The sequence below is a fragment of the Hyperoodon ampullatus genome (genome assembly GCF_949752795.1).
Source record: "Hyperoodon ampullatus genome assembly, chromosome: 3".
In the NCBI taxonomy this organism is placed as follows: Eukaryota; Metazoa; Chordata; class Mammalia; order Artiodactyla; family Ziphiidae; genus Hyperoodon; species Hyperoodon ampullatus.
The window spans coordinates 91,924,379-91,996,467 of NC_136916.1; the positions used below are offsets into that span (position 1 = coordinate 91,924,379).

Here is a 72,089-nt window from a genome sequence, read left to right on the forward strand (position 1 = left end):
GTGAAATAGGCAGGCTAAACACTTAAAATTAACTTCAGAGAAGAATGGCAAGAAGGGTAAAACTTGACAAATATAGTTAAGTTTTAAGGAGTAAATAGCATGTGATAAAAGGGAATTGCATAATATCATCCACTTTGAGACCTTAAGAAAACCTCTGACAGGTTTCCAAAGGAGAGGCTGAAATAAAAGTCGCATGAGATTGGAATGTTTTGTGAGGCAGTAAGGAACTAGCTCAGAGGCAAAAACAATGGGGAGGGCCTGTTGATTCCAGTAGGGGGAGGGAACTCGAGGGTCCAAGTGACAGCTCCTGGAAAGGCAGCAGATGTGTGAAGGGTGTGGTAGTCACATTTCTAATTCTGGACTTCTCAGAGGAAACGCCTCTTCAAGAAGGTGGAGTCCTGTGCGCTTGAGGAATCTGGGCAAGAGGTAGTTAGGCGTCAGGCAACCATGGAGTTGACATCAATGAGAGGAAGCGGGGAAGGGGACTAACATTAATCTCACCACGACTGGGGCAAGCCATGCGCCAGGCACATTATCTCTTTAAGTCACCACAACCTGATGATAATAGCTATTACCTCCATTTTACAGAGGAGGAAACTGAGGCTCAAAGAGATCTTGTAATTCATGCCAGTTCGCTCTGCTGGTGAGGGGGGGCAGGGGCTGTCATAGACAACAACGCCCCGGCCAATAGGCTGAGGTCTACTGGGGTTCTGGCACCTCTGTTCAACAAATGCTTGTTGAACACCTACTATGTGCCAGGCAGAGGGCCAGGTGCAGGAGATACAGTGCTGAGCAAAGACAGACAGCCCCCCTCTCATACAGCAGAGTCTAACAAGGGAGTCAGAGGCAGCTCTTAGTCAAATAATGCCACTAATGAAAATAAAAGTACAAAGTGAGGCATTAGCTCATGTAACAGACGGACTCCTCTAGACCTGGGGTGCCATGGGGGAGAGTGGCCCCAGAGTCTACCTAGAATTGATTAGGAAAAGGAGTGGCGAAGAAAAGCATTCCAAATAAGGCACCTGCACTTACGAGGGCTGTGGTCAAAGCCTCAAACAACGCAAGTTCAGTGCAGCTTCCATTTCTAGAGTGACTCAGCTGGGGGTGAGATGACGGTGGAGACACAGTCAGATTTCCATTCTGAAAAGTTCAATGCATTTTCACAGGAGTCACTGGGAGGCTTGGGCAGCCACAAACAGAGCACTCTGGTGGGTTCTGGGACCCCAGCTGTACCCCACCTATATGAGGACAGTTAGGCTGCCTTAATAGAATGTTGGGAAGCAGGGATTGATGGACCCAAGTAAACAGCCTGAATCCTCCAGCACATGTGTTAGGGAGGGGCTCACTGATGTGTGTATGGGATCAGGTGGAGGGAGTATGCAGTAAAATCCCTAACAACACTTCTAACTAGCAATGGGTCTAGATCAGGGTCAGCAAACTACAGTCCAAGAGCCAAATCCAGCCAGCATCTATTTCTGTGCAGCCCACAAGCTAAGAATGGTTTTTAAATGGTTGGGAAAAATCAAAAAAAGACTAATACTTTGTGACACATGAAAATTATATGAAATTCACATTTCGGTGTCCATAAATAAAGTTTTATGGGAACACAGCCCTGCTCATTTGTTTACTATCCTCCATGGCTGCTTTCACGACACAGCAGCAGAGCTGTGCCTCCGACACTGGGGTATTGCTGCAAAGCTAAAATTATGTATTATCTGGCCCTTTACAGAATAAGTTTGCCAGTCCTTGGGCTAGTCAGAAGAGCCTATAAATATGAGCATGTGTTCAGACAACTGACAAATGAGTTTTAGTAGGAACAAGTGCAAAGTAATGTACTTTGGGATAAAAATACCCAAACTATTTATAAAATGAAGACAGGGCTCTGAGCTGTGAGATCACAACTCAGAACTAAGCACAATGGCAAGGACTGAAGGCAGCTAGAGTAATGTTGTGTGAATTTCCTGCCCCAGACTATAAAAATCAGTATACAATGGATGGAGGTGGTTATCTGACGACTTCCCTGGATGGGGGCCCGGGGAGTGATTTCAGTAAAACTAAACTAAAATTCAACTGAGAAGAAAGGCTATATTATTTTGCACTTTCACTTAATTGTTAGATATAGATATAGATATCAACGGTATGCATGTAATCTCAGGAAAAATTAGTGATAAAGATTTACAATGTGTGGTGTGTATACAGGACTATTGCGGGATGGGTTATCAGCTAGACTTTGTCTTGTTCAACTTTATAGTTTAATTACTGGCATATGATAAGCATTCAAATAATATTTATTGAATAAGAGGAAAGAAGAAAAGGAAGAAGAGAAGGAGGGAGGGAGGGAGAGAGAGGAGGGAGAGAAAGGAGGGAAAGAAGGAGGAAACTGGGCAAAACCTACAGGGTTTGAAGGCTGAACAGAAGTTAGCCGGCCACCGAGGATGAGGAAGAACACCCCAGTAGGAAAACAGGAGCATTTAAGAGGCCAGGAGAGCCCAAGAGGCCTGGAAATAATATCATATAAAACTCCCTGTCACCTTTGCTCTAGCTCTAAGGTAACTTGATTTCTCATATCACTGGTCCTGTGAAGGGGGCATCCAGGGCAACAGGAGAGGTGTATCCTTCAGGATAATTAAGTCATCAGCCACACAGTAATTTCCTCAGTCTCTCTGGGCAGTGGGGCGTACACCGATTTCTTCAGCCTGATCCTCAGGGGTAGTTTCCACAGCTGCAAAGCTTACCGAACTGACCTGGGACCTTGGAGGCTCTAACGGGGTCATTGGGGGCGCTACGTGGTGTGGCTGGCCTCCCTCTTGGACACCTCTGATCTCTTCCGTTTCAATGTAACAGGAGTCACATCCACAGAGTTCCCTGAGAACACCCAGCCCAGTGTGCTGCGGGCCCAAAAGGAATAAGGTGTCTTTCTCAAGTAAGATATTCTCCCGGCCCAGCAAAGACACAGCCAGCATTCAGGAATCTAAATATTCAGGGTTCCGGACTCTGTTCTTGCTGAGAGGTAAACTCATCCCGGTAAACCGAAAGTCCCATGCCCTGGGAATCCCCTCTGTCCCAAGCAAACCAGGACAGTTGGGCACCTGCCAGACGGGTTCCTCATTTACAATGGGTCTACTGGGGAGGGGGAAATTTCCCTCTCTATCCCTCTTGAATTTGTGTGGTTGGATTAAAAATAAAATTAACAGAGAAAAAGAAACAAATTTTAATTCACGCCCATGGAGGACCCATAGAAATGAGACCTAAGAAGTAGCCAAAGCAGGCAGCTTTTATACTTTTTAGGCAAACAAATTTGTAAGGAATTGACAGGACAAAGAAACTTAGGTTCTGGGTGCCCAATTAGTGAAGAATCAAAACAGAGTTTGGCAGTGACGGAGTTGAATACTGATGTCTGCCAGGAACGCAGGCTCTCAGTGGTCCCCTTGGCTCCTCTCCCCTTGCTCAGAAAACGAGACGTCCACGCTGGAGGTCAAATGGAGAATGAGAAGCTTCATGGAGCCCCCTTGTCCCTCCCTCCAAATGGTCTTTCCATCATGGGCAGTTTCAGGAAGTAAGATGACCCTGGATGGAACTCAAGTTAGCCTCCATCACTTGGACGGCCCTGCAATCAAGTATCTGTCACTGAGACTCCCTTGTCGGGAGGCAGGAGTTGCAGAGCATTTTTATAGGGTTTTAAGTATTGTTACTTTAAAGAATGACTGAAATAAAGTGGTTTGTAGAGGAAGTGCTTCAGGGGAGAGAAAAGAATTGTCAAAATTAGAATAACTTATTGGGAAGCAGGGAGAAGGGAAACTAGCTCATACTGAATTCCTACTAGGAGCAGGGTACTCTGCATGTGCTGCCTCTTTCAATTCTCACAATAATCCTACAACAGAAGAACTATGATCATCTCCATTTTGCAGATGGAGAAAACAAGGTCCAAGAGGATAATAATATCCCTCAGGGCACAGTGTTAAGCGACAGAGAAGGAACCTGAGCACACGTTCTATCTCGGTTCCCAACCCATGTCCATTCTTATGTTCCCACACAGGGTGCACATTCACTTCTAAAGTTCTTGACAGTGTTTAAGGAAACTTCTTAAAGTTGCTCACGAGTAATGGAGCCTCATGGTTAAAAATCTGGGCTTCAGAGTTGGACAGCCTGGGCAAGTTACTGAACCTCCCTAAGCCTCTATTTTCTCATCTGTGAAATGGAGACAATGGTACTTCCCTCCTTGAGTTATAATGAGGAATAAATTTAAAAAAAAAAACAAAAAACAGAGTTTGGGCTTAGGGTAGTAAGCTAAAGAAGTAGTAAGATTTGTTTATATAGTCTTCTCAGCCCAAATTCCCTACCTTTGGCAATAAAGGTGTCCTATCTCCAGACACAGGGAGTACACCTTTCACATGAGAGATTTATTTTCTGCTTTCAGGAAGACAGAAGATTCAGAGTGTCCCTTCTTCTGTTGGCCATTAATTTAATTCAAAATAAATAATATGCCATTGAGGCACATTTTGGGGTGGTCTACCCAACAGGTCTTTTTTTTTTTTTTTTTTTTTTGGCCACGCCATGTGGCACATGGGATCTTAGTTCCCCGACCAGAGATGGAACGCGTGCCCCCTGGATTGGGAGCTCGGAGTTTTAACCACTGGACCGCCAGGGAAGCCCCCCAACAGGCCTCTTGTCCTACTGTTCCCCAGACCTCATGTGGGCCTGTTCCAGAGAGTCTGCTGCCTCCAGCCCGTCAACCAGAATGTGCAGAGTGGCTCCTTCTGGGTCAGGGGAAGGGATTGCATGGGCCAGGCGGGTCACTGGGGATAAAGGAGACCAAGAAACTGAGTTAAAGTGGTTCCCAAGGAACCTCAACTGTTGTAGAATTGGATCTAGGACTGCTGTCTTTTATCTGGTGTCTGTATGTGTCTCTGTGTAAACAATGAAGATCGAACAGTACCTGGTATCAGGGAAAATTTTCAACATTTGCAATGTTTGAAGATAGGGAGGACCTACTAAAGGGAAGGCTGCCTGAAACCCTATTTGTAAATGAGCAGAATGTGAGTTATTAAAATATAAATAACAAACAGGAGAGTAAAACTTTGTTGCTCAGTATAAAATAGCTGTAATAATTCTAGTAACTTATATCTAATGACCATGTAGCATAGTGATTACAAGGCATTATTGTGTCATGTAAATCATACACCAAGATCTTTGTGATTAGGGTACTAAATTCTGCTCAGTCATGTGTGCACTGGTAGCCCGCTTAAAACCATTAAAGGTAATTTAGGTTGGCTTAGTCTGGCTTTTTGCTTCAGGGAATACAGAGAGTTAAACAGTAGGTGAACTTGTTTCATTTGATTCTAGGAGGACCAATATAAAGATACTTAAAAAAAAAATTAAAACCATCTTTATTTATAAAAGAATTCTGGGAAAAAGTCAAAGCATTTTGTAGATTTTAATCTAATTAATCCTCACAATAACCCCTGGAGGGAGTTCTTATACAATGGTCTTCATTGTTTAAAGCCACCAGTTGTCAGAGGCCACAAAAGAGTCACTTTGTCTGCAGTTGCTTCTCTGTCCCAGCTTAATTCATAAACGTTATAATGTTCTTTGAAGTAAGTCTAGTATAAACACAAACTGACTACTAGTGTATCAATAATCTCTAATCATTATGAGACACATTGACCTCACCAATAAGAATTTCTTACAAATGACTTTACACACCAGCTTAAAGAATTAGAAATGTTTGTTAGAGGGGAATTTAAAGTCATGGATGAGCTCTCTATAACCAGAATATTTTCATCTATTAATCCACGTGTATTTACAGGGTTCCTGCTCTGAGCACGATGTTAGGTGCTATGGACACAAACAGAGCCTAGGAGAGAAATAAAGGAATTTTAACAGTGAAACGTATGTGGTGGTGACCTAGAGGTCTAAGTGAGTCAAAACATGTTATTAATAAACCAAGGATGGAGTGTAGCAGTCCTTAGAAAGGACAGGCACAAGTGGAAGATATTTCATGACCAGCATTTGTCTGTACCCTTGCTTTGCAATTTGGTTCAGATGGCATGGTCTTTAGTAGTTCTCACTAGTGAAGTAGGTAAGGGGATGCTTTCACATACAAAATCTCATTGCATTCTTACAGTGTCCCTATGAAATAGGTAGGACAAACATTATTTTCCACTGTTAACACACAAGAAAATAAGCTCAGCCATAGTACCCTGCTAGAGATCATAGTGAATGGATGGCAAAATTAGAAGCTGAACCAGGTTCTACAAGTTCCACCCTCACCTTCAAGCTCCCTCAGCCCAGCCACCACCTCCGGATTCCAAGACTGGCGTGCTTAGTTCTCAAATTACCGTCCCAGCTGGGACCTCGTTATTCCCTCTCATTTCAGCCAGACATGGTTACAGAAATCCATAGGAATGTTTAATTTAAGCACTAAGCAAAGACAAAAACAAAGATGTGAAAACAATGAACTTGACTAAGTGTAGGTTTTGGCTCACAGGTTGGTGACAGGGTAGATGGTCTCCAGGGCCAGAGATCTTCTCATTTATCTCCTCCCCGTCCAAGAAGGCAACTGCCTGTCCTCAGGCAATCTATTTCTGGTATTTCTTCTCCTTCCCTGGAGGAGGGGTTAAACTGAATCTCCAGCCTCTCTGTTACTAGAGTAACCCACAGAAAGAAGAAATGATTACGTTCACCGTAGTGGTGTATCACGTCACTAACCCTTGTTCATGCCCACCCAACAGCTTTCATCCCCTTCTGAAAAAGATAAGGGGACACTTTCCAAAAACAACCTAGGGGAACCTCCTATTGCCACATACGCCAATGGAGAAAGGAGTTCTCATCATGGGGAATATGCAGCATTTGAACCTGTCATCTAAGTAGATGAAGCACCTTTTCCACATTTCAGTTTTAAAAAAACTTTTCCACTTTTTTTCCCTCCATTCCCAAGAGGGATTTCACCGGACAATGCAGAGGTCTCCAGGTGCTGGCAAATCTTTCATATATGAAACAGGGATCTCTCCTAACATACCGCAAGAAGTCTAGATGCTTTTTTGCAGATCATTCCATTTTTATGCAGAAAGAAACCGAGAGGGGCAGTGTAGAGTGATGGTTAAGAGCTTGAGCTCTGAAACCAAACTGATCAGGAACTGAGTTCCTGCTCTGTTTGCTAGCTTCACGACTGTGGCCAAGTTACTTAATCTCCCTGAGGTTCCATGTCTCCACCTACTTAAAAAAATAGTAATAGCTGGCATTGATTGAGCACTCACCATGTGCTAGGAACTAGGTATGCTAAGTTTTACATGCTTTACATCCATTAACCCTCATCACGGCCCTGTGAAGCAGGTACCATTATCATCCCCACTTCATAGGTAAGAAAATTGAAGCACGAAGAGGTTAAATAGTTTACCAGAAATTATAGGACTCTAAGATGTAAAGCCAGGATTCTAACGCAAGCAGTCTGACTCCAAGAGCCATGCTTTGAATACCTTCAATACCTTCTTCATAGTGATGTAAGGATTAAATGAGCTCAGGAAAATCAGGTCCCCTGCATAGTGCCTGGCACATAAACAAGCCTTAAGTAAATGTTAGCTGTAGTATTATTTTTAGCACTGTCATTTGTTCTAAGAGACATCTAGGCCAGAAAACAGGTTTTGACATAGGGTATTTTGCATCTATTCCAGTTAACTGCCCCAAGATATGCGTCCTGCAGTTAAAATGACAGGCCTCTGCTATTAACTAAACAATCTGTGTATTATGGGTTACCTAGTTAAGAGATAGCCTAAATCGTTGACAACTTTTTCCATTTGCCCAGGCAGAAAAGCTCTTCATACTAAAAAGAAGTATTAAGTCTCTTATAAAAGAATGGCATACTTAACAAGAGCTAGCAGAATTGCAGGCAGTACTCAACATTGGGTTGAGTTTCAAAAGTGTTTCAAAAGTTGGTGTGTTTCAAAAGTGTGTTTCAAAAGTTGGTTTGTCTACTGTTATAAACTCGGAATACATAGACATAAGTTTGAAAATGGTGGTTACATTCCAAGACTATTCACAGAAGTCTATCTATTTAGCCCATTTTAAAGTTCAATGATAGAAACCATGCCACTAGCCCAAGGCAGGCCTAGGAACAAGAGCCCATGTGATAAAAGACTAAGAAAGGTATCTTTCCTGGTACAGAGGAAAGTTGATATAGACTATATTAGTCATCTATTGTTGTGTAACGAACTACTCCAAAACTTACCATATTAAAACAATAAACATTTATCATCTCATAGTCTCTGTGGGTCATCTGAGAGGGGCTTATCTGGGTGATTCTGCTCAGGATCTCTCATGAGGTTTCAGTCAGCATCACCCAAGCTACAGTCACCTGAAGGCTTTACTGGGGCTGCAGGATCCACTTCCAGTATGGCACACTCATATGGCTGTTGGCGGGAGGCCTCAGTTCCTCATCATGTGAGTCTTTCCACGGGGCTGCTTGAGTTCCTCATGACATGATAGCTCTGGCTTCCCTAGGTACAAGTGATCCAAGAGTGAGAACAAGAAGGTAGCTGCAATGCCTTTTATGACCTCGTCTTATAAGTCACACACTGTCACTTCACCCATATTCTGTTCATAATGAGCCACAAGTTATACATTAAGAGCAGCCCACACTCAGTGGGAAGGGGAATTAAGCTCTACCTATTGATGGGAAGCATATCACAGAATTTGTGGACATACCTTAAAATACCCTACAGTTTTTGTTGTCCTCCCATTACTCTCTCTAGGTACTCAGTACACAAAATAGTAAAAATAAACTGGGGTGCAGAGCTGCAGCCCTTCCCAACAAAGTTTACTGTAAATACCCCCCCAAAATCCATGCTCTTGCCTCATCTTGCTTTAAAAACATCTATCCCCATTCCTTAAATGGAATCTCATTTGCAAAATGTATACTAAAGAGTGATCACATTCCTGAAATACTTGCTGTATTCATTTGTATCTCTCATTAGTAGAATGTCAGGCAATATAACAAACTAAAAGTAAAAACAACAAATAAACTACTCCCAATCTGGGTGGATTAAGATATTTGGAATTAAGAAAGCGACCTTCAGGAAACTTTCACCCTTCTGTCGATAATGACCTGGGTCCCCTGGTTATTGAGTATTCTGGGTCTAGGGAACTAGGGGATCTCTGACTCCCAGTTCCCTAGACCTGACCCCCATGGCTGCAGCTCTGCAGGAATATTGTGGGCATTCAAAAGTGATGGACTGCCCTGGATTCCAAAAACAGTTGCTGCTCTTGCACCAGAGACATGCAAGATTCTAAAGTATCACCGGATCTTCAGAGGAAAATGATGTTTCATATGACTTTCTATTGTATTTTTTGTAACTTGAAATTTGGTAATTCATGTAGACTGTTGTCAAAATACATTTATAAACATTGGATAAACGGGAGTTTGCACTGTAATTCAACTCCAAGTAGAAGCTAGAGGCTTGATCTATGAGTTCTTCTAACAGTGTTGTTGTTGTTTTAAATCTTGAGTGCCCATTTGAGAATATGATGAAAGCTAAGGGACTTACTCAAGAAAATACATATACCCACAAAATTTTGCACATAATTTTAAGGCCTCCGAATCCCCTAAGACCCATCCAGGGAATCGCTGGAGAAGCGGGAGGCGGGGCTTACTGTCACTTCATTTTGTCCTTTAAATGTAGATCTAAATTAGAAGCTACTACTAAAAACTTAATTCCTTTTAAATCTTGTTGTTAAACAAAACCAACGGCCAGTACAGATACCTCTACTAGATTTTCTGTGCTGGGGTTTAGTCCATACTGTAAATACCTTGGAGGCAAAAGGAACCTGGAGGTGAGCACACAGAGGACAACACACATTTGCTGAAAAAAACAGTAAATATAACGCAGGACACAAAACTGCTGACGACCACAAGCCTTGCCCTCTCCAAGCTGACCTCACTGTGCAGCAAATTCTGCCAATTTGCCAGAGAGGCAGCAATTCGAGGAGACAAAAGCGGCTCAGCAACCCACTTAAAAGAAAATGCTAAATTCGTTTTCTGTCGAGCATCCGAAACCCAAATCCCAGCCCAGGATTCTCTAGGCCCTCCTTCGGTGGGGCGAACTCCCGGCAGCAACGCCCAGCCCCGGGTGGGCGGGACCTCTCGAATCTACCCACTTAGCCCGCGGACTCCAGCTCCATCCGCTCATGCCTCCCAGCCTCGGGAAGTGGAAGAGCGCGCGGGAGACTAGGGCTTCGCCTGTGAGTGTCCCCCGGGCAGAGGCGGGCCCGCGGGATCCGCATCCAGGAGCGGGACGAGGGGCGCCCCTGTCCCGTCCCTCGCGGGCGCCCCAGCTCAGCGCTCAGGGCCTGCGTGCCCTCGTGCCGACTCCTCCCTCGCGCGCCTCGCCCGCGGCTGCTCCGGCGCACGCGCGCGGCCTCGCGCAGGGCGGGGAGGGGCGGCGGCCGAGGGCGCCCGACCCCGAACCTGTCAGACCCGGGGAGCCGGCCTGGAGTTGTGGGCGCCGCAGGCGCGAGGACGGCCCCGCTGCCCCGCAGCCCCGCAGCCCCGGGCTGAGCTGTGCGTGCCGGCCCCGCCGAGCCGGCCAGGGGCGGGGAGATGAGCGGCGGCACCGCGGCGGCGCCCCAGGTAGAGCGCTCCCCCCTTTCGGAGCCCCGGCTCCCCCGCCGCCTCGGGCTTCGGAACTTGTGGGCTTTGTTGGGGCGCTTTTAATTTATAATGAGTTTCGTTTTCTACAGGATGAGGAGGGACGCGCGGCAGTGCCATCGGGAACTGGCACTCGGGTGAAGTAGGAGCCGCCGGCCGTCCGCCTGCACCGAGCCTTTCGGCGCCGCGGCCGCACAGCCTCTGCCATGGCCGGATCCGGCGTGTGGAAGCGCCTCAAATCTCTGCTGAGGAAGGATGATGCGCCGCTGTTTTTAAATGACACCAGCGCCTTTGACTTCACGGACGAGGTGGGGGATGAGGGGCTTTCTCGGTTTAACAAACTTCGAGTTGTGGTGGCCGACGATGGTTCTGAAACCCCGGAAAGGCCTGTTAACGGGGCGCACCCGGCCCTCCAGGCCGACGATGATTCCTTGCTGGACCAGGACTTACCTTTGGCCAACAGTCAGCTGAGTTTGAAGGTGGACCCCTGTGACAACTGCAGCAAACAGAGAGAGTTGCTGACGCAGAGAAAGGTGAAAACCAGATTGACCATTGCTGCCGTTCTTTACTTGCTTTTCATGATTGGAGAACTTGTAGGTGAGTTGTGTTGCCAACTCACTTTCCATTTACCTTGCCTGGAGAGTCTTTGTCAAGCTGTAGTTACACATAACTTGGCGTTTAAACTTTCTTTTTAGGAAGCTTGTTATTTATCAATGTACTGATCTGGTGATGTGAAAAGGCCTCACGGTTCCAAAGTGCAGATCAACCTAGGTACAGCAAACTTCCAAAGATAACTCTGCCCTTTTCTTCTGATTCTCCAAACACTGTGTCATCTACTGTAAAGTTAAGGACATTATCTTCATTATATATCATGTAACTTCCTCTTTAAAAAAAAAAAATCTGATAAAACACCAGGTTAATTTTTGCAACGTTTAAAATAGTAAATGATTCTACAATTATTTAGAGTCATACAATTTTACAGTATGAAAGGACCTTACTGAACACCTGCGCCACCTTTTTCTTTTTTAAGAGATCGGAGGGCCCAGAGGTTAAATATTAATAAATTATGAGGACACTTAAGTGGGTAATTGAAGAGCTACATCTACAGTCCTGTTGTCTTGGTTTTTTGCCCTCTACATTTGAATTAAGTGGTCTCTTACTATTTCCTTTTGTATTTATATTCAAGAAATTTGCAAAGCTAAATAATGCTAACCAACCTCACCGTTTTTCATTATAAGGAGGATCTGAAGGCCAGAAGTCTCCCCTGGGTTTTATAGAACTTGATTTTATTTTTCATTTTTTAATTATTCAAGTAATGCAATCTTATTATAAAATACATGCTCAGTTTAGATATTAATTTTAGAGTCACATTAGTGTAACTGCTAACTTCTTTTAGTGACAATTGATAAAATGACATTAAAGCAGGGAGATTATTCTCCTGTGTTCTCTTTTTATTTTTTTTCTTTTGGCCACACCTCGTGGCTTGTGGGATCCTAGTTCCCGGATCAGGGACTGAACCCGGCCCCTCGGCAGTGAAAATGCAGAGTCCTAACCACTGGACCGCCAGGGAATTCCCTCCTGTGTTCTCTTAATGATGAACCATGACAAGAACAAAGGTGGCAGTCCAGATTTAAGATGCTGGCTGGAGGTTATGTGCAGGAAAATAATATACATTTCCTACCTCTTTTCATACCACTTCTCGCCAGTGCTCACTTCAGCCATGCTGGCCTTCTTTCTCCCTATGACTCACAAAGCTCTTTTCCTGCCCATAAGACCTTCAGACTGAGTGGTCCCTCTACCTCTGGCTTTCAAACTTTTTTGACTTCACTGTAGTAAGAAATACACTTAACATTGTGACCCGTGTAGGCATGCACGCATACGTATGTATGTATGTACACACACATATACATTTGTATAAATATATGAATAACTAAAACAAAAATTTTACTTCATGTGCTGTGTTCTACTGTTTTTTCAATTATGGTCCCAGCCCACTTAATTGATTTCATGGTCTACAAATTGGTCACGGCCTGCAATTTGAAAAGCACTGGTTTATATGGACTGCCTTTTCCCAAATCTTCTCTTGGCTGCCTTCTTGTCATTCATGTCTCATAACAAAAGATGCCTCTTAGAGACCTTTCCAACTGCCTAAAGTCAACCTCTCTTCTCCCCTGTTCCTTCCCCAGCTTTAAAAGCCCTCAGCACCTGAGATTATCTTGTTTGTATATTCACTTGTTTAATATCAGTGTCCACTGAAATATAAGCTGAATTACCAGCACCTAGCACAATGACTAGCACAGAGTAAACACTCAATAAAATTTTGTTTAATTAATTAATAATTGCTGTTAGAGAATTATAAATGTTTAAGCTATGAAGAAATTAAAGACAGAAGTGAAACAGATCAGATAAGGCATGGTCAGCAGATTAAGAGTCAATGACTTGGGGCTTCCTGGTGGCTCAGTGGTTGGGAATCCGCCTGCCAATGCAGGGAACATGGGTTCAAGCCCTGGTCTGGGAAGATCCCACATGCTGCGGAGCAGCTAAGCCCGTGTGCCACGACTACTGAGCCTCCGCTCTAGAGCCCGTGAGCCACAACTACTGAAGCCCATGCACCTAGGGCCTGTGTTCCTCAACAAGAGAAGCCACCTCAATGAGAAGCCCACTCGCCACAACTAGAGAAAGCCCGCGTGCAGCAATGAAGACCCAATGCAGCCATAAATAAATAAATCTATTTTAAAAAAAGAGTCAATGACTTGCCCAAATTCACAGTTAGAATATTGAGTCATTCAGACTTAGTGATTCTTGAAGTTAATATTTAATATTTGAAGTTAAAATCACATTAGTCACAATTTCCCCCTTAAAATTAGAGTTTACACCTATAAAAATTACTAAGATATAATTGTCCTGACTTACCATTATTTAAATCTCTTACTTGGTAAATGATGTTTTGTGAAAGCTACAATAAGTATTTCCTTTCAAATGCTAACTTTATTTTCAAATATGAAAATCTTTTGTTAAACACTGTAGAGATGCTAGTACTTAGAATAGACATTAAAAATATTATTCAGAATGTTACATAGAATTAAATTGTATACAGTAGAGCATTTATTAAAGTGTGTCAAAAGCACTTAGAAATAAAGCATCTTATGTAGGAAGTATGGAGTAATTTTTAAAATGAAGTATTTTAAAGATCTGAAAGGGGAAACTTGATTTTGAATCTTGGATTTGCTCTGAGACCTTAGGCAAGGTCAATTCTTTCCATTCAGCAAGTATTTTTTAAGTACTTACTATATACAATGGAGAACAAAACTTATGCTCCCTACTATCTAAAACGCTTAATCTAATGTTTGGAAGACATTATATCTTCCTGTAGTGGAGGACACAGGTATTAAATACACAAGTAAATTTAAAACTCAAATGGTCTTAAGTACTGTGAAGAAAAAGAACAAGATACTATAAGACATAGTTTAGACATGTCCAGCAGGACATGGTTTATGCATGAGCCACATACAGTTAAACCAAAAAAAGAATATTAGGAGTTATTTGAGCAAAGGGAATGGAGGAAGATTTTTCGACCAAAGAGAACAGCAAGTTCAAAACTCCTAAAACCTTCAATTCTTTAAGAGGATCTAAAAAGGAGACCAGTTTGGCCAGAATGTAGTAAGTAAGAGGGAAAGAGACGGGGGGACCAGACCAGGGAGGTCATGATAGACCATATTAAATGAGTTTAGTCTTTAATTCTAAGTACAATGGGGAGCCAGTGACTGCTTTGGTGTGGAGATTGACATGATGGGATTTATCTTTTTAAAAGATTACCCTGACTCATATGGAGAGTGGATTGGAGGGTACAAGAGTGGAAGCAAGTATACTTTTGCAGAGGTCCAGACAAGAAATGATTATGGCTTGAACTAGAGTGGATGGAGAAAAATGTACTGATTGAGAAACATTCTAGAGGTAACAATGGCAAAATGGCTAATGGTTTGAATGTGAGAGTTGATGGGAGAGCAGTATCAGGAATGATTCTGAAGTTTCTTACCTAAGCAGCTGAGCATATGGGAATGTATGTCAGTTATGAACCAGGGAGAAAATACAGAGCAGGATTTAAGCATGGGCTCAAGGGTTGTTTCAGGCATGTTAAATATCATATGTATGTGAAATAAACAAGTAAAGATGTCTAGTGAGCTGTTATATATAAGTCTGTCATTCAGAAGGGAGGTCAAGGCAGAGAGAGAAACAGTATGTAATGCCATAGCAATAGAAAAAAATTATCTAGAGAGTCCCAGTTTTGAGGAACTACAACTTTAGAAGTCAGGCAGAAGGCAAATGGGTATCCCAGAACTGAAGAAAAGAGTATTTCAAAATGGAAATAAGTAAGTGAAGCTGGTGAGAGGCCTGATAAGATGAGAACTAAAATATCCTTTGGATTTAGTAACATTTATTGACTGCTTTAACAACTGCATTTTATTGGGAATGAAAAAACTTAAAGAATGAATGCAAATAGACTTCCAGGTAAAGATGGCAAATGAACTCATGCATCTAGTTGTACTCTCTTAAACTACAATAAAAGGATTTAAAAAATACACACACACACACACACATACACACACATATATATATATACACACATATATATACATATACATGTAAATATATATTCACATATATATATGGAATATATATATATATCTCCACACAGGTGGGGAAGACTGGAGAGGAGACTCTAGCAACACAAACTAGAAAGGAATCAGGTAAAAGAGGTAACTGACTTGACCCAAGAAAGCCAACTCCTAAACAAGCAGTGGGGAAAGCCAAGAACCAATCTAGTTTACACTAATGCGTCAGAAACACCTAGATAACTTATTAAAAAACAAATTGCTGGACCAGAGTTTCTAATTAAGTAGGTCTGGGGTAGGGTAGGCCCTGAGGATTTTCTAACAAGTTCCCAGGAGATGCTGATACTGCTGACCCTGAGGACTACAATTGAGAACTACACTAGAGGACCCTAAGCAGGCCCAGAATTGGTTGTACCAGGTACCCCTATAAGTGTGGGTAAAGAGGAAGGCTAAAATAAGGAAAGTTCATTAAAACCTATTTAAGAGCCAGTCAGATATAATAGTATAATAATACAATAAGTATCCACAGAGATAAAATAAGATCATGAATCCATGAAACAAGAATACGCTACTTTTTAAAAGAAATTCAGAGTAGAAAAAAGAGCCTTTAAAACATTTAAACATTTAAAAAAAATTTTAACATTTAAAAAAAATTTTAACTCCAAACAAATTAGAAGGTGAATTAAGGTCATCTCTCACAGGATATAGCAAAAAGAGAAGATAATGGGAGAAAAAAGGCAAGAAAATTAGTATATTAGTTCAAATTCCAGATAATAGGAGTCTGGGGAATAGAGAAAGCAGAAGGAAAGAAGTTATCAACAACATAGTTTAAGAAACTTCCCCAGGGACTTCCCTGGTGGCGCAGTGGTTAAGACTCCACGCTCCCAATGCAGGGCCTCAGGTTTGATCCCTGGTCAGGGAACTAGATCCCACATGCATGTTGCAACTAAGAGTTTGCATGCCACAACTAAGAAGCCCACATGCCGCAACTAGGGAGTCCGCCTGCTGCAACTAAGACCTAGCGCAACCAAGTAAATAAATGAATATTTTTTTAAAAAAAAAAGGAGAATCCTTTCTAAAAAAAAGAAGAAAAAGAAATTCCCCAGAACTGAAGGGTATACAATTCCAGATAGAAAGAGTCAATAGGGCTTCCCTGGTGGCACAGTGGTTGAGAATCCACCTGCCAATGCCAGGGACACAGGTTTGAGCCCTGGTCTGGGAAGATCCCACATGCCGCAGAGCAACAAAGCCCGTGCACCACAACTGTTGAGCCTGTGCTCTAGAGCACACAAGCCATAACTACTGAGCCTGTGCGCCACAACAACTGAAGCCCGCACACCTAGAGCCTGTGCTCTGCATCAAGAGAAGCCACCGCAATGAGAAACGTGTGCACTGCAACGAAGCGTAGCCCCCACTCTGCAACTAGAGAAAGCCCACACGCAGCAACGCAGACCCAACGCAGCCAAAAAAAAAAAAGTCAATAAAAGCCCAAATTGGATGAAAATAATCCCACACCAGGTACATCATTGTAAAATTTCAGAACACAGGATACACACTTATTACTGCTTCAGGCAGCTGCTATGTTAAACAATTGCCTCTGATTGTTTTTGACAAACACTGACTGGGGTTTGCACCAGGGCCAAGCTCCAAGTCAAGTCAAATAAAAAGAGCCTTGCAAGTATAGTCTCCCAGGAAACCACCAGACAGGTCAAATAATGACAATTTCCTGGCAATGGAGCTTTTTTTTTTTTTGGCTGTACGCGGGCCTCTCACTGTTGTGGCCTCTCCCGTTGCGGAGCACAGGCTCCGGACGTGCAGGCTCAGCGGCCACGGCTCACGGGCCCAGCCGCTCCGTGGCATGTGGGATCTTCCCGGACCGGGGCACGAACCCGTGTCCCCTGCATTGGCAGGCGGACTCTCAACCACTGCGCCACCAGGGAAGCCCGCAATGGAGCTTTTAAGGAACTCTTAACGCCATCCTATTCCTTGCAGTGGCTGCCAGGCTGAGGTTTTCACTGTGATTGCTGCTTGTTAGTTTTCAAGGCTACCATAGAACTGAGGAGGGGGAGATTGGGTATAAGGCAAGTTAAAATGCCACAGAGCTAGTGAGCTTCTTACCAAGATTCAGCCTTTTTCCTTGAATAAATGCTACCTGTATCAGCCTTTGTTTAATTTCCATAGTTTTCAGAATGCTGATTTGGACAATTTTTGCCCATGTTCTTATGGCTTTTATGGAGGAGATGATTTTCATAGGTCCTTACTCTGTTGTTTTTGCTGGTGATCATCACATCTGGCTCTTTAGGTTAACAAAAATTAAATAAATTCAATTCCTTAGTTGCCCTAGCTGTATTTCAGATTCTCAAAAGCCACCTGTGACTAGTTGCTGCTCCATTGGCCAGCACAGATAGAACATTTCCATCATCTCAGTTTTATTGCACAGTGTGGCTTTAGGGTATTATCCTTATTTTATAGATGAGTAAACTGAACCTCAAAAATGGTAAGTAACTTGCTCAGTCTCTGAGATTTCAAAGCCCCATGTTATTAACCGCCAAGCTGTATTTTCTGTCAGTGATTCCAGCTTTTTCATGTAAAGGAATACATAAAAAATGATATTTCTATAGAGCACACTGGAGTAAATGGATGTGACTACAAGATCACCAGCCCCAGTTCTCCTGCTGCTCTTGACTCTGCATACCCATCCCAGGAATAGGGGAATCAACATCTCAGCACACTTATGTGTCACAACATCCTGATTATGAAGTTCTGCTATACATTATAACAGTGTTTCTCAGTGTGGTTCCAAGACCAGAAGCATCAACATCACCTGGGAACATGTTAGAAATGTAAATTCTCAGGCCCCATCTAGACCTACTGAATTAGAAATTCTGGGAGTGGGGTCAAGAAGTCTATAGTTTAACAAAACCTCCAGGTGATTCTGATATACATAAAAGTTTGAATACCCTGTATTATATTATAAAAACTTATTCTGTGGTGCTAGGAAAATTAGTTGACCATAATGGTCATAAATAAGTACATATATATGTATATATGTACACATATTATATATATATATTATTATGTATATATATATACACACACATATATACATACATATATAAAATACATAAATATAAATATACATATACATACCCACATATATGAAATATACACATTATTATTATGTATAATAATACATAATACTGGAAAACTGATATAAAAAATTGTATTCTAAATACCATCTTTTATCCCTCTGTTAGGAGACACTGCTGTTTATATCTAAGAGAATCAGTTAATTTTTATCTTTTGTTTTGAACTAATGAATCATTTTGTGAATTTCTTCAGTTTATGTTCAAACCATCCCAAACAAGTGAATACCTACCTTTTATTCAGCTTTATTGTAATATTTAGATATGGTGGTTATTAATTTCACTGTCTAATAGTAGAATTAGTAGGTTGAGTAAAAGCTGTATTGCTAAAACACAAAACTTCTCTTTGTGTCAGCCCCCATTTAGTGGCTATTAAATTTTTTAAGGTCATTTACTCCTCAGAGAATCTGTTCCTGGAAATGGACATCTTCACCAGAAAAACAATATGCATAGTTAATGTTTTGCATAAAATTTCAGGATACCTTGACTTAATTGCAATAGGATAAGTTAACTTTAGTTAGAAGTTCATGTTTTGTAGGATGCTGCATATTTTTGGTTTGATTGCTTATGTTTATTATTTTAATTAACTTATTCCTTCTTTCCTGTCACCCTTACTCTCAGGTGGATACATTGCAAATAGCCTAGCAATCATGACAGATGCACTTCATATGTTAACTGACCTAAGTGCCATCATACTGACCCTGCTTGCTTTGTGGCTATCTTCAAAATCACCAACCAAAAGATTCACCTTTGGATTTCATCGCTTAGGTAGGTAATTGGGTGTTTCTTTGGTTTATAAAATTTTATAGTAAAACCACAATGAACTATAACCTTTGATTAACTGAAATCTTTCTGGTGATAGTCTGTTTGAACAAAGCAAATGAAAATAGACAAATAAGATTCATTCAGATATATATCTTCCAGGGTACATTCAGTTCAGTCAGCTAAATAGTTTACACATATAAAATTATATGGTAATCAGGGACTTTCTTGACAATCCAGCAGTTAAGACTCCACACTTCCATTGCAGGAGTCATGGGTTCGATCCCTGGTCGGGGAACTAAGATCTCACATCCCACATGCTGCATAGCGTGACCAAAAAAAAAAATTATATGGTAATCATTAATCTTCAAATGTTGTTCCTTGTGTCCTGAAGGCATTAACAGAAAAAAGGTTTACCTTCAGTTTATCGAACCAAGCAAAACCACATGGATTTAATTCATCAATGAGCATTAGCTTTGCTTTCTCTTAAGGTATTCCAACCAAAGCGACTTATAGCCCAGGTTTTAGGCACTACTATAATATGTATAACATACTGTATGGCTGACCTTCATTGTGGCCATTAACTGTAAATGCTAACAAAGATTCCTTGCTTGACCAAACCTTTGTCAGTCTCCTGAGCTGTCTCCCAAGCCCATCTCTGTACTTCCTTGTAAAATCTAGTTTTAGGAAGAACCCTGCCAAACCAGTTTAACAGAACCTCCATTCTCAATATTTGATGGGTTATTCCCAGGTGATGTCTCATCACCCTGGCCTGTTTTCAACAAGGCTTCCCTATACCAATCTTGACAGCTTCCCCCCAACTGTATTAAAGTCTTCTTTACCATGTTTTAATAAGTGTCATTGAATTTTTTTTCTTTAACAATGAACACATATTTATATTTTCCTATTTTGAACAAATATTAATATTTAATTAAGAGAGGTTAAAATCACACATTGTTATCCACACAACTCTTCTTGCCATGTTAGTGGTTTTTTTTATTTTTACTTATTGTTAAAATACATATAAAACAATTACCTGAATTAGTATATGAAGTGCCATATGACCAATTTTTGGGTTTGCTTAGAACCCAAAAATTGATTTAGGCAGCTTCAGCAAAACCTGTCTTAAAGAACCAGAATTAACATCTTGTAGTTTTATTTTGTGTAGACACTGACACTCTTGGCTAATATTTCAATCAGTTCCTCCCCTTCTTTGTTACTTTTTAGCCTAATCTTAACTCAACTCTAGGTCTCCTATAATTTAGTAGCTGGGTCTTCTAGTGTAAAACTTGACATTTTACCTGAATGGCTGTATTCCAAGTAGCTATCCAGGTCATAAGTTTGGGAAATTATCTGGCATCCCCATTTCTCAGCACCCTCAGCTGCTGTACAAGAGCAGTAAAGCCCTGAGTGAGGCCTTTCTGTTATTTGTTAAGCAACTGAATAACACATAATGCATTTGAATGTGTTCCTAAAAAAACTCCCACTTCTAGCTGACACATTATACATCCATTTGTTTACTGATTGCCTTGGGGTTTTTAAAAAACTTCAAAATTATTCTTAAACTTTAATTTTTTTGTGTGATTTAAACACCTGCAATTTAAGATCAAAACTAAAACATAGCGTCGTGGAATGGGGATTTTTACCTTCTAACACTATTTGAGAGAGTGCATTCATTTTAGGTTATAGACCCCTTGGAATTCTAATGAAAACAGTGGAATTCTCCCCCAGAAACATGCAATACCAGAACATAGAAAGTTCTACAAATGATAAGTTAAGAACCCATAATCATGAAAATTCTATTAAATATCAGAGAAGTACTTAGTGTTTATCTAGATAGTCATGGATAACAAGTACTATGAAAAGATGAAAGAAAATAGAACTGACTGGTCCTATTGTATTTCTGTACATTTCTATAGAAAGTCAATTTTTTCCCTTTCCTTAAAAGTACTACTTCAAGATGGTGGACTATAGGTCAGCATTTGAGAGTCCATTGAAATAAAAACTACCAAATCAACACAGAGAAGCAAATGGTTGAGTCACCAATCAACAAGACATTTCCAGAAATTCCTGGAAGTTGGAAAGTAGAAGGGAGTGGGTTGAAGAAAGAAACAAGCCAAGAAGCGGCAGCCTGGAGAACACTAGGGTAGAACTGGACCAGCCCAACAGAACTCCAAAGAAGACTCAGGGACAGAGATGGCAGAAGTGAGAATTGGGGCTGAAAACAAGACTAATTGAATGACTGCAAATGAGAGACTGCTCCCACTAGTCCACTGTGTCCCTACCTTCCTCCCACCGCCACCTCCACTCAGGCGGTCCGCATTTTCCCCCATGTAAACACCACATAGTTCTTCCAGAAGGAAAATGAACCAAATGTTTGGAGAAAGCTGAGGCTTTTAGTGTGAATGTTGATGCTCCAAAATAATTCTTTTTCATACTAGAATTCAGGGTTCTCCAGCCTTATAGTTTGGTTCCCCACATACTCACACTAAAGTAATACACTTGTCCTAGTCTTCCCTGCTCTATACCCCTTATTAGTAACCATTTTAAATAGTTATAGCCTATCCTTCTAGCATTTCCCTTTTGCAAAGGACAGTTTCCCTATCCTACTACCCTATATGTGAACGGACAACCAAGGATCTTTCAGAAAATGGGAAAAACCAGCAGCATGAAAGAAAGTTAAAAAACAAACAACAAAACAAAAATTTGTCCTACAGGAAAGAGAGGTGACTTAAGAAACAGAAGAAAATGTTTTCAATTATCTTATTAATATACCCAGAATAATAAAACAGTAAAATGTTTTGAAAAAGAAACATATAGAAAAAGCTCTTTGAAATTGAAATATTACTAAAATTTTTTTAAGTTTTTTTCAATAGAAGGACTAGAAAATATAATCAAGAAAGTCTCAGACTTCCCTGATGGCACAGTGGTTAAGAATTCACCTGCCAATGCAGAGGACACGGGTTCAAGCCCTGGTCCAGGAAGATCCCACGTTCCGTGGAGCAACTAAGCCTGTATGCCACAACTACTGAGCCTGCACTCTAGAGCCCGTGAGCCACAACTACTGAGCCCATGAGCCACAATTACTGAAGCCCGTGCGCCTAGAGCCCATGCTCCACAACAAGAGAAGCCACCGCAATAAGAAGCCCGCGCACCACAATGAAGAGCAGCCCCTGCTCAACGCAATTAGAGAAAGCCCACCCGCAGCAACAAAGACCCAACGCAGCCATAAATAAATAAATAAATTTATAAAAAAAAAGAAAGTCTCCCAGAAAGACTAATACCTTATGATATCACTTATATGTGGAATCTAAAATATGATACAAATCAACATATCCATGAAACAAAAACACACCTACAGATATAGAGAACAGAGTTGTGGTTGCCAAGGGGGAGGAGGGGTAGGGGAGGGATGGAATGGGAGTTTGGGATTAGCAGAGGCAAACTATTATATATAGGATGGATAAACAAGGTCCTACTCTATAGCACAGGGAACTATGTTCAATATCCTGACAAACCATAATGGAAAAGAATATGAAAAAGAACATATAAATATGTATAACTGAGTCACTTTGCTCTACAGAAGAAATTAACACAACATTGTAAATCAACTATACTTCAATAATTTTTTAATAGTTAAAAAAAAAAGGTGTCCCAGAATACAGAACAAAAAAATTAAAACAGGAAGAAAAAGTTTAAAACTATAAAAGAATAATCTGGGAGGTCCAAAGTTGTGTTATTAAGAACCTCAGAAAAAGACTTACAAAATAAAAGGGAGTGACTGCTTAAGGGGTACAGGGTTTCTTTTTGGGGGTGATGAGCGTGTTCTGGAATTAGATAGTGGTAATTGTTGCACAGCCTGTGTGTATACTAAAAGCCACTGACTTTGTCCACTTCAAAATTGTTAAAGTGGTGAATTTTGTTATTTGAATTTTATCTAAAATTTTTTAAGTCATCTAAAAAATAAAAGGAAGAGAATTGTTAAGATATAGACAGGTATTGCCAGAGCTAGGGAGGGAATCACATCCTTACACTAGCAGGGCCTTTTGGGATCTTCTTTTTCTTCTTTGTATTACAAAAGCTTATAAGGATATATCTAGATAAGACTTATTTCACTTATCCTGCTCTTTGAAGTAATGGAAGAAAAACTTATGATGTGGGGAGGATTAAAAAGACAACAAAGATATGTAGAATTGAATAAAGCTATAAACCAAAGCAGTGGCTGTCCTTGTGTGCTGTAAAATTCCACCACTTCACGAGTAATCTCTCTTAAGTTCTGTAGGGAAAGGTTTGTTTACATTGGACACATTTAGATAGTGTGCCTCTTTTGACCTCTACTACCAAGACTTGGGAATTCAGGTCTTAAAGAACACTGCAGAAGGAATCCCCCCTAAGAAACTTCTGGTTTATTACTGTATTGTTGAATTTGCTTTGTTTTGATGGCATGGGTGGTAGGACAGGAGTTGGTTTTTTCTTTGTTGATTTATTTTGTAAATATATAAAACATGGTACAAAAGTCAAAAATTATTTTTTAAAAGAAAAGATTTACTCAGAGAAGCCTCGCTTTCATTCTGTCCTCTCCAACCCATCCTCCTGCCCCACTCCTAATTAGCAATCATTTTAATTAGTTTCTGGCCTGTCCTTCCAGCATTTCCTTTTGAAAGTATAAGAAAATACGTATATATGTTCATATCCCGCTCCCTGCCACCCTTTCTTATGCAAAGACAGCATACTGGAGGTGTGTGTCTGTGAATGAGAGTCAGATAGTAGTAGTACCATACCCTAAATTTTCTTTTTGTTTTCTCATAACACTTTATACATGCCTAATAGCATTTATCACATTTTTATAGATATTTTTATGAAACAATGTCTCCTTCTAGACCATGAATTAAGTAGGGAGAGGAACAGAAAATATTAAACTCCATGGGTCTGGCACTAATAAGTGCTGTATAAGATATCATTAATCAAATTGTTGCATATTCAAGCTGAGTAAATATGGTTATGAACTGATCTGAAAATTACAGATCTGAGTATTTTTGAAATTTTGGGACAAAAATATTTGGGACTTGAAAACATTTATCTGTAATTCTGAATCTGTTTGTGCTCACAAACTATAAAAATTTATTTGATCTGTAACATAGCTGGGTTATATAGCCTGGCTTATAGGTCCTTTGGACAAATTAAGAAACTAGTCAGAAGGGAATTTCTTCTTCCTTATCTCAGTCAGGGGCTGATCCTATTTGTTTTGGTACTTAACCTCTTTTAGAGTTTTGTGGTTAAATTGTCTTTGGTTCACATCTGAGATCTGCACTTTTACTAGCTGTATGACCTTTGGAAGAATGATTTAATCTAAGTATGGGTTTCTACTGTAAAATACGTATGATAATGTATAAGTTCCTAACATGGTACCTGGCACAGAGTAAATTCTCAGTAAAAGTTAGTTCCAGTCGTCTTTTCCTTCCCTCTTCTACCTGCCAGTTTATCATCTTACCCAGTCTTTTTATATCTCTCAAAATGCTCCATGCTCCAAAACTACCTGCCTTCCCCCCTCCCCCTAATTGGAATTCTTATCCTCTTAGCAAAACTGTCTCAGCTAGGTAGGAGGAGAATAAGATGATTCACCCTGATGATTAAATAACAATTTTTAAAGATGTGCTTTTTAACTCAGGTCTTTGGTAACTTTGGGGACAATATAACAAAATTTATTTTAGCAAAAATCATTCAGTCAAGGTGAGAGAAAGGTAGTTTTAGATTTGAGGGGTAAGCCAAACTCGCTGTCCCAGGAGTCAGGTCCATTTCTGTTGGTACTTTCTTTCCTTCATGTGAACTCAGAGATTGTGTAAAATCATTCAAGGTTTTTCTTTTTCTTTTTCTTCTTTCTTTATTACATTACACTGAGCTACAATGGCAGCTCTTTTGTGGGAAGAGGGAGAGCAGGGTAGGAACTATATGTGAGTTATTTTTAAATGCCTGGATTTATTTGACTTTGGGTATGTCTTCTTATTCTGGAAGTTACTGAAACTTAGAACTTCATGAAGCCACACTGAGGAGAAATCCCACAAATCCTTAGGAAGAATAGCCTATATCTCAGGGGACATGCTATTCTAAAGAGAACAGCCCAATCCCTTGCTTGCTTTCTACTTTTATCTTTCTCTGTGGATTATGAGTGTAATTGACTTTATTTATATGACTATTCCAGTTCTTGGGCTGAAGAGTCTGCATGGATTAGATAAAGATAGTGACCATGTGAAAGGACTGTAGTAAGTAAGTAAGAGTTGTCTGTATTTGAAATAAAAAGCAAGATTTACTTTGGTAATAAAATCATCAGCCTAGGTTAATGATGAAGTGACAGTGCAGGCATCTTTAGTAGCAGTGTGTCATTCTACTGAACAAAGACCTTGGCAGATCTGACTAGATGATGGTTGTCCTGAGGTAGGTATATGGTTATAATGCTAGTTCTACGTAGTTTGTTATTTTTCTCCTGATACTTACTAAAGGAACAGAAAGTATTCAGCTAAAAAATCTCTTCCCCCATGTGCAGCAAAAAAAAACCCACAACCCTTCTCCCTAGTGATTCATTTTAACAACTTCCTCCCACCCCTGACAAGAGTTATGCCTATTAGTTATACTCACATCTTAGAGTTATTTCATATCACATGAACATCTATAGGAAAAGAATAGGTACATGCTAGAAATGGGAATTTTTACTGAGGCAGGAGTAAGACATGAGTGAGGTGGTCAACACTGGATAGCCAAAAGTCAACTGGAGCACACTGGGCACCTTGAGTGTGGGCTATAGGGAATGGTATGAAGGCAGGAAACAGGAAGTGATTCAGAGTAGGAGGTGAGAGGATCCAAAGACAAACTTTGCAGTCTAGGTTAGCATTCTGGTGGCAACAGTGGGCCCCTGAAATCCTGTATGATGTCTTTATCCTGAGTACATCCTCATCTGTGGATGAGGTGAAATTAAAATACTATCAATAGTTTGGAGGTCCTAGGCAAATCCAGTACAGCTCACTGATTTCCTTCTTTTCTCCTTCCTATCTGCTTTTAGCAGAACATAGGAAAGAGAAATAGCAAAAAGGAAGTAGAAGAGAGAATATGTCTCCACTTTCCTTCCCTATTCATTTTTATAGACCTCTGAAACCTGAACTTTAGGTGTTTACTATGAGGCAATAGAAAGACAAGTGTTAATAATAATTTAAGGGAAATACACATTATTGGCATCATAGCATTAGCAAAGATAACAGTTATGATAGGCCAGTACATCTAGGCAGCACGCATAAAAAAGCAAATATGCTTGAGTTGAGTGTGGTTTACATAGTTGAAGCAGATTGTTACTCATTCACTGAGTAGGTGCTCAAAAGTTACCTGTTGAATGAATGTGTAAAGTTATAGGGTGGGGAGACAGGCAGTAAATATGTACATAAGCACAACATAATCATAAACTGTGTTAAATGCTGTGAAGAGAAAGAATAAGGTACTATGATGGAGAATAACAGGATGTCAGAGAAGGACTCAATATTCTTCATATGAACCTTGAAAACCTCTAGTTTTGGCAATTTATAGATGTGTTAAAATGTGCAATAAACATTTTTCATATTTTATCCTATCAAAACTTGATAATCATCTGTGTTTTCTCCCATTTAATTTTTGCTCTTACTATTTATTAGCCATTCAAATCAAAACTGTTTATTCTCTGTATGCGAAATTCACTGTATATTTTGGTCTTTATTATACCATTGACTATAAACATTTGTTTATATTTCAGCTGAATAAAAAGACCCAGGTGATGTTATAACAAAAAACACATATTCATTCATCTTACTCCATCCTCCAATGCTACAGTTCAGCCAGGTGGAGTGATATAATTATTTGTGTGTAGAATAAAATAGCAAAATATGTTAGAACTACTATAATAATAGGTTTCTAGAATTTCCATAAAAATCTATTTCAAGTTTTTCATTTATGCTAAATTTCCATTTAGTCAAGTTTGTCCAAAATGAATATGGTAGTAACTTTCACAGAAATCCAGCGTTTCATTTATGAAAGTTCCTGGGTCTCCTTTAGAAAATGAAAAATCCACCTGTCGTGCACTCCTTTCATCTTGAAAAATTTTACTGTATGTTATGTGACCAGATACCAACCCAGGGCAGCAGGGCAAGAATGAGAAGACTGGAGCAAGTCATAATTTGGTTGTTGATTGAAAGCTTCCTTCTCTCTTAAACGTTGTGGGAGAAAAAAAATCCTGCCTATATTTATCTGCATTCCATCATATTTAAAATACTATGAAAAAAATTCAAACACTAATTAGTTCTACTCATGATATTTCACCAAAGTTTAATTTATTCACAGTGAAAGAGCTTTTTGTTCATTTTATCAGAATGATCATACAACTACTATTAGGAATTTTAGCTATATGGTATTACTGTGCCTTATACTTCTCAATTATAAATCTCAGCCCTAAAAATCTACTTAAAATTTTGAGTTTTTTTGCTTTTGCATTTATCAGTATTCTGTTCAGAAGACATTTTGACAGGTCATTAGAATAAAAAAATAACAGATGAATGTCTTTGCTTTTCACCAGGGAAACTAGATATGAGGCATATTCCTATTAATTGCTGAATAAGGCATATCTTTGATAACAATATCCTAATATGTCATTTTGGGAATTTCTAGGAATCAGTTGAATTCCCTTACTCTTAGCTATGGGCAGGCATTAGGATCCTTTGTGCTACTCACATGGGTGAAAACTGTGTGGTGGAAAACTGAGTTTTCAGCTGCAGGGACCTAGGGCCTTCTAAGGGTGGGAATCCTCCTTGTCAAGAGCTTTGTTTATGCTTTAGTTTGACTTTCATTTTACTTTATTTTGAATGTGGTTTTGCCTTATCTGAGAGTTCACAAAAAGATCATTTTCAGTGTTTAGGAAAACTATCACTGGGATGTGGGTGTTGCCAGATTTAGCTTGCTCTCGCTCTCTCTCTCTCAGGATGACAATATGTCTGAAATATTGCAGGGGACATACTTATATGGAAAAAATTAGTTGTTTATCTGAAATGAAGATTTAACTGGGCATCCGCTATGTTATCTGGCAGACCTACTAGGGTAACAATATATCTTATCATCCAAACTAGGACACTTTTGAGAGTTAAATGGGACACTTTTAACAATTATGCCAGGATAACAGGCATAAATTGGAACTATCTGGGAAAACTGGAAAGTATGGCCAACCTAATTACAAGGGGTTTTGAAAATTTTAATTATTGGTTTTAGATTTCCATAAGCAATCACATCTCTCTGTCATTAACTTGTATAGCTGTTAATCTTTATAAAGTATATTGCTTTATAATTTCATATTAAAAATTTGATTAAGGCACCTTTAAAACTATGGTGTCCTAATTGCTAGCTAGCTTCAAGCTTGACACAGGGTTAGAGTTCTCTTCTTTTTTTTTTTTCAGAAGAGTTTGAGAAGGATTGATGTTTTTTACATACCAATATTAAAGAGAATTAAAGTTCTCTTTCTTCATGAGTAAAATGAGGAGCCTACCATTAGTACATGAGATTTTACAGTTCAAAATTTTTAAATTATTTCTTCTTTCTTTATATTATTTATATATGTATATGTTGCCATCAGCCGTTATAACTTAAGACAAGAAATTCCATGTGTTTTCAGTCTTATATTTGGCTTCTTTTTCTTTTTAATTTATTTATGTGTTTTGTTTTTGTTTTTGTTTTTGTTTTGTCTCCGTTGTGTCTTCGTTGCTGCACACGGGCTTTCTCTATTTGCTGCAAGCGGGGGCTACTCTTTGTTGCGGTGCGCGGGCTTCTCATTGCTGTTGTTTCTCTTTGTTGCGGAGCACAGGCTCTAGGCGTGCGGGCTCAGTAGTTGTGGCACGTGGGCTCAGTAGTTGTGGTTCACGGGCTCTAGAGCAGAGCGCAGGCTCAGTAGTTGTGGCGCATGGGCTTAGTCGCTCCGCGGCATTTGGGATCTTCCCCTACCAGGGCTCCAACCCACGTCTCCTGCATTGGCAGGTGGATTCTTAACCACTGCGCTACCAGGGAAGTCCCTATTTGGCTTAATTCTTTTCTTTTAACCTATTCTTGTTTTGGGGGATTTAGTAAATAATTATTGTTCATATTTAGCTTAACCTTCTTAATTGTATATATATACCCCTTTCTCTTCCCTTGCTCAGCCTAACTAACTTTAGTCTACAGATCTATCCATAAATATATGAGTACATGCTACATGCCAGCCTTTCTGCTGAATGCTACAGTAAATGTGACGTGGAATGTAACTTGGTTATATCCTTAGGGGCTTAGAGTCTAGACTTGATATGGTAGTCTCTCCACAGCTTTGTATATTTCAGTTGGGGTTTTTTCTCTATCTTCTTCAAGCCTGTGTCTCCTATGAAGTATGATAATTAGTATGTCAGGAATACATGAATCATGGTTTTGAATAGCAGTTGTATGTTTTTTGTCTTATTCTAGTACCCGCTGATGCACAGAATTTTATTAGGATTTTGGCTACATTAATGAAATGTCTTTGGGAAAAAACTTTTTACTGCTAGTTTTTCTGTGTTGTAATTTATGAGATGGAATAGAAATGTATCATAGTCCAATATACTTGAACTGCCTTTAAACTTTGAGCAATGAGTTGACCCAGATAACAAATTTCCAGATTGTTTTAACTTTTAACACTTAAAAGTTTAATATCTGGTTTCTTTAAAGAAAAAAAATTTGTGTATTTTCTTGCTATTATTGTTTTGAGTGTCAACACTAGTTTTATATAATAATTATTTAAAAATGTACATTGCCCTATTTTTATTATTTTGAAAAGATATAAAATTATTTCTACTTCATACTCACATGGTAGAAAACTCACATGGTATAAAAGCATATATAGTGCAAAGTCATCCCTGTCTCCTAGCCACCCATTTTCCTCATAATCAGTTTTTATCAGTATTTTGTATATTCTTCCAGAGTTTGCATGTACAGATCATTATTTATATATTCTCTTTCTTCTTTTTGCACAAATGCTAACATACCATATATACTGTTGTATACTTTTCTTTTTTCACATTTTGAAGATGACTCCTTATCAGAACATAAAGAGCCTAATTTTTTCCAAGCTGCATAGTATTCCATGTTACAAGGCCCCTACTAATCACTTTTTTTAATTGTTTGCTATTATATACAATGTTTGATAAATAGCTTCATAACATACCTCATTTTGCACATGTGCAGCTCAGTTGGCAAGAGTGTGTATATCACTCCTGGAAAAGGAATTCCTGAGTAAAAGTGCATTCATACATACCTTAAAAAATGGGTTTGTTTTTCTTTAGTCTAAAGGTAAATGTGTTTATAGTAAAAACTTAAAACTTTTCAAGCATTACCAAAAAGAATAAAGTGAAAAATAAATTCCCCAAACTCTTAGTCTCACTTCCCAGGTATAACATTTTCTCGTCTATCTTTCTTGTGATTATCAATTTGCCTGATTTTTTTTCTTTTTTTTAAATATAAATGAACCAACAAGGACCTACTGTATAGCACAGGGAACTATACTCAATATTTTGTAATAACCTATAAGGGAAGAGAATCTGAAGAAGAATATATATATATCACTGTACTGTAAACCTGAAACTAACATGATATTGTAAATCAACTATACTTCAATTTTTAAAAAATACATATTTATATATATGACTCTATGGTATCCCATTATATGTATATACCATAATTTACCCATTAAGTTCCTCATTGGTGGGCATTTAAGATGTCTCCAGATCTTTTTTTATACTACAGACAAAGCTACAGTAAAAAACCTTGTAGATATCTTTGCATACATTTGGATGTGTTTCTACCGGATAGATTTTTAGAATATAAGGAATATATGCATTATAAAATTTTATTAGTTTTACTAACTGCTCTCCAAAAAGATAGTTCTATTTTATACTTCCACCAGTATATCCTTGCTAACTATGGCTGTTATCAAACTTTTTAATCTTTGCCAATTTAGTAAGGGGCAAAAAGGAATTCTTATTTGAATTTCTTGTATTATGATTGATTTTGATAAATTGGCCATTTCTGTTTATTTTCTGTGTATTACTATTTGTGTCCTTTACCCATTTTTCTTATGGGTTGTTCACTTTTTTATTGATTTGTAAGTATACTCGTCTACGGGGAAATTAGCCTGTGGTCAAGTATGTTACAATTTTTTTTCTCAGTTTTTTCATTTTTTTTTATCACATGTATAGTCTGTAAATATACATAATTTGACCCTAAAGAGATGAGGAGAAGGCGGGGAGTGGTGGGAGTGAATTAGTGGAGGATCCAAAGCAAACTACTAATCACTTTTTAAGTAGGAAAAATAATATAACAAAAATAATGTAGTGCTTTTATCTCCTTAGAGGAAAGAAGATATAAATAAGAGATTGTACAGTATTTTGTATATATGAAGTATAATGACCATTCTGCAAATATATTTATTTTTTATATTTTTCCCTCCAGAGGTATTGTCAGCTATGATTAGTGTGCTGTTGGTGTATATACTTATGGGATTCCTCCTATATGAAGCTGTCCAAAGAACTATCCATATGAAATATGAAATAAATGGAGATATAATGCTCATTACCGCAGCTGTTGGAGTTGCAGTTAATATGATGTAAGCTCTATTTTAAAAAAAATTTTAATAGGCTTTATTTTTTAAAGCAGTTTTAGATTCACAGCAAACTTGTGCGGAAGGCACAGAGCTCTCCCATATATACCCTGCCCCCGCCACATGCATAGCCTCCCCGGTTATCATATCCCCCACCAGAGTGGTACAGTTGTTACAAACCATGAGCCTACACTGACACATCATTATAGCACAGAGTCCATAGTTCACTTGAAGGTTCTCTCTTCACTAACTCTCTTCTTTAACACTTCAAGGTGTTAAACTCATTCTATGAGTTTGGACAAATTTATAATGACATGTATCCACCATTATAGTATCATATACTCTATATTGTTTTCACATGAATATTTTCAAGTACTGTGAACTTAGAGACTATTATGTATGCATTCAGTAGCATGCAGTGATATTTTAATGTATTCTAAAGTTATGTAGTACATTAATTTTTCTTCTAAATGTTAATAAAACACTATTGGAATTACAAATTTCTCATGGGTTTGCTCAGGTATACTGAAGTTTGCCTAACAATCAGGAATTTAAGTAGGACAAAGTTTTTTTTTAACTTTTATAATATCTTTAATAAGATTTTTTTGTAACTACCAACTTTTTTTCCTAAAAACTACAAAATCTTTAAGTTACATACCTAATCATTTGGACCAGGGGTCAGTAAGCTTTTTCTGTAAAGGGTCAGATAATAAATATTTTAGGCTTTGAGAGCCATACAGCCTCTTTGGCAGCTACTTAACTTTGCGGCTACAGAACAAAAGCACCCACATTCAGTATGTAAACAAATGAGCATGGCTGTGTTCCAATAATACTTTATTTACCAAAAAAAAAAAACGCTTTACTTATAAAAACAGGCAGTGAGCCAACTATGGTCTACAGACCATGCCAATCCCTGCGCTAGTGGCCTCCATTCATACTTAGAATAAAATCAAAAGTTTTTACCATAGCCACCCCTCCAACTCATCTCCCAACACTCTTGCTCACTTTATTCTAGCCACCATGGCTGTCTTGCGTTTTTAAGCACATACACATATAGCACATTTTCATCTTAGGGCCTTCGCCCTGGTGTTCCTTCTGCCTAGAACACTGTTCCACCACCATTTGCTTCCGGACTTCATTCAAGTCTCTACTCAGAATCTTAGTGAGGCCTTTTCTGATCACTCCCCATCACTCTCCACCTCCTTGCGATGCTTTACTTTTCTTCAAAGCATTCGCATTGCCCACCAGTACATTATGTATTTATTTGTTAATTCTCTGCCCTCTCTACTAGAACATAAATTCCATAGGGATAGGGATATGTCTGTCTTATCACTGTTTTGACCCCAACACCTAGAACAGTACCTGATACATAATAGGTGCTCAAATATTTATTAAATGAATGAGTTCCATGTTGCCTCATTAGTGTCTGATTAGGAACAAATATTTCTGTCAATAATATTAAGAAGAATAATAATCTTTTCTTTTATTTTTAACAGAATGGGGTTGCTATTGAACCAATCTGGTCACCATCATGCCCATTCCCACTCCCTGCCTTCAAATTCTCCTACCACAGGTTCTAGTTGTGGACAGAACCATGGGCAGGATAGCTTGGCAGTGAGAGCTGCATTTGTACATGCCTTGGGGGATCTAGTACAGAGTGTTGGTGTGCTAATAGCTGCATACATCATACGATTCAAGGTAACATGATTGCTAGTTTTTTTTTATTTTAAAATATATATTTAATTTCAACGTTAAAACTAAAGGTGACTGTCTTATCAGTATACTAGACACCAGTGCCAGTCCTATTCATTTTGCATTATGCAAAGCATACTTGAACTATCAGTATATCTCTTTTATTAGCACCAAACACAATAGTATCAGCCTCACGGGGTAACTTATCTGTTGGCTTTGGTGGTGCCTTCACTGAAGAACTCAATTCTAAGCCTTGTCACTCAACTGCTAGGTACTGGAATGTGCACTGGAGTGGAAATCCAGAGACCTGAGTTCTAGTCTTGGCTCTGCCTTTAATGCTTTGACCTTGAGCAGGTCCCTCAACTCTAAACTTGAGTTCCCTCCTCTTTTATATGAGGGGCTTAGACCAGATGGATGGCTGCTAAAACTCCTTTCAGCTCTGATAGTCTACGGTTCTGGGTGGAAGATTTAGAGAAAGCACAGAGGAAAACAGTGGAACAAATGACTAAACTTCTGGAAATACAATAGGTTTCACAAAGAAAGGCATTTAAACAGTCTAGGAAAGAGTGAAGACGTTTCTCAATTGGCATTATCCAAGTTTTAAAGATGTGCTCCAGTCCTGCTAAAGAACAGGAGACAGAGTATGTCTTGCTTTGCTTTACAGACTGTTTTATGACTATCTGTATTTAATCACACAATTTTGATCTGTCATCTTTCAGCCAGAATACAAGATTGCTGATCCCATCTGTACGTATGTGTTTTCATTACTTGTGGCTTTTACAACCTTTCGAATCATATGGGACACAGTAGTTATCATACTAGAAGGTAAGATCTCTAATATCCTCACTGTGGGTTTATTATTTCCCTAAATCAGATTGGGGCTGTTGGTGGGGGGCAGGAATACTCCAGGGTAGGAGCCATGTCTTTCTTTTTACTGATACTTATTAGTCTATAATACCACCTTACATGTAAAAAACGTGAGAGTCAATGCACTCTCCCATCTATTACCCATTTGATCCTTATAATAGCCAAGAAAAGTAGGCAAGGCAGACATTATTATTCCCATTTACCAACAAGAAAATTGAGGCTCAGCGGGGTAACATAACTTCATTAAGGTCATACTGCTAGTAAACTGTGGACCTAGGACAAGAATGCAGCTCATGATTCTTAATACAGTTATGTTTAGTAATTTATTTATTAAGTCTGTAATTCCCATTTAACTTGCTATTCTATTTCCAACATCCCTGCCTTACTGATATTAAGTATAAGCATTTAACTATAAGTTCTCAGAAGCAGGTTTATCTTTATTGTATGTTCGTTTTTCTTTTTTGTCTATCCTAGCTTGTTTATTAGATGAAGTCGTCTGGTTTGAGTGACATTTCTTTTTAGTGAGAATGAACATTTTTAAAGTATCTATTAACCTCTTGTATATATCCTTCTATATGTGTGCATAGTTTATCTTAAAGTTTTAATATATTTTAAAGTGTTCATTTAAACTGAATTTGGTAAAGCCATTTGGTTTCTTTTTTTTAAATGTCCTATTAGTAATATATAAATTTTTTCTCAAAATAACCTTTATTATAAATGATACATTCTGAATAGGTGTACCAAGCCATTTGAATGTAGACTATATCAAAGAAGCTTTGATGAAAATAGAAGATGTATATTCAGTGGAAGATTTAAATATCTGGTCTCTCACTTCAGGAAAACCTACTGCCATAGTACACATACAGCTAAGTATGTTGCTGACGGTGAATGCTGGGGTTGGTGGACTTCTATCTTTGGAATTAAACATCTGTGCTTATGATTAAATAGGAAGACTTTTCTGCTGGAAAGATATGTTTTAAGGGAAGGGTGAGGCTTTTCAAAACGTGAGTTGCAGGTCAATTTACTGTTGGCAGAACAATAATTTTCGATCTCTTTGATGAGATATTACAAGTTGATTTTTTGCCTTCAGATAAAAGGCACAAAGTATATTTACCATGTTTTTTCTATATAAGAAAAGCTAAACTCTATGTTTTTATTTCTTTAAATCATTTCACAGATTGATGCTTTTTATTTTTTTATCAAAATAATACATGCATATTGTTTATTTTAAAAACTACAAAAGATGAAAGACTTGTAATTGATGTCTAGTATTTTTTCTCTACCCAAGAGTGGAATAGAGAGATTGGAATAATGAGAAGTCATTCTGGCTTTGTAAACTGAAATACTTCTCTAACAGAATAGCTTCAAGAGGGTAGAAATCAAACTAATAAAAAATCTGTTCACAGTATGGTAAGATTGTTTTTGCCCTTTGTCTTGTTCACTAATGTGTAACTGTATACAATGAATAGTAATGATATTTTCTTGACCTTGCAGTTCCTGGAAGTTCATCTAAATGGGAGGAAGTACAGTCCAAAGCAAAGCATGTATTATTGAACACGTTTGGCATGTATAAATGTACTATTCAGCTTCAGAGTTATAGGCAAGAAGTGGAAAGAACTTGTGCAAACTGTCAGAGTTCCAGTCCCTAATTGTATACATTTGGGGGACTACCGCCTTATTTATCCTGCAGTCACAGATGTAAGAGCAATAAATGCACACCTAAATGAGAAATGGAATCCCTGACAGCTGTGTCAGTATCAAGCACCGGTCTCTCAAAACAGTCACTCTAGCCTGACAGTGCTACTTTCTGTTTAATGGCAAAATGAGACTTCACCATGATTTTCAGATGAAGATGTTTCTAAAACACTGTTTACAGAATGAGACATGACTCTACAGATACCTCATAGAAGACAATCCAAGACTGTACTTCATTAATTATGACAGTACATGTCTTAAAGGAAGCATCAAGAATTCAGTATTTGCATTTAAAAATCCTTTTTAACGGCCATTTTATATCAAGCCAGTGCTGGAAAACTGAATTTTTTTATTACGTAATCTTGAACCCAGCTTCTGGAATTCGACACCCAGCTCTCTTTTTACCAAAATTATTTCTCAGCAGATTTCAGAAAGTACTACTAATTATCCAGAGAGTGGAATAAGCATGTATTCCTAGAGTTTCAGAAATGTTTGATTTCACACATAAGTCTTAATCTTACTGCTAACAATTTGTAATCAACTTTTCCCAGACGTTACAGGGTTTTGAATCTCAAAGTTAGCATTTTTGGTTATTTGTAACCTTATCAGAACCAAATCTTTACATATTGTGGTCACTGTCATTAAATTGTTTAGGAAATATTTTCAATATTATTCTGAATAGCAGAAGTTAATCATAAACTCAAATTACTATATGATAATTTAAAACAAAATATAGGAGTGAGCATGGGGTGTGGAGTTTCAGATTTAAGTCTTCCCGAAATCACTTGTTGTTCATGGAATTATTTTAAGAACAGCAAGAGACTGCAAAAGGTAAACAATGATCCTCTGTCCTTTTAAGAACTGCCTTACCTTTTGTACAGAAAGTTTGCTTGGTACCTTGCTTCCTTTCTGCTTCCATACCAGTTAATCTGTGTGAGCCCTTTCAGGGTAAAACTCTGGGAAGCTAAGGTTCAGTGCGCCCTTCACCTCTCATGTGTAGATTAACCACATTCCTCCAGAGAATTTTGGCTGGATGATATGGGTTAGGGATTCTCCATGGACTCCAGAAACCCTAGGATGTAATTTTGAGGTTTTTCCAATAATAATACCATAACAGAAATTCCCAGAGGGATTGGGGCAAGATATTACTCTGAGAAAACAAAATTTTCAAGGGTTTTTGACCTTGTGTGTGTGTCTTTTAAAGCAGGGGAATGGGGATGGACATGAAATCTGTGTTGTAGGGAGGCTAAGCATAAAAGTTTTCAGAGCGAATGCAACTAATTGGTAACAATTGTGTTAAAGAGGCAGCTGTGAATATTCATGTTTCATTTTGCAGCTGTTGGTTTTGAGATTATCTTTATGCACATTAGAAATCCATTTTCAAGAGGAACAGTTTCTTATCCCGAGAATGGATATGGTTCTTTGACTCCTCAGAATCAGAGTAGAGTGTACTAGACAAGTTGTGAACTGAAATCCCAAGTGGGCATGCAGTTGACTTCTGATATAAATGAAGAATAGGAAACATTTCATCTTCCTACCAAGAAACTTACTATGTAATAAACCTAAGATAAAACCTAGATTTACCTAAAAATTTATTGAGTTGATGGTATCCAATAAAAGGGTTGATGAGGATTAATGGCTCCTAATAAAACCCAGTGTCTGTTGAATTGAATTGAAAATTCACTTTATGGGATTCTTATCGTGAGTCTATTTAAAATAATGCTTTGAATTTTTCAAAAATTTCAGTAGCATATAAACTGTTTAAATCAAAATAAATATAAAATTAAAATACAGAGGGCAAGTAAGAATAAATGAGAGGCATTTCAGTGGACATCTGGGTATTTATGGACTTTGAGTACCTAGCAAGAGAAATGAAAAGAATATGCGTTATATATGCTAATTATGCTAATGGATTTTCCCATATTTGCAAATTGTTCCTCATATCTACGGAGCTTGTTTCTTGTAAACTTTCCTTTATCTTAAATAGCTATATATGACTTTTCATAATGACCCATTCCTTGGAAAGTTATTTGATGAAACAGTCTAAAATCCATTTGAGTATTGAAAGGATCCTCTTGTAAAATGCAGAAACACTGAAAACTTTTGTAAATTTTAATTATAGTGTTCTCCTTAAAGTGAGGTACACATGAAGTTTCCTGTGCTTTGCTTTTTGTAGCAAAGACTATAGACTTTGTACTTGTACTCCACTGGGTCTGTAAGATTTGAGGATTGATAGATTTAACTTTTTGTAACTTCACAAGACCCAGAGAGAGGGGTGTGAACTTAGCAGATACGACCAGGAACTGCACAGCTGGTCTGTCCTTCACCCGCTTAGTTACAGCCCTAAGTTACACTCCTCAGCCAGCCCTCAGAAAGGGCTTTCCATTGTCCTGGGAAAGGCAGTGGCTGTTTGTGTAAATACCAAGCATTGTTAATTTTGCACAGGGAAAACATCACAACATAAAAACTGGGCAGTTCTTCATTGCAATGTATTTCAGTTAACATTTGCAAATAATCAGTTACTTGTGTATATAACCTGTGTTTCACAGCTCTGGCCAGATGCAGCATTTTGATTTATTTTAGGAAAAAGACCTATTGTTTCATTAATGACCAGGCTGCTTTAGAAATATAATGTGGGAAATGCAGTTGAATAAGGCATATTTCAGAAGGCTTTGAAATGCAGAACCAGTAGCACTTGTAATTCCTCCATACATTTTCCATTAGCTATTTCTTGTGTAATGTGAGCTCAGATTTTCACAACTTGCAGCTCCCATCAGTATTTATTTGCCAAATCACTGGATTTCTTATTTTACTGTTTTCAAGTTTGGGTGCTTTGTTCCCATTTTCTAAAACTAGTTTTCTGCTCTTAGGAGTCTCAGTGTTCTGGTTCTGTCTCTTGGACCCAGGTGTCCTCACCAACAGTGTTTGTCTTTAGTAGAATTTTCCCAGGAGAGACTCAGGCAGGATCAGATACTTGAGCTTCCCTTTCATTTTAATGTGAGGAAAAACCATCTTCCAGAGACAAAGCACCACTTATAAATGTGTTTCTGGGTAGGGAAGAACCTTTTTTTAAACAGCTGGTTGTTCCTGATCCAGATTTCTCTGCATGCTGAGCTCTACAGAGTAAGTGTGGTAGAAGTGGATGCACTATACAACAAACAGCAAGCCAAGATCACTGCTGATGAGACTCGGGGTCGTGTTTCTCAAACTACCACTCTTACTACTTTAGAAGAGAGAAGAATTCACTTCTGAAACAAGCACAATTAGTTAAATTTATTGTCTTCTTATGTGTTTATATTAGTTGGTTCACCGTAATGAATAAGGCGTTCTGACGGAATTTGAGCCCCTTTGGAATAAGGTTTTAGGCACTTTTGCTGTTGCCTCTACCTTACATACAGTAAATTTAAAGTTATAGAATGTGTTCATAGATACACGAATAGTTCATTGGGTTCAGTTTGTCTTTGAACCAAGCTTCACTTTTGAGCCTGTTGGGTATTAGTCACAAGTGAATAGTGGCACCTCGCTATATGCTGTGTTGAGGGGAGGCCAGCCTGATCCCCAAATTGATGATTAGGCTTAATGTCTCTCTAACCAAAATAGCATTTGCAAACCCTGGCTACAGATCTATCCTGTGAATCCCACCAGACAGGGCTTCAGATTTATGTTAACAGATCGCTAGCCAGGGATATTTATTGTGATGCTGATAGGAGCACGCAAATTGGAGAGAAGAATTGTTGTGAGAGTTCCTCGGTGTTGAATTGTGTGTGTGCAGCTGGGTTACACATTTGGGCCAGCCTGCCATTGAATTCTTGCTTACAAAAGGTTTAACCCGTTCTTCCAGTCATGCGGTGAGGACCAACAAACATTTTCTGATTTTTGGTAAGATTGGAAAACATTTATGGAGACTTTCCCAGTTAAACCTGTGACAGTGTCAATTTAAATATTGCAATTAAATATATTACAAAATAACTGCAACACAAAATTGAAATGTGCCAGTATGTCAGCTTTGCACCTGAAAAATAATGTATATTTGGAAAGCTTATGCTTCTCTAAATAAATGTATGTTAATAAGTAAGCCATATCACAGTTTAAGAAATTGTATATACTTTTCCATATACACCTTCAGAAACCAGGTATTTTGCATAATGGTTGATTTTAGAAAGATTTTGAAGCTGGAGTTTGTCCATGTAATTTAAGATCAAAGTACAGTATATGTATATGTACTGTATTTGCAATTTTCAAATTGTAATTTCCTATACATTTATTAAATAAAGTATTGTTTTGCCATGTGGTTTATTAAAAACTGAAAGTGTACATTGCCTTAAATTAAATTTCTAGGTTTTTTAAATTGAATAAATAATCATAATGGGCCTTAAAAGAAAATCTTCTTAGAAAAGCATTGGAAAATAGATTTTAACCTATCTCGTTTTATTTATTTATTTTTAATTAATTAATTTAATTAATTTATTTTTTGGCTGCATTGGGTCTTCATTGCTGCCCGTGGGCTTTCTCTAGTTGGGGCAAGTGGGGGCTACTCTTCGTTGCAGTGCGCAGGCTTCTCATTGCAGTGGCTTCTCTTGTTGCGGAGCATGGGCTCTAGGCACGCGGGCTTCAGTAGTTCTGGCATGCGGGCTCAGTAGTTGTGGCTCGCAGGCTCTAGAGTGCAGGCTCAGTAGTTGTGGCGCATGGGCTTAGTTGCTCCGCGGCATGTGGGATCTTCCCAGACCAGGGCTCGAACCCGTGTCCCCTACCTTGGCAGGCGGATTCTTAACCACTGCGCCACCAGGGAAGTCCCCCTATCTAGTTGCAGAATCTCTGATTGTAATGCCTTTTAGATGTTTAAGAAATAAACCTGAAAAAAAACTTCCAGATAGGATAAAAGAGAGATTAAAAGAACCTTTACTTTTTATATCAGTCACTTTTAATGTCCCTGCAGCCCCAGCAACAGTGGCAGACAGGAAAGAAAGAAGCCCTAGCGGGAGTGAGTTTGGTGAGGACCACCGGGAAGTGTGAGCGTAGCGACCTGAGGAGCCTCCAACGGTGCAGACCAGGGGTCGGCGGCACGCCTCACAGGCCCTTCTGCCACAGCCTGTTTGTATGGCCCAAAGAGCTGAGGGTGGTTTTCTCATTTTTTTAATGGTTAAAAAATCAGAATAACAATATTTCATGAGGTGAAAATTATGTAAACTTTAAATTTCAGTGTCTGTAAATAAACTCACTGAACATATCCACACGCATTCAACCATGGCTGCTCTCTCATGCTGCAGTGGCAAAATTGAGTAGTTGTGACAAATATAAGATATTTACTATCTGTCCCTTTATAGAAAAAGTTTGCTGGCCTCTGGTGTACCCTATTGTACCATTTTAGGGCCATAACAGCATAAATGGATGCAGCAAGCTCTTGTAGAGCCCCCTTGGAAGTTTCTGTGACTGGTTGGTCTCACGGCTACCCTAGTCACCAAAAGGTCTTCTCCTCCCTTTACCTTTTTTCTTTTCTTTATCTGCCTTGGAGTTTGGGGCCAAAATATAGGGAAAGAGTAGCAAGATTTCAAATATTATCTACGTACCATATGTTCTATGTAATGTTCAGCAGCAAAGCCATTTTCTACCCAGAGCACCATGATCACCAGCATCATTTAAGAATATTCTTCGGGGGCTTCCCTGGTGGCGCAGTGGTTGAAAGTCCGCCTGCCGATGCAGGGGACACGGGTTCGTGTCCCGGTCTGGGAAGATCCCACATGCTGCGGAGCGGCTGGGTCCGTGAGCCATGGCCGCTGAGCCTGCGCGTCCGGAGCCTGTGCTCCACAACGGGAGAGGCCACAACAGTGAGAGGCCCGCGTACCACAAAAAAAAAAAAAGAATATTCTTCAGGACTTCCCTGGTAGTCCAGGGGGTAAGACTCGGAGCTCCCAATGCGTGGGGCCCAGGTTCGATCCCTGGTCGGGAAACTAGATCCCACATGCATGCCGCAACTAAGACCCCACACAGCCTAAATAAATAAGTAAAATATTTCTTAAAAAACTATTTTTCAACATAAAGCTTATTCACCTGAATTTTTTAATTTCTCACTTAAGTTATGACAAAAAATGAAGGAAATAAAAATGTATATATGTTGAATACCTTATGTAGTTGGTGCCAACTGGGAGTTCAAAAACAAAAAACATTTTATCTGCTAAGTAAATTGAAATTTGGCTGTAAGTCTTTTAAAAGAGTATGTTCTTTAGAGTTTTCCAGTTACCTAAGCTAGTAAAAGACAACTATTTTTTTTTTTTTTTTTTTTTTTTTTTTTTTTTGTGGTATGCGGGCCTCTCACTGTTGTGGCCTCTCCCGTTGCGGAGCACAGGCTCCGGACGCGCAGGCTCAGCGGCCATGGCTCACGGGCCCAGCCGCTCCGCGGCATATGGGATCCTCCCGGACCGGGGCACGAACCCGTATCCCCTGCATTGGCAGGCGGACTCTCAACCACTGCGCCACCAGGGAGGCCCAAGACAACTATTTTTGAAAACAGTACTAAATACAGTTTTAGATAAGTTATACTAGTAAATACTGATATGTTACATATTCTTTGTGATTATATACCTTTCCAGTTACCTAGCTAGTAAAAGATAACTGTTTTTGAAAACAGTAATAAATACAGTTTTAGATAAGTTATACTAGTAAATACTGATATGTTACATATTCTTTGTGATTATATACCTAGCTCTACTTCTTTTTGACGTGTTATATTTTGGGGTCCATGTCACATGCTAAAACAAATCCTAATCTGGGCTACCAGCCATACAAACTCTTATTTACGCTAAACTTTCAGCTTTATTTAATATATTAGAATAATATTTTCTGGTTATAATTCAGTTCCAACTATGATCTATTATAATTGCTATAAGCTGTGAAATAAACTAAGCATAAATAGGAATTGCAAAGCGTTACAACATCTCTATGTGAATCGTGTTTAAGATTAAGATGTTTAAACCTCCTAAGATTATAACGTTCAGTGAAATATAACCAAAGATGTCATTTTCAAGCAGCACTCTGGTTTAAGGCTCTCATGTGACTTTTACAGAATGTAAACTGTAAAGTTTGGCCTGTGGGTATTACCCAATAAACATGAAGATGATACTTTGTAAGTTACCAAATAGCTTCGATGTCTCCTGTCCTGGAATTTTCAAAGACTTATTCTGGTTAGATTTTAAATTCCTATTGTCTGTGTTTCACTTGCCCGTTTCTGCACATTGGTTTGTGGGTTGTTGTTGTGGGTTGTTTTTGTTTTTTCTTTTTTAATTTTATTATTATTTTTTAACATCTTTATTGGAGTATAATTGCTTTACATTGTTGCTGCTGTATAACAAAGTGAATCAGCTATACGTATACACATATCCCCATATCCCCTACCTCTTGCATCTTCCTCCCTCCCTCCCTATCCCACCTTTCTAGGTGGTCACAAAGCACCGAGCTAATCTCCCTGTGCTATATGCAGCTGCTTCCCACTAGCTAGCTATTTCACATTTGGTACTGTATATATATCCATGCCACTCTCTCACTTCGTTTCAGCTTACCCTGCCCCCTCCCCATGTCCTCAGGTCCACTCTCTATGTCTACGTCTTTATTCCTGTCCTGGCCCTAGGTTCTTCAGAACCATTATTTTTTTTTTTAGATTCCATATATATGTGTTAGCATATGGTATTTGTTTTTCTCTTTCTGACTTACTTTACTCTGTATGATAGTCTCTAGGTCCATCCACCTCACTACAAATAACTCAATTTCATTTATTTTTATGGCTGAGTAATATTCTATTGTATATATGTGTCACATCTTCTTTATCCATTCATCTGTTGATGGACACTTAGGTTGCTTCCATGTCCTGGCTATTGTAAATAGTGCTGCAATGAACATTGTGGTACATGACTCTTTTTGAATTATGGTTTTCTCTGGGTATATGCTCAGTAGTGGAATTGCTGGGTCATGTGGTAGTTCTATTTTTAGTTTTTTAAGGAACGTCCATACTGTTCTCCATAGTGGCTGTATCAATTTACATTCCCATCAGCAGTGCAAGAGGGTTCCCTTTTCTCCACACCCTCTCCAGCATTTACTGTTTGTAGATTTTTGATGATGGCCATTCTGACCAGTGTGAGGTGATACCTCATTGTACTTTTGATTTGCATTTCTCTAATGATTAGTGATGTTGAGCATCCTTTCATGTGTTTGTTGGCAATCTGTATATCTTCTTTGGAGAAATGTCTATTTAGGTCTTCTGCCCATTTTTGGATTGGGTTGCTTATTTTTTTGATATTGAGCTGCATGAGATGCTTGTATATTTTGGAGATTAATCCTTTGTCAGTTGCTTCGTTTGCAAATATTTTCACCCATTCTGAGGGTTGTCTATTTGTCTTGTTTATTGTTTCCTTTGCTGTGCAAAAGCTTTTAAGTTTCATTAGGTCTCATTTGTTTATTTTTGTTTTTATTTCCATTTCTCTAGGAGGTGGGTCAAAAAGGATCTTGCTGTGATTTATGTCATAGAGGGTTCTACCTATGTTTTTCTCTAAGAGTTTTATAGTGTCTGACTTTACATTTAGGTCTTTATTCCATTATGAGTTTATTTTTGTGTACAGTGTTAGGGAGTGTTCTAATTTCATTCTTTTACATGTAGCTGTCCAGTTTTCCCAACACCACTTATTGAAGATGCTGTCTTTTCTCCATTGTATATTCTTCGTTCCTTTATCAAAGATAAGGTGACCATATGTGCATGAGTTTATCTCTGATTCTGCCAGCTCCATTTTTCTTAAGATTGCTTTGGCTATTCAGAGTCTTTTGTGTTTCATACAAATTGTGACATTTTTGTTCTAATTCTGTGAAAAATGCCATTGGTAGTTTGATAGGGATTGCATTGAATCTGTAGATTGCTTTGGGTAGTAGAGTCATTTTCACAATGTTGATTCTTCCAGTCCAAGAACATGGTATATCACTCCATCTGTTTGTATCATCTTTAATTTCTTTCATCAGTGTCTTATAATTTTCTGCATGCAGGTCTTTTGTCTCCCTAGGTAGGTTTATTCCTAGGTATTTTCTTCTTTTTGTTGCAATGGTAAATGGGAGTGTCTCCTTCATTTCTCTTTCAAATTTTTCATCATTAGTGTATAGGAATGCAAGAGATTTCTGTGCATTAAATTTGTATCCTGCTACTTTACCAAATTCATTGATTAGCTCCAGTAGTTTTCTGGTAGCATCTTTAGGATTCTCTATGTATAGTATCATGTCATCTTCAAACTGACAGTTTTACTTCTTCTTTTCCAATTTGGATTCCTTTTATTTCTTTTTTGTCTCTGATTGCTGTGGCTAAAACTTCCAAAACTGTGTTGAATAACAGTGGTGAGAGTGGGCAACCTTGTCTTGTTCCTGATATTAGTGGAAATGGTTTCAATTTTTCCCATTGAGAACGATGTTGTCTGTGGGTTTGTCATATATGGCCTTTACTATGTTGAGGTAAGTTCCCTCTATGCCTACCCTCTGGAGAGTTTTTATCATAAATGGGTGTTGAATTTTGTCAAAAGCTTTTTCTGCATCTATTGAGATGATCATATGGTTTTTATCCTTCAGTTTTTTAATATGGTGTATGACATTCATTGATTTGTGTATATTGAAGAATCCTGGCATTCCTGGGATAAACCCCACTTAATCATGGTGTATGATCCTTTTAATGTGCTGCTAGATTCTGTTTGCTAGTATTTTGTTGAGGATTCTTGCATCTATGTTCATCAGTGATATTGGCCTATAGTTTTCTTTTTTTGTAACATCATTGTCTGGTTTTGGTATCAGGGTGATGGTGGCCTCACAGAATGAGTTTGGGAGTGTTCCTCCCTCTGCTATATTTTGGAAGAGTTTGAGAAGGATAGGTGTTAGCTCTTCTCTAAATGCTTGATAGAATTTGCCTGTGAATACATCTGGTCCTGGGCTTTTGTTTATTGGAAGATTTTTAATCACAGTCTCAATTTCAGTGCTTGTGATTGGTCTGTTCATATTTTCTATTTCTTCCTGGTCCAGTCTCGGAAGGTTGTGCTTTTCTAAGAATTTGTCCATTTCTCCCAGGTTGTCCATTTTATTGGCATAGAGTTGCTTGTAGTAATCTCTCATGATCCTTTGTATTTCTGCAGTGTCAGTTGTTACTTCTTTTTCATTTCTAATTCTGTTGATTGGAGTCTTCTGCCTTTTTTTCTTGATGAGTCTGGCTAATGGTTTATCAATTTGTTTATCTTCTCAAAGAACCAGCTTTTAGTTTTATTGTTCTTTGCTATCGTTTCCTTCATTTCTTTTTCATTTCTTTCGAATCTGATCTTTACGATTTCTTTCCTTCTGCTAACTTCAGGGGGTTTTTGTTCTTTCTCTAATTACTTTAGGTGTAAGGTTAGGTTGTTTATTTTAGATGTTTCTTGTTTCTTGAGGTAAGATCATATGGCTATAAACTTCCCTCTTAGAGCTGCTTTTGCTGCATCCCATAGGTTTGGGGTCATCGTATTTTCACTGTCATTTGTTTCTATGAATTTTTTGATTTTGTCTTTGATTTCTTCAGTTATCTCTTGGTTATTTAGTAGTGTATTGTTTAGCCTCCTTATGTTTGTATTTTTTACAGATTTTTTTCCTGTAATTGATATCTAGTCTCATAGCATTGTAGTCAGAAAAAGATACTTGATACAATTTCAATTTTCTTTAATTTACCAAGGCTTGATTTGTGACCCAAGATATGATCTGTCCTGGAGAATGTTCCATGAGCACTTGAGAAGAAAGTGTATTCTGTTGTTTTTGGATGGAATGCCCTATAAATATCAGTTAAGTCCATCTTGTTTCATTTAAAGCTTGTGTTTCCTTATTTATTTTCATTTTGGATGATCTGTCCATTGGTGAAATTGGGGTGTTAAAGTCCCCTACTATGATTGTGTTACTTTCAATTTCCCCTTTTATGGCTGTTAGCATTTGCCTTATGTATTGAGGTGCTCCTATGTTGGGTGTATAAATATTTACAATTGTTATATCTTTTTCTTGGATTGATCTCTTGCTCATTATGTAGTATCCTTCTTTGTCTCTTGTAATAGTCTTTTTTTTTTTTTTTTTTGCGGTACGCGGGCCTCTCACTGTTGTGGCCTCTCCCATTGCGGAGCACAGGCTCTGGATGCAGAGGCTCAGTGGCCATGGCTCATGGGCCCAGCTGCTCTGCAGCATGTGGGATCTTCCCGGACCGGGGCACGAACCCGTGTCCCCTGCATCGGCAGGCAGACTCTCAACCACTGCGCCACCAGGGAAGCCCCATAGTCTTGATTTTAAAGTCTATTTTGTCTGATATGAGAATTGCTCCTCCACCTTTCTTTTGATTTCCATTTGCATGGAATATCTTTTTCTATCCTCTCACTTTCAGTCTGTATGTTTCCTTAGGTCTGAAATGGGTCTCTTGTAGACAGCATATATATAGGTCTTGCTTTTGTATCCATTCAGCTAGTCTATGTCTTTTGGGTGAAGCATTTAATCCATTTACATTTAAGGTAATTATTGATATGTATGTTCCTATTATCATTTTCTTAATTGTTTGGGGTTTGTTTTTGTAGGTCTTTTCCTTCTCTTGTGTTTCCTGCCTAGAGAAGTTTCTTTAGCATTTGTTGTAAAGGTGGTTTGGTGGAGCTGAATTCTCTTAGCTTTTGCTTGTCTGTAAAGCTTTTGATTTCTCTGTTGAATCTGAATGAGATCCTTGCTGGGTAGAGTAATCTTGGTTGTAGGTTTTTCCCTTTCATCACTTTAAATATGTCCTGCCACTCCCTTCTGGCTTGCAGAATTTTTGCTGAAAGATCAGCTGTTAACCTTATGGGGATTCCCTTGTATGTTATTTATTGATTTTCCTTGCTGCTTTCAATATTTTTTCTTTGTATTTAATATTTTATACTTTGATTAATATGTGTCTGGCATGTTTCTCCTTGGATTTATCCTGTATGGGACTCTCTGTGCTTCCTGGACTTGACTATTTCCCTTCCCATATTAGGGAAGTTTTCAACTATAATCTCTTCAAATATTTTCTCAGTCCCTTTCTTTTTCTCTTCTTTTTCTGGGACCCCTGTAATTTGAATGTTTATGCATTTAATGTTGTCCCAGAGGTCCCTGAGACTGTCCTCAATTCTTTTCATTCTTTTTTCTTTATTCTTCTCTGCGGTAGTTATTTCCACTATTTTATCTTCCAGGTCACTTATCCGTTCTTCTCCTCAGTTATTCTGCTATTGATTCCTTCTAGAGAATTTTTAATTTCATTTATTGTGTTGTTCATCATTGTTTGTTTGCTCTTTCATTCTTCTAGGTCCTTGTTAAACGTTTCTTGTATTTTCTCCATTCTATTTCCAAGATTTTGGATCATCTTTACTACCATTACTCTGAATTCTTTTTCAGGTAGACTGCCCATTTCCTCTTCATTTGTTTGGTCTGGTGGGTTTTTACCTTGTTCCTTCATCTGCTGCATATTTCTCTGTCTTCTCATTTTGTTTAACTTACTGTGTTTGGAGTCTCCTTTTCACAGGTTGCAGGTTCATAGTTCCCGTTGTTTTTGGTGTCTGCCCCCAGTGGGTAAGGTTGATTCAATGCATTGTGTAGGTTTCCTGGTGGAGGGGACTGATGCCTGTGTTCTGGTGGATGAAGCTGGATCTTGTCTTTCTGGTGGGCAGGACCACGTTAGTGGTGTGTTTTGGGGTGTCTGTGAACTTAGTATGGTTTTAGGCAGCCTCTCTGCTAATGGGTGGGGTTGTGTTCCTGTCTTGCTAGTTGTTTGGCATGGGGTGTCCAGCACTGAAACTTGCTGGTTGTGGAGTGGAGCTGGGTCTTAGCGTTGAGACGGAGATCTCTGGGAGAGCTTTCGCCAATTGATATTACATGGGGCCAGGAGGTCTCTGTTGGTCCAGTGTCCTGAACTTGGCTCTCCCACCTCAGAGGCTCAGCCTGACACCCCACCAGAGCACCAAGACCTTGTCAGCCACACAGCAGTGAATGTGGCGGTCTCCATTATGAAGTCAGATTACGAGGGTCTACAATAGCTGTTCAGCTAGAACAGGCTGACTTGGTAGCACTTTGTCTACGAGGCTGTCTCCAGCAGCTGGTCGCTAAAAGCGTAGGTCTCAGCATGTGCGGCCAGAATCTTAAACGTTTATATAGAGGTCTTCACTGGGTTCAGTCACGGATTCGGTACAGATGGTCTCAAGAACACCTTACTCTCTCAAGGTTGTGTGCTTGAAACAGCTCCTAAGCCTGAGGGTCTACAAGCTGCAGGAAGACGAGACCGCCAGGAGCGGCCTGAAAGCCGTGATTCTTGCCACGAACCCTGCTGCTGCCGTCGTGGAATCTGGCTTCCCCCGCCGCTCTGCAATGAGTTTTCAGTGAAGCTTTCTCTCTGTGCTGATGAGATTCATGTTACCTGAGTTGCCCAAAGCCACAGAGCTCTTAAATGTTGGGGCGGGGGTACAAACCCAGCAAACCTGGCTCCAAGGTCGGTGTCATCTCACCCTGTCTGAAGCAAGGTCCTGGAGCAACACCCCACTGTGTGCGGCAGACAGCGGGCAGGACCGTTTTTTTTTTTTTTTTTAACACTTTTGTTCACTTTAACAAAATGCTGACAGTATGGGTAGGTTTTTCTCCAAAATATATTGAGGTATTTCTTGTTAAGAGAGTAGGATTTTTTTAAATAGGAAACTTTTAGAGACCTCATGAAGCAAGGCTAGCCCTAGAGCAAGGCAGACCACCTCTGTTCCCTTGACTTTCCTAGGACTGAGGCTCTGTCCCCACCTTCTTCTATCACCTTTCCCCTACTTCCTTTCCAGAAGAAACTTGCTAACAGCATAAAGGTAACAGCGATATTTACCTCTGAACAGTGATTACATTGAATGGCCTCAAACTTCAGAACTGGGGTGAAGATGAGAGTTTCCTGGACTTCCATTTACTAATTATCATATTCAACTGTGAAGGCTACAAGGCAAATCCTAGTTCCAACAGGTTTTAAATCAGTTACAGCTTGACCAGAGTTTCAGTATTATTAGAACATGAGCCTATTCCATCCTCTCTTTGCTTTTTTGTATAAGAATATTTTCCAAAGGCCAGAATATTCTTAAAACCCCTGAGACAAAGTACTACAGAATTTATAGTGTTTTAACCATTGATATATATTTGGTTTTAGAAGCATTCTCATCTTTAAGATACCATGATATTGAAATCGGGACATCTCAAAAAGTTGGTTCAACTGGTTGGAAAATTTTTTTTTTTCTAGAGTAGATTGAGACTATTTCCAGATGCTGATTTTATAAGCGTTCAACTAAGAATTGCTCTTTGAAGGTCACCTCCCTACCACTGAACATGTTACGGAATAGAACATGAAACTCCTACGTATTTTTAAAATTAAACAGGAAATTAAACAATATTATGTTTTTGGAGAGCATGTTGAGCCATACGGTCACCCCTATAGATAGATCACGCTCCCATTAGGGATGGCTTGAGAAACTGGCCTGTAGGATAAAGCCCATCCTTCTGATTGGTGACTGCTGACTTCTCCACCCACAGTTCCATCCTCTCCATGACTGCCATCCTACTTCCCATGCATCAGCCATACCAAACCACAGTCAACTTTTGGTTAATGGGGGAAATAATTGCTAACATGTATTGAGACTTTATTGCCCTTCAGACACTGTGCCATGCACTTTTTATGTATTATTTAACCCTCATGATGGTACTTTGAAGAACATTATAATATTCATTTTGCAAATGAAGAAACTGAGATCAGAAAAGGTTAAGTGACTTGCCTAAAGTCCTACAGGTGGAGCAGTAATGCAAGAATAGAAGTCACAGACAACTCTTTAATATAGTTGTAGCTAGTAAACATGTAGTACAAAAGGGATGCAATGTAGACTAATGTAGTTAAAATCACAACCAAGTTTTAATAATGGATGTATAAAAGTAATAGAAGTATAATAGTTTAGGAACATTCAACCTTATATAAGTTCATGCATGATTGGCAAAAAAAGTAGCCAAAAGTTTACTCTGTTTCTTGAGTTCTTGTTTTTTGAGGTACCAGAATGGCACTTAATAGGGTCCCAGCATGTACCCTTCATTGGTCCTTCCTGTCCTTATTCCTCAGCCCTCACAGCCATGACTGGGAAGGGCTGGAATCCAAGCCACAGGGCTTGGACTCCTCCTGGCCTTTCCTCTGTAGCCAGCCACTCCTCTAATGCCAGGACACTGCATTTCCCAGTCCACACCTGGTCTTGTTTGTGAGGGGTGTGGGAGCAATCCATGTTACAGTCAACATACCATGGCACCCACTGGTCACAGCAGCCCCCCAAATTTTAAGTCACTTCATGCATGGTTTCGGGGGAGGGAAGGAAGGCTAAATTAAGAAGGGGCTGTGCCCACCAGTCAGCCATCACCAAGACAGAACAGAGACAAACAGCTCGGAAATGCTGCATAGAGAATGTGAACCCACAGGAAACAAAACAAATGAAAACACAAGCCTCTGGCAATTCATAGAAATTTCCAGGAAGACAATGAACTTCCCACAAGTCATGAATTATGGGTTAAAGTTGATCTCATCTTGGTTGGGAATGCATAAAACCTAGTTGATATCTGGGTTAGTTACTAGGTAGCTCCAAACCAAATAGATGCTTTCATTGTGAGCTCACACAGAGGCAGGGGCTCTGGCAGGCAGCCTAGATTTCCATCCTGGCTCTCTCACCCTAAGAATTGCAGAAAGTTACTAAATTTCTCCATGCCTCAGTTTCTCCATTTGCAAAATGGGGATAATAATTGTCTCTACCTAATGTGACTTTTACGAGGATTAAATGAACCACATGAAGTATTAAGAATACACAAAGCTCAAATGTCAACTATCGTCTACAAGTTAATTTCTTCACAAATGCACTTTATTTTTTTTTAAACACTAATTGAGCACTGCCGGTCTTGCAGCTCCCAGAACAAGACAAACTTTCTTATCCTCTGCTCCCGTGCCCCCTTCTTGACCTGAAAGATCTTTTCCCCAACTTCCTTACCTCACAGAAACCAATTCATCCTTAAAGACTCTCCTCAGGCATCACCTCCTCCAAGAAGCCTTCCTTGCCCTCCCTAAGTGAATTAGGAGCCCCTCCTCTGTGCTCACTTCCCTAATTCTGTCTCCGTCACCCTGGAGAGCCACCACTGTCTGATTACCCACAAGCCCCCTGGGGTGGAACGTAGGTCTGCTCTTTTAATTTCCGATGTTAGAGACACAGGGGGGCTGGGTGAATGTTCCCATGGTTGGAAACTATAGTCATTAAATATCTATTTATACACAGAAAAATTTTAAGGAGCCCTAAGAACCCCCACTGTCAATGCTCTAACCTCTTCCCTGTAATGTAACTGAAACCCTATCGTAAAATTACTCTTCTGGAAAAATGTTCCAGATTGGCCATCTCCCAATGACAAATTGTTTTTTTCTACTTATGATATGTGTAATTATATTGCAGCCATGCAAGTACTTATGGTTTTCTTTATCTTTTTAAGATTGCAACAGAAATTAGACACTTTTCTGAAACACCCAAGACAAGTATGCAATTAACTGCAACTAAATTGGTGTTAACAGCCAGCAGTTTTTATCACTTACAGGGCCTGATGATCTCTCTTGGAGCCCAGTGGTAGGACTGAGCTGGTAGGACTGAGTTCTAGTCTTCTTGATGACAGCTTCTTTGTTTTTATAAAAGACCCTTTCTTTTTGAAAGATGAGTGAAGTGATTATTTGCAGCATGGGGGAACAGCTCAGGCTACTTCCAAAGTATTGATGGATTTTAAGTCAATAATCTTAGTGTTAAAGCGTGTAGCCAAGTATACACAACTGCTCTGGATTAAGAGGCCAGAGAACAGGTTCTGATCCCAGCTTTGCTATGTGTGTCTCATCGGACAAGTTACTCTGTTTGGCTGGGCCTCAGTCTGGCTATCTGAATAATAATAATAATAATAATAATAATGGGGACTTCCCTGGTGGTCCAGTGGTTGGGACTCCGCGCTTCCACTGCAGGGGACGGGGGTTTGATCCCTGGCTGGGGAACTAAGATCCTACATGCCACGTGGCATAGCCAATAATAATAATAATACTTATTATTATTAATAATTAATACTTATTATTAATAATAAGTATTATTATATTATATTTAATAATACTAATTATTAATAATAATTATTATTATCTTATACTTAATAATAATACTTATTATTTTAAAAACATTGATGGAGTGCTTAGCGCTGTACACACCAGGCAGTGTTCTAAAAGATTTTTCATTTGGAGTAATTAACAGTTCTAAAAGCTTTTCAGGTTTTTGAGAATCCTACCAAATAGCCCTATGAGTTATCATAACCCCAGTTTTACAGGTGAGGAAGCTGAGGCAGAGAGAGGTTAAGAAACTCACCTAAGGTTGACTAGTAACCTTGAGCTGGGATTCAAATCCAGGTGGTCAGGCTCCAGTGTCCATGCTGTTACCCTTTATGATGTGATTAGAGCTGTGACTGGCCTCATGGGTTATCTAGTACAGTATTGTGCTATGCTCTCTGAGGGCCCCGAGTGACTGCCCTGGGCCACAGCAAGAACCTGCCTCTGTGGGCGGCTGTGTGGGTGGTATGGATGTGGGTGAAGAGGGGCACAGCAGGAACGTGCCTGCTTCATCAGTGATTATCCAACTGGATGGACAGGTTACCTTAACTCTGCCCCCATGTCTCCCAGGATTACCTGAGGCTTTCTAACACGTTTTGCAAATAAAGACCCCGAGGGGCTATGCTCTTACTGCCTCTTCTCTTGTATACTTTGTTGGTGAGACACTAAGGAGAGACAGCATGGTGCAGTGGAAAGGAGAGGGTTTGGATCCAGCCTGCAGTCAGTTCAAATTCAGCTCTGTGAACTTAATAGCTATGTGATCTTAGCAAGGGCCTAAAAGTCTCAGCTGTGCAGGAGGATAACACCCTGGGCCTCACAGGCTTGCTTTAGGGATGAATTAAAGCACTGTACATAAAATGTCTACATGGTGCTTGATGCTCAGTAAAATGCCATCTCTTTCTTCCACTCCCCACTCCGGGGTTGAGAAGTTGCAAGTGTCCCTGCTGGACACATATAATCAACTTAGTCTAACTCAGGCAGATTCTGTCATCAAGGGATCAATCTAAAGATTGAAAGAAACTAACTGTTATCAGAGGTTTTATGTCAGGTCATTTCATACATACCAGCTTCTCCTAACTGGGGCAACACTGACCCTGACTTTATATCCAGGTTCACTCAGTGTGACCTTAGGTAAATTATTTGACCTCTTCAGGCTCAGTTTTTTCATTGGTAAAGTGGTGGTCATAATATTACCTGACCTCATAGGACTGTTGTGAGAATTAAATGAGATGATGCATGCAAATGCTTCGTGCTCACTCAGTGGAGGCTGCAGCTGTCATTATTCCTATTTTGGTTTCCCGAGCTTCCTTGGCCCCACAGAAGCTTTCCTGACACCGTAAAAACAGGTTCAAAGTCACAGACTTAAATATGCAATTAAGGTGCAGGATCTGTTTCACAAGGAAGTCACTCATAACCATCCCAGCACAGATCACACCATCAGGTCAAGGATGACATAGCCCAGCCCCTTCCTCTTCCTTCCACCAAAATCTTGTGCTTAGGGCTGCTTCTGGGGGAAGTATCCACAGCCGACTCTGATGAGCCATGAGCACAAGGACCTAAAAGTTTTTAGGAAGCCTCTTGGTTCAATAAACACACACCTTCTAACTCATGGACCAAAAATAGTTTTTCTCTAGAGGGAGACCCAAGTAGAGATGTGTGTATATCATGTCATAGTGACAGAATGAGAGCTCAGATTATGGGGAGTCCTGCTACTGTGCCCCACCATGTCCCTCGGACAAGCACAATTAGTACTAGGACAGCATGTGTCCTATCTCTCCCCCCAACAACACGTCCCCCTACCTGAAACATCAAGTTCGCCACCTACACCCCCATCCTCCAAACATACCATCTGTCCCTGTCCCTCGTTCTTATTTTCATAGTAGGACAGTAGGACTTATTTCATCAGTAAGACAGGGAGGGCCTCCATCCCTCACCCTAACCCTACACCCTTCCTGGGGCCAAGTTAAGAGCATCTAAACAGACCTGCACTACTCTACTTGATCATCACATTGGATTCTTCCTCCCCTTCCTCAGTGGACTGCAATGTTGAATACACCCATAGCCCAACCAAACTGAGTCCACTAGACTGTGAGTGCCTTGAGGACAGGGTCCACATCTATCTTGCCCCATCCCATCCTTAGTGTCCAGCACGATGAGTGGCACAAAGTCGACCTCAAAAGATCTTTGCTGAATAAATGATGAATGAATAAATTCAGATTTTAGAGAAGGAGCAGAAGTCTTGAAACCAAGCAGGACCCTGTGGGGCCCTCATGGGTACAGGTCCTTTCTGTGTCTCCTATTTCTTGTTTATAGGAAATAGGCTTCATTCAGCCTCCTTGATCTTCCCTGAGTTCCAAAGGGAAAATTCAAACAGTCGCTAATCAGGGAAGGGAGGAGATGCAGAAACAAAGGAGGAGCAGTCAAGAAGTGTATCAACTATTCATACACACAACAACGTGGATGCATCTCAGAATAATTATGCTGAGCAAAACAAGTAGACAAAAATAAATATTGTATAATTCCATTCATATAAAAGTTGAACTAATCTATATTGACAGAAAGTAGGTCAGTGGTTGCCTGGGGATGGGTGGGGACAGAGAAGCATGAAGGGGAGGGATTACAAAGGCACACAAGGAAACTTTTAGGGGTGATGGATATGTTTACCCTCTTGATGGTGGTGACTGTTTCACAGGCATATACATATACAAATATTATAAAATTATACCCTTTAAATATGTGCAGGGTATTGTATGTCAATTGTATCTCAATCAAAAACAAGAGTAAAGGCCCTGAACCAAGATGGCGGAGTAGAAGGACGTGCTCTCACTCCCTCGTGCGAGAACACCAGAATCACAACTAGCTGCTGGACAATCATCGACAGGAAGACACTGGAACTCACCAAAAAAGATACCCCACATCCAAAGACAAAGGAGAAGCCACAACAAGACGGTAGGAGGGGTGCAATCACAGTTAAATCAAATCCCATAACTGCTGGGTGGGTGACTCACAAACTGGAGAACACTTATACCACAGAAGTCCACCCACTGGAGTGAAGGTTCTGAGCCCCACGTCAGGCTTCCCAACCTGGGGGTCCGGCAACAGGAGGAGGAATTCCTAGAGAATCAGACTTTGAAGGCTAGTGGGATTTGACTGCAGGATTTTGACAGGACTGGGGGAAACAGAGACTCCACACTTGGAGGGCACATACAAAGTAATGTGCGCATTGGGACACAGGGGAAGGAGCAGTGACCCCAGAGGAGACTGAACCGGACCTACCTGCTAGTGTTGGAGGGTCTCCTGCAGAGGCGGGGGTGGCTGTGGCTCACCGTGGGGACAAGGACACTGGCAGCAGAAGTTCTGGGAAGTACTCCTTGGTGTGAGCCCTCCCAGAGTCTGCCATTAGCCCCACCAAAGAGCCCAGGTAGGCTCCAGTGTTGGGTTGCCTCAGGCCAAACAACCAACAGGGAGGGTAACACTAGGATGACTGACAGTGAAATCTAGACATTTGGGGCAGAAAATCCACCGCATATTACATGCAGGGTTTGCACATGTGACCCATGACGAGGCATGAAGGACAGTCCAGCCTGTGCAGAGAACTCTTGAAATTACACTGACTGAAACTTACACCTACATTCCACCAATCATCTCCAAGGCCTCTCTCCCTCTTGCCCCCTACTTCCAAGAGAAATACCCCACTCAAAAGCCAATTGGGAAGACAGATCTGAGCATTGCCTCCTGTCTCCTTGCTTGGCTGCCTTACAATAAAGGCTTTTACCCTCTGCAAAAACCATTGCCATGGTATTTGGTCTTTTTTGCTGTGCAGCAGGCAAACAGAGCCCACTTGCTCTGTTATACCATAAAACATCCTCTTTTGTCTTTAGCTGAGGATGGTATTTAAGGTGAAGGTTTCAGCCACTTTGGCAAGTTACTCAGTTTTTCTGGGTCTCTTCCATATATACATGTAATTAAAGTTTTGTGTGATTTCCTCCTGCTAATCTGTCTCATGTCAATTTAATTCTTAGACCTGCCAGAAGAACCTAGAAGTATAGGGGAAAATTTCTTCTTCCGCCTGAGGCAGGAGACAGATGGGCCCCAGGCTGAGCAGCTGGAGTTTGTCCCCTGTGGACAGATACTCCAAGAGGAAGGTAATAGCAGGAGGATAATAGGAGAGGCTGAGCCCTGCCCAGATAAAAGATAGAGACCACATATTTCTCATTCTCGAGGTCAAGGAGACCTTCCCAACTATACATGTTCAGAAAGGCTCCTTGGAGTTCAAAAAGGGAGTGATGTCAACCTACCCATAGGGCTCTTCACTGGAATCCATCTAGGCTAAGAGATGTGCATGCACACATGGGAGGAACCTGAGATAAACCAAATATGGACTCAGAACCAGGCAAAGCAAGATGATTGGCCAAAGGAAACCTGGAAGAAATGTCCCATGTAAGTGATTCAAACTACCATGAGGGCACAACTCTCTCTGAGTCCACCCATATATCTATCCACACATACTTTTTTAAAAAATATTTATTTATTTATTTTGGTTACGCCGGGTCTTAGTGTGGCATGCAGGATATTTAGTTGCAGCGTGCAGACTTCTTAGTTGTGGCAAGCAGACTTCTTAGTTGTGGCATGTGGATTTTTTTTTTTTTTTGGCTGTACCTTACGACATGTGGAACTTCCCCCACCAGGGATCAAACCTGCACCCCCTGCAGTGGAAACATGGAATCTCAACCACTGGACACCAGGGAAGTTTGCATGCGGACTTCTTAGTTGTGGCATGCCAACTCTTAGTTGCAGCCTGCATGCGGGATCTAGTTCCCCAACCAGGGATCGAACCCAGGCCCCCCTGCACTGGGAGCATGGAGTCTTATCCACTGGACCACCAGGGAAGTCCCTATCCACATGTACTCTTTTTTCTCCTAATAAACATTTTACTTGTTTCACTACTTTCCATCTCTTTGTGGGAATTCATTTCTACAAAGCTGACAGGCCACAGGCCTTGTCACTGGCCACTGGTTTAGTGGCTAGGATTCAGGGCTCTTACTGCCATGGCCTGACTCCAATCTCCGGCAGGGGAACTGAAATTCTGCTTCAAGCTGCCGCAGGAGAGATCACCACCCCTTTCCATTTCTTTCCCTCCCCCTGTGTTATATGCACTGTGTGCTAGGCCAATTTGCTCTGCTTGTTATCGAACCAAGTCTGTGTGCCCACGCACAGTGAGGCCAAACAAACTGAAACATGAGTTTGGAGCAGAGAAAGGTTTATTGCAGGGTCAAGCAAGGAGAATGGGTGGCTCATGCTCAAAAGCCCAGAACTCCCTGATGGGTTTCAGGGAAGGGTTTTTAAAGGCAACATTTAGGGTGAGGGCTGAAGGGTGCATGACTTTCTTCTGATTGGTTGGTGGTGAGGTAACAGGGGGGTATTCCAGGAATCTTAATGATCAACCTTCTGGTTCCCACCAGTCTAAGGTCTCAGCATGTAGTTACCACACTCCACCTAGGTGGGGCCTTAGTTCCAGCAGAACAACTCAGACCTATGTAACAGATTATTGTGTGTATCCCTTGAGGGGGAACTAGGACTCTGTTTAATTGCTGCACTATTGTTTCTTGACTGCTTTTCCTTTGTTTCTGCATTCTCTCACTTCTCTAATTAGTAAGTCCTTGAATCTGCCCTTTGGAACCCAGGGGAGGTCTAGGAGGCTGAAGTCTTTATCTACAAACAGGAAGGGGGGGTGGGGATGTGGCATCGAGGGGACTTTGTATCTGGGAGGGCACTGCAGGGTCCTGCTTGGTTTCAAAGCCCCCTTTTCTTTGATACTCCTCAATCCTGAGGGGACAGGTGTGGGACAAGAAAAGGAATAAAGTTCTGGATGGAGAGGTTAACCATAACTTGGCCGGAGCACTTGGTTTTAGGGGGACTCAGTTTCATACTCATCTAGGAATGTTATCTTAGTGATCTTTCATGCCAGTACTTGGAACTCTTGTTTAGCTGAGTTCTCCCTGGATTTGCAAGGTTGGGGTTTTTTTAAGATTTAATTTTTTTAGAGAAGTTTTAGTTTTACATCAAAATTGAGAGGCAACTACAGAGATTTCCCATCTACCTCTTGCCCCTACACATGCAGAGTCTCCCCCACTATCAACATCCCCTCATCCCAGAAAACAGCCTCTTAGTAGCTCTGAGGGGACTGCTTCAAAGAAGTAGGGGAAGAGCCAGTACATATGTGAATTTTTTGGCTGGGAAATACATGTATCTAGCATACATTTTGGTAAAACATTACTGCTAATCCCAGAGAACAGACATCTCAAGTTAATGATTTTAGTGCTCTTCTATGTATGAGAGGATGCAAGAATCTGGGGTCACTGAAATTCTTCCTTAGCTATGCATCTTAACTATCTAGGGGCTGGTGTATCCAAAGCACAGAATGTGTTTTTCCCATCCTGAATTTCCCTCAGGGTGCATTGTCAGTGGAATTAACCCGCATAACTGGATTATTAGTGACATTCTTTGTTCTTTTTGTTTACAGCTTGATGAACCTACATCGACACATCATTGTCACCCAAAGTCCATAGTTTAGGGTTCACTCTTGATGTTGTACATTCTATGGTTTTTGACAAATTTATAGTGACATGTATTCACTATTATAGTACCATACAGAGTATTTTCACTGCCCTAAAAATCTGTGCTCCACCTATACATCCCTCCTCTGACCCAAACCTAGGCAAACACTGATTTTTTTTTTTACTATCTCCATTGTTTTGTCTTTTCCAGAATGTCATATGGTTGGAATCATACAATATGTAGCCTTTTCAGGTTGGCATCTTTCACTTAGTAATATGCATTTAAGTTTCCTCCAGGTTTTTTCATGACTTGATAGCTCCTTTCTTTTTAGCTCTGAATAATATGCCATTGTCTGGATGTACCACCGTTTATTTATCCATTCACCTACTCAAGGACATCTTGATTGCTTCCAAGTTTTGACAATTATGAATAAAACTGCTATAAACATCCAAGAGCAGGTTTTTGTTTGGCCATAGTTTTCAGCTCCTTTGGGTAGATTCCAAGGAGTGTGATTTGCTGGATTACATGGTAAGAGTAGAGCATAAGTTTTTACTCTGTTGACCAACTCACCTCCTTCGGTCTGTGCCTGCACTCTCTCCTGGTTCTCCTTTCACCTCTCTGATGCTTCCTCTGGCTTCCTCACTTCCTCCTTAAATATTCCTTAAATGCAATGTGACTGGCATATAGTAAGCACTCAATAACTATCCATTTCTCCTCCACTCCTCACCCCCTCCAACCCCCAAATACTCCTCCAACCAAGGCCAGCCATCCTGGTGGCCAAATGGGCTGGGGAGGCTCCAGGGACTTTATAACCCTCTGCTCTCATGCTTCTGCTGAGAGATGCCAGGCTCTTGCTGGCAGATGCCTAGGGAAACTGAGGCTCAAGGGCACCACTTCATCTTAGCAACAATTAAAGGTGGGAAAAGTGACAGTTCTTCTCCTTTTTGCGATACAGTTATTTATTTCCTTCATCATAAATACACAGTTCATATATATGAACCAATGAAACAAAATAATTATGCCACAATCCCAAAATTATGGGAAACTTATAATCAGTGAGTGGACAGTAAAACCACACAAAGAAGAACCACATTTAACAAATTCTGCTAAGTAATGTGGATGAATCTCTTAGGAAAAATGAAAGTTGATTCATGTCTTTCATTTCATGCCACAAAAATTCTAGATCAGGATATTCCATGGAATCATGTAAAAGATTAATAGGTGATATAAGAAAGAGTGTTGGGCTTCCCTGGTGGCGCAGTGGTTGGGAGTCCGCCTGCCGATGCAGGGGGCACGGGTTCGTGCCCCGGTCTGGGAAGATCCCGCGTGCCGCGGAGCGGCTGGGCCCGTGAGCCATGGCCGCTGAGCCTGCACGTCCGGAGCCTGTGCTCCGCAACGGGAGAGGCCACAGCAGTGAGAGGCCCGCGTACTGCAAAAAAAAAAAAAAAAGAAAAAAAGAAAGAGTGTTGCTCAAATGCATTGGAGAAAATCTGTCTACTGTGTCCTCCTCCTGGAAATACACAACATACATTTGTCTCGTTGTTCACTGCCGTATTCCCAGCCTCTAGAGTGCCTCATAATAGTGCTCAACAAATATTTTGCTCAATGAATAAAGTACCATATTTATGATCTGATAAGTGCCGTAATAACGGAGCTGTTTAGTTTTTGTCTAATTCATTATTTTCCAATTTTATTTGACTATAGAACCCCTTGAGAAAATGCATTAACACCCAAAGAGATAAGAGGAAACTGGTGTGGGAAACACTGCTTAGAAAAAATTTATGTTAATTTAGGAAGAAATACATATATGTTAGGTAGTTAGTCAGACACGAGCAGGTCCACACCCCATCCTGGAAGGGGTCATCTTTCCCTCCCCCACCTGGACACTGGTATCAGAACACACCCAGAGGTCCTCCCTCTTGTCACCAAGGACCACTGCTAGGTTTCCAGTTACATCAGGACCAAACAAGATAAAAACTGCCAGCACAGGTTGGTGCAGGCGCACCAAGACCTAAAAGGTGGCTCAAGGTAACCAGGGGTTCATTATGCCGTATTTTTAATAAATTAGCATTTCGGTTTTTGCCCCTCCACCCACCATGGGTTTTGAGTGGGTGCTTATGGGTAAGCACCTGCACACCGGGAGAAAAGTTATATAACCTAAAGCTGTCAATCAACTTGTCAGTCAAATGATGCAGGACACAGGGAGGGACCACCAATCTAAAAAACCCAACCCTACCCCATTGCAGTGCTGTTTCTGGTTTCCAGACAGCACGCTCTCATCCTTTCTCAAGAGCATACTTTCACTTTTGCTGAATAAAACTCTTAAAACTCCTTAAAGCTCCTCTATGTCTCTCAACTGAATTCTTTCCCTTGAGAGGGCAAGAACCGAGGAAATCGCCCTTCCACTGGTGACATATTTATTACTTACTATTGAGATAATAAAAAAAAATTGAGGAAAAAATGGAAAGGTGTAACCACAGAAGCATTCAAGTAAATTTTTATTATTTTCTTTCGTTTAAGAGTAACCATTAGAATTGGAGAAATTGTGACAACTATGACAGATAAAAATTTGCTAATAAAACATAAAAAAGATTAAATACAGACCCATAAAGAATACAAACTCCTAAATAGGCAGAGAACACACTGACCAGGCAGTGTGTATGAGGGAATTATTGTCAGCATTTTAAAGGAAAATATTTAGTTTCGCTAATAATTAAGGAAATGTAAATTAGTCCACTTCCATACCATTTTTTTAAAATTTATTTATTTATTTATTTTTGGCTGTATTGGGTCTTCATTGCTAAGTGCGGGCTTTCTCTAGTTGTGGCGAGTGGAGGCTACTCTTGGTTACAGTGCAGGGGCTTCTCATCGTGGAGGCTTCTCTTTGTTTTGGAGCACAGGCTCTAGGACCACGGGCTTCAGTAGTTGTGGCACGTGGGCTTCAGTAGTTGTGGCGCAGGGCCTTCAGTAGTTGTGGCTCATGGGCTCTAGAGCGCAGGCTCAGTAGTTGTGGTGCATGCGCTTAGTTGCTCTGCGGCATGTGGGATCTTCCCGGACCAGGGCTTGAACCCCATGTCCCCTGCATTGGCAGGCGGATTCTTAATCACTGTGCCACCAGGGAAGCCCCCATACCATTTTGCAAATGTTAAATCAATAAGCTCTTAAAACCCTGTTTTAGAAAACACACACTTTGAAGCATTCTTGAATTGCTATGGGTTGGTACAGTCTTTCTGGAGGACAATCTGGCAAAGTTTATAAAATAAGACATTAAAATAGCTGTACCTTTTGACCAAATTATTCTACTCGTGGAAATTTTCCCTCTGGAAATAATTCAAGAGGAAAAAAAAAAGCCCAAACAAAATGTTTGCATAGGGCAAGAATTCTCAGGGGGGAAGACAGAGAGGCAGACCCCCAGTGGGAAGAATCTGAATTACCTGCAGATTTTTTGTAGTCAGCACCTGCTTTTCCCCTTTCCTGAGTTTCTTATACCTTCCTTCCACACTCTTGCCTATATTCTCCTGGTTAGGAATCCCATTCTACCCTTCCACCTTTCACTTTTTTTTATTTTTTATTTTTATAACTGAAGTGTTAAGTGTATTTTTTTTAATTTTTTAAATTAATTTATATATTTTTTTGCGGTACGCGGGCCTCTCACTGTTGTGGCCTCTCTCATTGTGGAGCACAGGCTCCGGACACGCAGGCCCAGCGGCCATGGCTCACAGGCCCAGCCTCTCCGCGGCATGTGGGATCCTCCCAGACCGGGGCACGAACACGTGTCCCCCGCATCGGCAGGTGGACTCTCAACCACTGCGCCACCAGGGAAGCCCTTAAGTGTATTTTTTAAGTGCTCAAATCAAAGATAAATGATCACAGTGTGAACACACCCATATAACCACCAGATCAAGAAATATACTATCATCAGCCCCAGCCCAGTCCCAGTCTCTGCCTGCATCCTCCACACCATCATCCTGACACCTAACACTATAAAATGGTTTGACTTTTATATAATCATTATCACATAGTAGGCATTGTTTTATGTCTAACTTCTTTTACTCAACATAATATTTGTAAAATTCATCTATGTTGTTACTGTGTGTAGCTGCAGTTTTTTGTTTGCTTTTGCTTGTTTTGCTGTTAGATATTCCATTGCATTAATATACTACAATTTATTTATCCAGCCTATTTTCATGGACATCTGCACTGTTTCCAGTTCTTGGCTATTACCAGTTATGCTGTTAACAATCCTGCATGCCTGTTGGTGTACATGGGCACACATTTTTTGTGGTGTATACCAAGGAGTCAGGTTGCTAGGTTACAGAGTAAGCCATTGTTCAACTTTTTTAGATAATGCAGAACAATGTGTCAAAATTGTATCGGTTTGCACTCCCCATAGCAGTGTATGAGAATACCCATTGCCCCACATTTTTGCCAGCTTGGCATTGTTAGTCTTTTAATTTTAGCCATTCTGGAGGGTAAATGGTGATGATACCTCATTGTGGTTTCAATTTGCGTTTCCCTGATGCAAATTAAAGTGAAAGTACTCCCCCTAGTGGTTGAAATCTGAATTACCTGGGAAGTTGGCGGGTTGGGGGGTCTGTTTTAAGTATTCAGGCTTCCCCTATATCTAGGCCCTCCTTCACCTCTCTTCCTCTTCCAAGAGTCTCCAAGAATGAAAAGTCGACCATCTTTCATAAGTTCATCGTGCACTGGATATCCTCTTTTATAAAGTGCCCCTTTAAGTCTTATGCTCATTTTTCTATTGAGTTTTTTTTTTTTTTTTTAACTTGTAAGAGTTCTTTACAGATTCTGGCACAAACTCTTTGTTATTTGCACGTGTTGTTGCACACACCTTTTCCATTTTAAACCTTTAAATCAACTCATTTCCAACACAACATTGTAAACCAACTATACTTCAATTTAAAAAATAAAAAATAACTCATTTTCACCTGTGCAAGAGGCTCAATGCAAGTTTCATTTTGTCATACTTAGGAGTTACCAGTAGATGGCGCCCTAGCCTTGCTCCTGAGGCTTCCACCGGCTGTGCCTGACTTTCAGCTAAATTTCCCAAAATTTAGCAAGTATTAAAGAATGAGAAATCAAACTTTAAACCATCATACAGCTAGATGGAATACAGCTGCAACTGGGTCTTTTGGTGGGAACAACACATTAATGTTTTTTGCTCCGAATAAAGGAATAAAAAGGTCTTTACCACAAGGCAGGAAAGACTGGCGAGGCTGTCCGGTGATGGGCGGGGCACCAAGTGGAATCCATGGAAACACCTTCTAAGAGTAACCTGCAGGCGGAAGAAAACGAATAACTGCCACGCCTAGCATTCAGACACTGTTTTACTGTTTACAAAAGGCAGGTACCCACTAGCACAAGGTGTGAGAGGGGAACAGCGGTTTGGTCTCAGTTCCTGCCTCCCTCTGCCCCTCCTTCCGCCTCCACTCAGGGTGCAGATTTCCCTGAGCTGCGCCCCACTCAGAAGTGGACCGACCTTCCGTCCTCCTCCCTCCTCCCTGTGCCCGCTCCCCACTGAATGAAGGAATGAACGAGTGAGTGAATGACAAGGTCCTGGCTTTCCTGAGCTTAGAAATCAGAGCACATAAACCTACACGCAAAGGAAGACCCCAAGGGAGAACGTGGAAACGCTACAATTAGAGGTGCAACTCCAAGAGCCGGAGGGGGCGGGTGCGATGGGTTGGCTTGCGGTGGGCTGTGATTATGAGCAAGGGGAAGGCACCTTTAGTTACGGGAAGACATAAATCGAGGACCGAGGCATATTTGGGGTGTGGTGAGAAGGTGACCCCTTTTCTCCAACTTTCACAATGGTGATTGGCAAGAACACAGAAACATCAAACCAGAGATTCAGCTTACTTCCTGCAGTAGCCAAGACAAGGTTTCCACCACAGTGGGTCACCACGTCTGATGTCCCCACAAAGGGGGACAAAGACTGGCCCATTTAGAACATGTCTCTGGTGGTTTTCATTCTCACTGTTCAGAAATGCCCGGAGGCTGAGTTGCACCCCCGAAGCTCCCTCTGTCCCACATCTGTTCAGACCCAGCATGACCTGCCTTGCAGCCCATGGATATAAAGACAGGCTCAGAAAGAGAGGCTTTGTCTCCTTTTGTTTTCTTCATTGCAGGTGATTGGGCAAGCTTGCTTTCTGAGAAATATGGAAGTTCCAATCCTCACAGGATTTCACACTTTTCAGGGTGAAGGAAATTGCACCACTCGAACTTCCTGGCTCTGGGGGCTGCCAGGGTGGGTGTCCAGGGGCTGCGGCCTGGGCGGGCGCAGAAAGCACACATCTGTGGGTGGAAGAGGTGCCCAGGGCCCAGCTCTGGCCCTCCTGGGTCTGACTTTAAATGGGGATTCAGAGGCTTGCTACCTGTCACATGCCACCCACACGGCCTGGGCAGGGAGAGGATGCCAGGCGAGAGTGCACTGAAGTTTGGGGCTTGGAATCCCCCCCTTTTCTCCTGGCCCAGGTGGCACTCAGTGGTTTGCTGGAGCTGGTTTGTACTGCTTGCAAGAGCCAATTGTTAAGTTTTCAGGAATTTTGCAAAGCAGTTGTTAAAACAGCCATTATTTTAACAATTAAATTACAAAATCTTACAAGAGAATAAACTATATTTTTAAGAAGCAGCAAATACTCAAAACTTCCTATTTTACTGCATTTTGTAATTATATTTGCTTTTGAGGCTGTCTATGCCTATTGTGTTTGCTTGCTGGAAATATTATGTGACAGTGTACTACTGCCCATCTGTTCCCAATTCTGCATTCAGTGACATCCTGTTGGTAGCCTGAAATCGGTCACGGTGGGAATATTTACACTGCAGAAAGCAGGAAATGTGACCCATTAGGGCTTTCCGCCCCCAGTGCCTGTTATACGTTGGCCAGAGCACCGCTGCAGCTGGGGGACCTGGATGTGCAGTGGCTGGGAGGGCAGCTGGCCCTGGGTTTTCCACCGGCTGCTGCCAGTGCAGGACCTTTTCTCAGGCAGATGAGAGAGGAGGGAAGGGGAGGAAGCGGATAGAAACTGGGAAACACCCTTGGTTCCCCCAGGACACAGCGGTGGAGAGCCTGGCTCACTGGGGGGTGGGCAGGACTATCTGGAGGAACTCAGGGAAGGAAAGCCCGGAGCATGAGGAGGGTGATAAGCAGAAATGAGATAAGCGACTGAGTGGAGGAAAGTGTAAAGTCCAGGAGGCGGGGCTTGTGAAGACAAAGGGGAAACACAGAATGTGGCATTCTTGTGACCACAAAAGGGAGGTGAGGGGCTTCCCTGGTGGCGCAGTGGTTGAGAGTCCGCCTGCCGATGCAGGGGACACGGGTTCATGCCCCGGTCCGGGAAGATCCCACTTGCCGCGGAGCGGCTGGGCCCGTGAGCCATGGCCGCTGAGCCTGCGCGTCCGGAGCCTGTGCTCCGCAACGGGAGAGGCCACAACAGTGAGAGGCCACAACAGTGAGAGGCCCGCGTACCGCAAAAAAAAAAAAAAAAAGGGAGGTGAGCCCAGAGCACACAAAAGTTGAGCCCCATGGAGTTGGGTTTCACCGAAGGCTCTGCAGTGCTGGTGCCTGTCCGGGGCTGTTATAATGGGATCGTAAGGACGAGGCTGGAGGGAACAGAGAAGTCACAGGCTCACTCACAGTCCTGAGGTAGGAGCTCCTGGTGCTTCGCCATCCCCCCTGACTCCCTCAGTCCTCGGCCCCCTACTTAAAAGTTCTTCTCTCCAGGGCATTCCAGCCCTCCTCCCCATATCCTGCCATACATTCACCCCTAAGGCTTCCAGAATCTTCTATTGCTGGAGACACCCCAATCTGGAGCTGGATGTCCCACAGGCACCCAACTTTCCACCTAGTCCTCCAAACCTACTCTCCACGGGCTCCCATCTCAGGCAGGTGCCAAACCTAGAAGGCCTCATAGGTCCAACAACTGTCACAGCTCAGAGGAGCCCCTCCATCACCCTACACCCCTCCTCCTCCCCCACCCTGCCTCCCAGACCTCTGACCACTGCTTCCCAAACTTAAATGACTTTTTCTTTCATGTTCCTCATGTTTTGAAAGTTGCCTATGACATTGCATGTATTAAACAACATCACCTACCCTTAAAGTTGCATAAGCAACTTCCAATCAGAATTTCACCCATTAAACACCCACTGAGCAGTTACCACATGCCGTGCTGGCCAGTGTACTGGGCACGGGGTTGCAGAGGTGACCAGGGCCCGGCCCCGGCCCTCCAGGGCTCACGGCTTACTTAGGGGAGAGTCACATAAAGAAGTAATAAACTCATAACAATGCCCCGAGGTAAGGACAATGTCTCTGCCGCCTGGACTCTGTCTCCAGCCATTCTCCAGACCAAAGCCAAAAAGGGATTCCTGGGACACAAAGCCGACCAAGTCATGCCCTTATGTAAAACTTTTAGTGGATCCCAATTGCTCTTAGGATAACACCCAAACTCTAGTTAGCTTGGCTTCTCAGCCCTTACTGACCCAACCCACATTAACATGAGAATTCTCATTTACTCGTTCACTTAACGCCAATTTAATTGAACACTTACTGTGTGTCAGGCATTGTGCTGGGCACCAGAATCCTGAGAAAATATAATGTACAGCATTTCCTCTCCTGGAGCTTGTAAACTAGCAGGGCATACAGATCTCAAGCAGATACTTATACAAATAATTGATTACAATTGTGATGAGGGCGGGAAAAGGAACATTTCCTCCTCAGCTCCCTTCTTTGACCACGACTCCTGGCGGGGCCTGCCTGCCGGCCTTGCCTACGCCATTCCCTCTCCTGAGATGCCCTCTCTCCTTCAATTGGCCAGATCTCTGTAACCGCCCAGGTATCGGGTCAAGGTTCCCTCCTCTTGGGAGTCTTCCCTGAACCCCCTTGTGGTTCCGTGGTGGGTCTCACCCCTGTGAGGACGCTAAGTACAGGCCTGTGTCCCCGAGGCCCAGCACAGGGCTCCTGCGAATGACCACTAGGTCCCTCTTTATCCACGTGTGAATGTTTGCATTAAAAATTTTTTTCATTATCAAATTATTTACATCGATTTCGCATATTTATGAAGGCTGGAGCTGAGTGCAAATAAAGGAAACAGAAATGTTTTTTTTAAAACAAGGATGCTTGTGAAGATGAGAGCTTTCAGGCGACTGTGAGTTAAAGAGTGAGAGGGGTGGGCTGCGGAGGAGGCGGGGCGGCGTGGTGAGGGCGGCTGTAGGTCGAGGGGCGCCCTCGGCCAGGCTGGCTTTTCCGGGGTGGGGGGAGGGGGCGTCCCCATCTTTCCCACGGGCTCTTGGCCCCGAAGCCCCTGCTGACTTCCTGCTATCACCCACCATCCTGCCCCGAAGCCCGGTGTCTGCCCCTGGGCTTAGCTTCTGTGGGCTACTCATTGCCCCGGGGAGAGAGGGGTACCGGGAAAGGAGGGGAACCCCAAGGGCGCGGGAGCAGCTGGACCCTCTTGCATGCTAGCGCTCTTGCACCCCGGGGCAGCCTGGCCGAGCCGGCTGGACTCCCCTCCGCTGCGTCTTGGGGAGGAACTCCACTCCCACCGCCGAAGTCCCGCCCGAGTCCCGTGGTGGCAGCCGGTCCAGGAGCAGCCGAGGTAGGGTAGGGAGGCGAAGCCTGTCACTCACCCGCTTGCAAAAGCCGCCTGTCCCTCTAGAAGAGGCTTTGTTCTGCCTGGGAGTCGCCCACCTCCAGCAGCTTATGCGCAGAGCCCCACGCTGCTCCCGCAGCTTCCTCCTCCCTCGGAATCACAGAGCTGGAAGATCACCTGGTCAGCCCCCTTCACTTAACAGCTGAGGAAGCTGAGCTCCTGAGAGGGAATTAGTGACCAAGCAAGGTACCACAGCCGGTAAGGGCAATCGTGCTTTCAAACAAACAAATAAGAAAGGCAGTCTCCTGGCCCTCACTCAGCCTGGGGCCCCTTTGCTAAGCCCTGCTGCCCACCTGTCTGGGGTAGGCTGCCCCAGCTTCTCCAGCTGGGTTGAACCTGAAAGTTATGCCTCCAGTGAATGAAACTCACAAGCCTCATGGCCAACCCCCCCACCCCCCCGCACCTTCCTCCACACCCACCTGTTCATCTGCCCCTCTGACCAGGAAGTGGGGCAAAGCTGGACCCAACCTGACAGGCTCTCCCAGGCAGGGACCTAGAGCAGGGGCTGCACAGTGACTCTGAGGCAGGACTCACCTGGACTGGGAGTGGCTGCCTTACCACCTTAAGGAAGGAAACCAAGCACAGGTGTGCCCTGTTTGCCTTCCTGGCTCACAAACATGATGGGTCTCTACCCGCCTGACAGGGTAGAGCTCCAAGCTCTTAGCCCAGCCCTGAAGCCCTTCCCAGTCGGGCTACAACCTGCCTGTCCAGCCTCATCTCCCACCGCCGTGGACCCCACGCTCCTTCCTGCGTTGTCACACCGTCCTCAGGTTGCACCACACCCTCCAGCCCTCTTTGGCTTTATAGGTGCTGTTCCCTCTGCCTTGAACACCCTTCCCTGCTTCTCCACATAACCAGCTCCTTATTGTTAAGACCCACCTCGGAGGTCGTCTCCCATCCTCTGTGCGGATGCTTTCCTCCTCTTCCTCCTCCTCCTTTTCTGGATGATTCAACCCAGTGATGAATCCTTTCACAAAGACTCATGCCGTTACTGAACTCTGGCATACTTTTACCGACAAATAGGTATGATGAGTGCCTACTACACGCCAGGCACACACCGGCGGTTAGTGATCCAATGATGAGTGAAAAATCCGGATGGCACTCCAGATTTGTGCGGGAAGAAATTAATTTTCCAAATGCGCATAGAATGACACCGTGAAAAAGTTATTAAAGGAGAGGGTCACAGGACTGTGGAAGTGCAGGCAAGAGGGCCTGTCCGGGGGTCCAGGAAGGCTCCTTTGAGGAAGAGGTTTGCACATCAATCCACCCACCCACCCACCCATACATTATGGACCACGTTCCAGGGTTTGCTTAACAAGGTGCCAGCACATACTGACTGCTCGTGGGTCATTTCCCCCAGGTCCTTCAGAGCAAGAGGAAACCCGCATCTCCTGGCTGCATAGGCCTCACCCAACAACAGGCTCAAGTTTTCAAGTGTAAGTTTTCCGGTCAAGAAGAAAAAGAATTTTTTGTGTGCGTGTGTTCGAAGCAGCTTAAACTGAAGCTGACCTCACCATGGGTGTCTCAGGTTGTTTTTGATGAAGATAATGAGCCAACTTTCCAAGAACCTCGGGACACACCCAGATTGCCCAACACTGCAGGGCAGTGCAGCCCAGACACCTCCCAGCCCCTTCCCCTCCTTAGTGCCAGCTCCTCTGTAGCCAAAAGTCCACAGGGGACCATCCCAAATGAACCTTCTCCAGGGTCTGCTCGGGGCATGGTCAAGGGCAGGCCTGAAGGAGGGACTCTCAGACCAGTCGGATGAGGCATAGACCAAACTGTCTGCCCACCATCAGGAGATGGATGATGACTGTGCCCTCTGCTGCTCTGCCTCTGAGCTGCCCTCACCCCTTCCCAGGGCTCTGAGCTCATAACAGTAGTCCTACTGGCTCTGGACACAAGCTGTCGCCCACACCTCGGCTTCTTCCTGGCTTTCTGCTCAGGTCCCCTTCTCTCTCCTGACTAGCTTCTTTCCACCTCTAGTCCCTCAGTAACTTGAGGTGTAAGTAGCCCTATGACGGCCCTGACTTCTCTCCTGGCTGTCACCCTTGTCTCTTACTTTAAGCTTCTGAGAGAGTCTGACCGACCTAATAAGCCTTTTCAAGCTGGGGTCTCGTGAGGCCACTCAGAAGAAGATTGAAAACCCTGTAGATCCTTTAAGATCTCATCTCAGCCCTTTCTCATCCTGTCTCCTTCCTGCTGATCAAATTGGTTTTCCTTTTGGATGTAAAGAGGGCTACTACGCCATCATAAAATCCTCCAGATACTGTGGCTTAGAACATAACTTCTGGGCTCAGTTTCCCGAGCTTTGTCTTCCAAACAAAACCCTTTCTCTCCCAACTTGCCACACATATATGCATATTGGCTTTTGGGAGGGCTGTGGTCTCAGCTATGGATTTTGAAGCCTCTACATTAATATTTATTTGCTCTAGACCAGAGCTTCTCAAACTTTAGCCATGCAATAACCTGAAAAGTCTGTGTATTGAAACTCAGAATCCTGGGCCTCCCTGCCAGAGATTCAGATTCAGCAGGTCTGGGGTGCAGACCCAGGTGATGCGGATTCTGCCAGCCCACCAAGCTGCACTTGGAGGAGGACTGTTCTTGCATCCCAGTCCTCAACC

The 72,089-nt window shown here is 41.2% G+C and overlaps 1 protein-coding gene across 1 annotated transcript; it reads left to right on the forward strand.

Moving 5' to 3' along the window:
• Nucleotides 1-10,842: 10,842 nt before the first annotated feature.
• SLC30A4 (solute carrier family 30 member 4) lies at nucleotides 10,843-36,023 on the forward strand (the record flags this gene model as incomplete). Its single annotated transcript, XM_079701037.1, has 7 exons — nucleotides 10,843-11,236; nucleotides 19,020-19,166; nucleotides 31,668-31,821; nucleotides 33,312-33,513; nucleotides 34,227-34,332; nucleotides 35,110-35,244; nucleotides 35,869-36,023. Exons 1-7 carry the CDS (start codon nucleotides 10,846-10,848, stop codon nucleotides 36,021-36,023), a joined length of 1,290 nt encoding a protein of 429 aa, XP_079557163.1. The 5' UTR covers nucleotides 10,843-10,845.
• Between the last annotated feature and the right edge of the window lie 36,066 nt (nucleotides 36,024-72,089).